We start from the raw sequence: 51,286 nt of genomic DNA, 5'->3' as shown, positions 1-51,286 counted from the left end.
GAGAGAGAGAGAGAGAGGAACAAGTGTTGCAGATATAGCTTAGCTATAGAACACTTGTCTAGACTCCACCAGTGAGGGGCTGGGGGCGTGGCTCAGTGGTAGAGCACTTGCCTGGCACACACAAGGCCCTGGGTTCTAGTCCTAGAACTAACAAATTAAATAGTTGTTAATGGATGAAGTTATGAAGTGACAGGCTGATGGAGAACTTTTTTTCCTTTTGATCTTTTTGAGACAGGGTCTCCCAGTTCCAGGAGGTTCCAGGAAGCCTGGAACTCACTATGTAGACCAGGCTGACCTTGAACTCACAGAGATCTGCCTTCCTTTGCCTCCCAAGTGCTGGGATGAAAGGTGTGTGCCACCATGCCTGGCGATGGGGAATTTTTTAATGGAAGGATACAACTATTGCTGCTTGACCGCATTCTCCAACTCCAGCATCATGACAGCTGGGAGACGACATGTGGACACACAGTATCAGGGCCAGATGTGGATCAAATCAGATTTCTGGGTTCATTCCCATCTACAGCAAATATGAGGAAGAGAGGCATGCAGGCAATGCAGGCTGGGAAATGACTATAGAGACTGACCTGGATTCTACAATAAAGATGGCATGGGAGGGCTCCCACCCGACCCTGTGAGGGGGAGTGGCCAAGGACCCGGCAATTAGATGTAATATGCAGAGCCTATTTGGATTCTGACTCACCCAACAGTTAGGAGACATATACTAGACAAGTAGGATATCTGATTTTAGACTATTATGATACTAAGGAAGGATTGTTATTTTTGTTAGGTATCGCCTCTTCTTCTTCCTCCTACTCCTCCTCCTCCTCCTCTCCCTCCTCCTTCTCAGACAGGCTGGGCTCAAACTCAAGATCCTCCTGCCTCGGTCCCTTGAGAACCAGGATTACAGTCCCTTGAGAGCCAGGATTACACCGTGCCTGGTTTTATTAGGTGTTTTACTGGTGTTGTGGTTATGTACAAAAATACTCATACTCTTTTAGAAATGCCGCCTTAAGTGTATAAAAGTGAAATGACGTCATGTTTGGAATTTGCCTTGAAATGCTTTAGCCAAAGGAAAAACAAGCTAGCAAACAAGCAAATAAACAAGCAAACCCTGGCTCCATGAAATAGACAAGCACATGGGGTAAGGTTATGAAAGCTCACACTGTCATCTCTCTGTATTCCTGCATCGTGGGGTATTTTTATAGATTTAAAAACAGGACCCTGCAAGGAAATTGGTGATAGTGGAACAGAAAGTAACAGTCTGATATAGAGAAAGACAATTGCAGAGAATGTTGCCAAGTATGGCCCTCTTGGGAAGGAGCCAGCCTCTGAGAACGCGGAGGAAGGGGAAGGGTGAGGGTGAGGGTGAAGAACAGGTGCAAACACCCCAAAGCAGCAGCAGGCTTGAGAAAGGGGCAGGGAGCCAGAGAGAGTTGGGGAGAGGGATGCCAGGAGAAGAGGGCCCTCCCTGAGGCCTGCCTCCCCAGCCACCAACCTGATAGCTAAAGCAGCTGGAAGCTGTCTCTCGGTTTCCAGAGGGGTAGATTTGGTTGGGTTTCCTTTCCAAAGGGATGATTCTAAGTGAGGGTGACATACATTGTGGCCGGGAAGAGGCATCGAAGGTGATGGGACAGTGTGGTTTTCCCCTCAGTGGAGCGTGGTTTGGTCTAGGAAGGGATCAGAGAAAGAGAGAAAGATGCTAACAGACCAGAAGTGTCTGGGAGGCTGAGGGCCATTGGGGCTTGGTGATGTATGCAATGTAGGGGGTGGGAAGAGAAAGCCAAGGCTAAATGTCATGTTTTGGGTTTGAATGATGAGGGAGGGGCATTTTCTGGGATAAGAATGAGGCAGGTGAGGACAGGGTAGGGAGATCCTAAGTCCAATGCTGAGCCTCTCTCTCTCTCTCTCTCTCTCTCTCTCTCTCTCTCTCACACACACACACACACACACACACTAAAATTTTTAATTTGCTGGATGTGGTGGTGCATGCCTTTAATCCCAGCACTTGGGAGGCAAAGACAGACAGATCTCTGTGAGTTTAAGGCCAGCCTGGTCTGCATAGTGAGTTCTAGGCCAGCTGGGGCTACAGGGAGACCCTGTCTCAAAAAGCCAAAAAAAAAAAAAAGATTTAAAATTTTAATGTTTGATGCTTTGCCTGCATATATATAAGTGCACCACATGTGTGTAATGCCCACGAAGGCCATAAGAGGCCATAGGATCCCCTGGAACTGCCATTACAGATGGTTGTTAGCTGCTGTGTGGGTGCTGGGAACCAAGTCTGGTCTTCTGCAAAAGCAACCAGTGCTTCTAACTGCTGAGCCATTTCTCCAGCCCTGTGCATCTTATATTGGATTTGCTTGGTGATTTGGTGACAAGTGGGCATGTGTGGTGGGCAGGGTGGAGGCAGGACTGGGTGGGAGTTCCTGGGGAGGGAGTTATAGACATTGTGGCTCTTGGTAAAGCCTGAAATTTTAATCACCTAAAAGGAGGAGGAGGCCAGGTGTGGTGACACACACCTGTAATCCCAGCACTGGAGAGGTTGAGGCAGGAGGAGTCTGAGTTACAGGTGGCTACATAGTAAGATTCTGTCAAAATAACATAAACGTTTTAAAAACTAAAAAGAGAAGGAGTAAGGGATCGCAAAGCAGCAGCCAGGAAAGAGGTCAGAAGCATGTATTGTCCACAGGCCAAGAGAAGCCAGGAAAAGCGAGAGCTGCACAGACCCCTCTGGGAACGCTGAGGTGAGTCCATCCTGGCTGTTATCACAAAAGAACACCAGCTGAGTGGCTCCGAACATCAAAAAGCCATATTTCTCACAGGTGTAGAAGCTGGGAAACTTCAAGGTGTCCCTGGAGGCTGCGTCTGGAGTGAGCTCACTTCCTGGGTCTTCTTCCTGTCTTCCTCTCTTCTCATGAGGAGGGGCCAAGGGAGCTCTGAAGGGCCTCTTTCCTAAGGGCTCTTAGTCATCTCCTGCTTTAGTCAGTTTGACTTGCTATCACAAAACACCCAAGCAAATCAACTCAAAGAAGCAAAATTTTCTTTCTGCTCACCGTCTCGTTCAGTCTCCGGTAGATTTGGAGCACGCATGCAGTGAGGTACAGCTTTCTACAAGCAGCAGGAGGTGCTGTGGAGTGGTTCACCTCAAGGCAGAAAGAAGGAGGGGAGAGAGACAGAAGGGCTGCACACAACTCCAGTGACATACTTCCTCCAGCCAGGCCAACCCCTGCCCCCAGCAATGCCATCAAATGTTGGCCCTATCCTTGAAATGAGACCTGCCATGATCCCTCATCCTTACAAAGAACCAGGGTTCATTTCCCAGCACCCACTTGGTGCTAACAACCATCCATAACTCCAGTTCCAAGGGATCCAACACCCTCTTCTAGCCTCCACGTGCATTGCACATGCATGGCGTACTTACATCCATGCAGGCAAGACACTCATACACATAAAATAATAATAAATTTTAAAATTAAAAGATTTATTTTTATTTTAAGTATATGTGTGTTTGCCTGCATGGATGTATGTGTACCATGTACATGTCTGATGCCCAAAGAAGCCAGAAGAGGGACTCAGATCCCTTGGAACTAAAGTTGCAGAGGGTTGTGAGCTGCTTGATATGAATGCTGGGAACCAAACCCAGGTCCTCAGCAAGAGCAGGAAGTGCTCTTAACCTCTGAACCAGCTCTCCAGTCCCAGGGTTTTTCTGTTTGAGTTTTTGTTTTGCTTTTTGTTTAGGAATCAGGATGTCTCTACAAAGCCCAAGCTGCCCACTTCTCTTGGGTACTAATAGCAGGTATGTACCGCCACCCTGGCCAGCCTCACCTGTGCTTCTCCTGATGTTTTCTCATGGCTGGTAGAGTCCTTTTCCTTTCCAAAGCAGTGAGCATCGTAAGAGCAAGATGCCTGGTCCCCTTCATGCCCCTAGGACAGGATTTATCATGCTTAATAAGCACTGTGTGCAAGGTGGCTTGTGAGGCAGAACAGTGGAGCAATCACCAAGTCCCCTCTGTTACCCAGTAGTGTGAAGGGCATGATGACCCTGAGTGAGACCTACTGTCCCCAACACAAAAAATGAATTCACTGATCCCCCCTCCCCCAAACTGATCAGAGCGAACCTAGGAAAGTCAGACTCTTGAAAACACACCCATCCTGCACCCTAGTACCAGACATACTACACCCACCAGTATACTCATACTGTCTCACCACGGCCTCCTCTCCAGCTTCTTCACCTCCTCCTTTCTGGAGGAGGTGTGAGGCACCTGGAGGTAAAGCAGTTTCCCAAGGTCACCCCAGAATCAGAATGTTGAGGCTCACACTGGGGCATTTCTGTCCCGCCATGGCAGGCCATAGTTCTATAGGCATTCACCAGTCACTGCAACCACTCCAGGACTACTTCTGTAGGACTCCATCCCCAGGGCCCTCATTGAGGGCTGCCACCCTCCCTCTGGCACTCCATCCCGTCCCCCCACCCATCCTTGATCCTGTCCTTATACCCATTTTTTGAGATAGGGTCTCAATATGTAGCTCATGCCAGCCTTGAACTCATGACCCTACTGTTTCAGTCTCTTGAGTGCTAAGATTACAGACAGGGCCACCTTGCCTTCCTTTTTGTTTTTTAGGGTTTTGTTGTTAATGATTTCTTTAAGGGGCTGGAGGTGGAATCCAGGGTATCTGCACATGTTAGGGAAATGCTCTGCCACTGATCCATGCCCCCAGCCCCTTCACAGTGTTTAAAACACACATTTCAGTGGCATTAAGGTGTTTCACACACTTAAGCTATCATTATGCTATCCATCCACAGATGTCTTTTTATTTTATTTTATTTTATTTATTATTTTTATTTTGTGTGTATGTGTGCATTGTCTGCATGTAGGTAAGTGCACCTGTGTCATGCAACGCCCAAGGGAAAAAAAAGAGGCTCTCGGATCCCCTGGAACTGGAGTTAGGGACAGTTGTTAGCTGCCATGTGCATGCTGGGATTTGAACCTGGGTCTTCTGCAAGAACAGTGTTCTTAACTGCTGAGCCATCTCTCAAGCCCCACATATGTCTTTTCATCTTGCCCAACTGGAATTTGATCCCCATTAAACAGTGACACCCTCTCTCACCACCCCCCCACTGGCAGCCACCACTCGAGTTTCTGTCCTTGTGAATGTGACTACCTCAGGTACCTTGTGTAAGCAGATCACATAGTCATTATGTCCTGCTTTAAACAGCCCGGGGCAGGCAGCAGGCTCTGCCTGAATGTGTCTGTTTTAGACAGCTTGATACTTTCCTTGTGTGGAAGGATGCTGGTTTTCCATTTAGGGCAGGGATAAGGGGGTTTGCTTTTGCAAACACTTGTACTGAAGCGGGAAATATAATTTGTAGTGAGTGGTCGAAGGTGGAGAGGCCCACAGGACCCAGAAGGGAGAGGGAAAGAGGAAGGGGGAAAGCCCTGCCCATGCATGTAGAATTGTCTTTGTGTCCCTAATACCAGTGAAAGAATGTGCCCGGTACTGGACTCCCCGCACCCGGCCTCCTCGGGCTTCCTATCTGCCTCTGGAAAGGCATTCTGAGGAGCTTACCTTTGTCCTGTATCCATTCATCTATCCAATTATTTACACAGCAAAGCCAGCTTTTCGGAGCCTGGGCTGGGGCCCTGAGGATGCTAAGGAGCAGACCCGACTTGCTTCCGGTCTCACCTCCTCCATGCTGCCTTCCTTCAATCCCAATCCTCCTTTATCCCGCCAGGCTCTGAGTCAGCTTGAATTCCTAAGTAGGGTTTCAAAGCCAGACAAATATAGGGAGGAGGTCGATCCCCAAAGGAATAAAGATATGGGGTAAATAATTAATTAATAAATAATAATAAATGGAGGTTTGAGGGGAAGCAGTTTCACTCTCCAGGGAGCTTCCTGCCGTTGTTCAGCACAGATGTGGGCTCAACTTTGCCAAATTATTTCATTGTTCTACGAGTCGGAAACCCTCATGCGTACAGGAATTCAAATTTTTGCTAATTCTCAGTGGGCTGCCACCACCTGTCTGTGTGACTTCTGTCCAGTGGCCCTTTGGGAAGATTCTGCACCAGCGCTGGGCACTGGGCAGCCACACAGGGGCTCCTCGGCTGCCAGGCTGATTGTAAATGGATTCCGTCGATGTGACTGACGGATGTTCTGCCTGGGACCCACAGAAGGATGTGTGCATGGCTGTGCAGACCCTGTGGAGAAGGGCCTCTGTGAGCCTCAGGGACTCTGTGCAGCATAGCCTGCCCCGGGCTAGACAAAGCCTTAGAGTCCCTCATCCTCTCCCTCACTCATGACACCCATGATCCTTGGTGGCAAAAGATTAAGAGACCCAACCCCAATGAGCTAAGTCAATACATGAAAATAATTGATTGGTTCCAGCATCCAGAAAGTTCCTAGTAATTCAGCCTTAAGCTTGATTGGACACAGGGGCTCAACAAATCGGAAACCTGCTGCCCAGCACCCCCAGCTCTGCTCTCCAGGAAGAACTTCCCTCCAAAGCAGGTCAACTTATGTGGCAAGATGGCCCCGTGGCTCCAGGCCCACTTCCAGACAGCCTAGCAACTCCTGAGGAATGCAATTGGCTCAGCTTGGGCCACGGGCCTGTGCCTAAACCAATCACACAACCAGGAATGTGGTGCTCTGATTGGCCAAGGCCCTGTCTCCCATCAAAGTGCCTCAGAGGGTGGTGCTTAGGGAAAAAATGTTGATCTCTGACCAGAAGGGAGATGCAGAGCCTTCTCCCTCAGGCCCCGCCTCTGTTTTGCAGCTGTGCTTCTCTTCAGAAAGCCCAAAATGAGGAGATTTAACTGGAAGCTGGGGATATGGAGGTCGGCTATAGAACAAAGCCCTCTTATGCCTTGCCCAAGCTGAGGCAGTAGTAGTTGGTTTGCTGCATATCTGCCCCCCAACAGCCAGACTCCTCACACACTCTCACCTCTTAAAGCGTCTGCAAATTAGCCTCCGATTCTTGCCAGCCCGTGCTTAGCTCAGAACCCACACATGTCAGCTGCCACCTCTCTTCCATCCTCCACTAAGTTGAAAGGGGCTATTTTAATTTTCCTAGGAATTTTTCATTGATCCTAGCCTCTTGCCTAATGCACTGTTGACTGAACTTGTTCCCTGATAAAACAGAGCGTAGGACAGAGCTAGAACCACCAATGCAGTCTCCCCACCATGAGCTTCATGTTCAGTAGTGCGAGCTGCTTATGGGCAGCATGTCAGTCTTGGGGAGCACAGATTTGGGGCCCTACCTCCCCTTGGCCTCTTAAGGTGGGCTGAGGACATAATTCAGGGATGAGCTTTCTTAGCACCGCTGAAGCTCCCGGTTCTAAGCCCTGACACAACAATATGCGCGCGTGTGTGCACACACACATAACCTTTAAGGAGCTGGCAAAAGTTATGCCCAGAAGGACTGGAGAGAGAGTTCATCAGTTAAGAGCATGTACTATTCTTGTAGAGGGTGTGAGTTCAGTTCCCAGCACCCGTTGGGAGACTCACAACCACCTGTGAGTCCAGCTCCAGGGGATCTGACATGCTCTTTTGGCATCCTTGCACACCTGTTCATGTATAGCATGCACATACACATCCACAAAAAAATATAAATAAGAGACTGGAGAGATGGCTCAGTGGTTAAGAACACTGATTGTTCTTGCAGAAGACCCGGGTTCAAATCCCAGCACCCACATGGCAGCTAACAACTGTCTGTAACTCCAGTTCCAGGGGATCCAACAGCCTCTTCTGTCTTTTGAGGGCAGTGCATGACACAGGTGCACTTACCTACATGCAGGCAATACACGTATAAACATAAATTAAAAATATTAAAATACATATATGTAAATAAAGTAATTTTTTTAAAGTTATGCCCAGTGAGGTGCCCATCAATGGAATCGCTGCCTGTTCAGGAACGCCCTATTGGGATATTCTATAGTTGTGGTCTTCCTTCTCCCTAAGTGTTACATCCTGGTTCCAGTCATTAGCTCTCCACCATCATCAGGGCCTGTGTCACATATGAAGCTAAGCCAAGGCCCCCGACTTGTCTTGTGACTAATGAACATACCTGGGGCACTTACTGTACCAGATACTGTTGAAAGAGCTTGGCAGGCATAGGCACCTTGATCCTCAGAGCAACCTTAGGAGGCTGGACCATTAGAATAATGTTCATTTTACAGATCGAGAGCACAGAGGAGTCATGAAGAGTCCAGAAGGCTCATGGCAGAAGGGAGGTGCTGACCACTCTACACAGTAGCCAGCTCACTATCTCTGGGTACCATGTCTTTTCCATGGTCTCCCCCAAAGTTGAGTCAGTGTCTGGATGCTCTCAATGTAGAGACAGAATGAGATGACTGCATACTTCCAAGTTAAGCTGCCCCAGATGGGGAGGCCATCAGTGACTTCCAAAGGCTCCAAGCCACAGCGCAGGGTGTTTCTGTGCCTTGGGTTTCTTCCTCCATGAAGTCCTCCTGGAATTCTGTGTTCCCCACATGAAGTCATATCCCCCCAGAATTTTCTTATCCCAGTCTTTTAACTCTAAACAGCAACTGCCAATCCACAATGACTGTCTCCCTTCCCAAATGGGCAGAGATTGAGTCTGTTTCTCTTTGTTTTGATCTTTTTTTTTTTTTTTTTGTTTTTTTGAGTCAGGGTCTCCCTGTAGCCCCAGCTGGCCTGGAACTCGCTATGTAGACCAGGTTGGCCTTGAACTCACGGAGATCTGCCTGCCTCTGCCTCCCAAGCGCTGGGACTACAGGCGTGCACCACCACACCCTGCTTGTTCTGATCTTTTACAATTATTTCTTTGGCTGGTCATGGTGGTACATGTCTTTAAATCTGAGCACTCAGGATTCAGAGGCAGGTGGATCTCTGTGAGATCTGTCCCGCACAGTGAGTTCCAGGTTAGTCAGGGCTATATAGTAAGATCCTGTCTCAAAAAAAAAAAATTAACTTTTCATTGAAGGATGGATATGGTCCTTGACTAATAATAAGGTTAAACCCTACTATACCCATTGCAAATTGAAAATGCCAGTAACCAAGAAATTGCATTGAAGGGGGATCTGGTGGTGCACAACTGTAATGCCAGCACTTGGGAGGTAGAGGCAGGGAGATCAGGGGTTTAGGTCATCCTTGGCTACACAGTGAGTTTAGTCAGCCTGCTTCAAAAACAAAACAAAAGAAAACGTGCTTCACAACTACAGCTAAGCCTACCTTAAAGTGCTCAGGTCACATTGGGGCTCAGTGGTCTAACATAAGACCTTTTTAATAGGAAAATGTCTAATGGTTCTACTTGTAGACTGTTATACTGAACGATGGGTACATGTTTGCACCATGAAGAAAGTAAGTTCCACCGAACAGGGAGCTGGGTCTGCTGTATGAGATCCAGTCAGTGATGGGTACAACCCATCAATGAGATTTTATACATGAATACAGCCTTGTATCCTCTGCTTAGGTAAAGATGTAAAACAAGTCTAGGACCCAGAACTTTCCCTTGGTACTCCCCTGGTTATTACTTTTCAGAAGTAACTCTGGTTTTGATTATTATTCTACATCATTTTTTCCTCTTTTTTCCTTCCCCTGTGGGGTGCTGAGGGGTGAACCCCAGGGCCTGTACCTAAAAGCACATGTGCTCTATCATCAAGTTCCTTTTCATTTTCTTGGGTGATTTCTGGTTTGTTTGTTTGTTGAGAGAGCTTAGTTGTGTATCTCAAGCCTAACCTTGAACTCACAGAGCTCCACCTGCCTCTGCCTCTCAACTTCGGAGATTAAAGGTGTGTGCCGCCACACCTCCTTTCATTTCTTTTCTCAAACTTCAAATACAGGGAAACCTCACATTCCTGTTTGGCTTCTTGTGCTTATTATTGTGAGTGTGGAGTTCTTGCTTGTACATTGCCACATGGGTCAGTGGTTTGTGATTTCCATCATGTAATTTTCCACTGAATGAATATAACAATTGATCTATTTCATCCTCAGGATAGGAGCCTCTGGAACCTCATTCTTTGCTAATGAGACTATAAAAACCTCATGTCTATCACTGTTATCATAACCCCTTCATTGAACATGTATTGTGTGCCAGGCATGATATTGATTCATCTGTATTGTTTCCCTCAGTCCTCACAGGGACTATAGGAGGTAGATGTGATCTGTGAACCAGGGGGTTCATGGTTCAACATATTAGGATTAAAGATCTTAACCCAAGCTGAGTTTGAGGTTTAGCATCTGCTGTGGTCACCACTGGAGAGAATGTACAGGGTTGGAAGTGTGGGGTCTTTGGCTCAGTTTACATGTGACATTCAGAGTCAGTAGCCTGGGACATCACAAATGTGCTAGTAGTCAGGACCTGTAGGAATGGCACATGCTGCTCTGACTTCAAGAAGACAGTCCCTGAAGGAGAGGAGACAGGTTTATTGTGAGGAGAGACCCTGCGGGAGTTCAAAGCCCTGCCTTGTACACTTCCAGAAGTTGGGTAAAGAAGGTCTGCCCAGGCCTGTGACCATTGTTCAGCATATGTCTCTCTCACTACCCTGTCTGTTCCATAGATCTAGGGTCAGCATGGCTTTCAATAGCATTCACAAACATGATGGCAGTATCCCCCCATCCAGGCACCATGCTCAGACTGAGGGATATAGCTGAACAAGATGAAGGAGGTGGGACAGGGAGACCGAGGGGAAGCAAGGTAATGACGTGGAGAGGAGGCCCTGGGAGAGGCAACATGCAGAGGAAGCGTTCACTGAAGACCTCAAGGCCCTGAGGTGAAAAAGGGCACAGGCAGGGTGCTGGACAGCCAAGGCAGAAGACTGAAGTTCAGGCCTGAGGGAATGAGGGTCATTTCACGTGGAGCTCTGTGATGAGAAACATTTGGCTGGGACCGCATGGGGACCTGAGGGTCAGGAAGGCCCAGTGCTCTAGAGGGATCTGCGGAGGCAGAGCATTGTGTACTAGAGGAACCAGGAAGGCGCTAGGTAGTCAATGAATGAATAAACGACTGCTTTGACAGATCAAAGGACCTGCGCCTAAGGAGGCCCCACACCCAGCACCCTTAAGCCTGGTTACTGTCCCAGGCGCCACGCGCTGTGACCTTGGGGACATCCACGCCCCGGACTCGGGCCCGGAACCCAGCGTCTCGGGGAGGGGAGGACGCACCCGGAGGGACAGTACGCGCGCGCGCGCGCGGGAGGCAGGCTGACAGTGGGTCCTTTGCACCCGCTACTCCCCGCGCATCTCTCCCGCCAGGCCGAGCGGTGAATCCTCGGGCTCTGGAATGCTGACAGCCCACCCGCGCCCCCCACGCGGCTTCTCGCAGTGCCTCGGAATCGCTCCAGCTTCTCCCGCGTCCGCCAACCCCACCCCCAGCCAAGCGCGCGCGCGCCGACTGGCTCTCCCGCGTCCTGCCCCGCGCAGGCCCAGGTCACGCCTACCACGTCCGCGCCCCGCCTCTCCGGCGCGCAGGCCCTGTCACTTGGCCCCGCCTCGTTTCTGGAGATCACGCCCATCCAAGACCACGCCCACCCCAGGCCCCGCCCCGGAGGCCTGAGAGCCTCGCTGGCCGGCTCCACTGCGGGGCGGTGCTGAGGGCGGTGGCGGGGCGGGCCGGAGGCCTGAGGCAGCCGCTGAGGGGCTCCGAGCCCACGGGGCGGGGCTCGAGGGCGGGCCGGGGCCGGTGCCGCGCGCTGGGATTTTTAAATGTCCCGCTCGAAGCCGGGCGCAGGAGCAGCCGGCTCGGCCGCCAGCGCGGTGTAGGGGGCAGGCGCGGATCCCGCCAGCGCCGCGCGCTCGGCCGCCGCCTCCCGCCTCCCGCTTCCCGCCCGCCGCCGGCCTCCTGTCCCGCTCGTGCGCGCCTGCCTACGGCCGACACGACTTCGGGTACGGGCTGCGGCGTCCGTGGAGCTCCGGGACCCGACCGGACCGGACTGGACCGGGTGGGAGTGGGGGTGGGGCGAGGTCGGGGTGCTGCCCCCCCCCTCCACGAGGCGTCCGCGTGGGTCGCCCCGTCCGGGGTGTCTGAGGGCGATGGGTCCCAGGGAGGTGTGGGAAGGGACACTGAGGCAGCCCTGGGCCCCCAGAGCGGCGATCTTTGGGGGGGTCCCCCTCGACCTGGGCCTGCACCCCCACCTGAAGCTCGGACCCGGGATCACCGGCTGCGGGCGTCGCCGTGGGTGACAGGCCACCCGGGCCCATCGGCCATTTTCCAGGCCGGCCCGGGAGGCTCCCGCCGCCGCCCGCGCGGGAGGGGGGAGGGGTGCGGGGTGGACAGCCGGGCGGGCCCGGGTCCTCTCCGTGTCCGGTGCTCACCCCCATTATCCGCTTCGTGTCCCCCCGCCCAGGCCTGAGGTGGGAGCCCCAAGCTCTGCACCATGCCAAGGGAAAGGAAGGAGAGGTGAGTGGCCAGGCTGCTGCGGTGGGGGAGGGGCGGCTGAGATTTGGGGGAGCAGCACCTCTGACACCACGTCTCTTCAGAGATGGGAAGGACCGGGGCAGCATGAAAGAAGAAGGTGGCACCGACTTCTCGGCCCGCTCCAGGAAGAGGAAGGCAAATGTGGCCGTGGTGAGTGACTGACTACAAAGGATACAGGTTGGGGAGGGAAACCCCCCCCCCATTCCATCTCACCTGGGTACCAGATTTAGATCTGATCACCCATGAATGAGGAGAATTAGTTGAGGAGGGGAGGTCCCTTTAGCTGAATGGCACTGAGAGCCTAACCAAGTCTCCCCCCCCCCTTTTTTTGTCTTTGGGCTATTCTGTGTGTTTCCTTGGTGGATTGGGATTTTATTTATTATTATTGTTTTAATGTTAGTTTCTGCAAGATCCAGATGAAGAAATTGCCAAGATTGACAGGACTGCGAGAGACCAGGATGGCAGTCAGGTAGGTCTGCAGGCCCACTGGGCCTTGTGTCTCCACCTGGGCTTGCTTTCTTGCTGGAGACCCCATGCTTTTTAAGTTTTCAGACCAGCCCTACAGGCCACATGGCGGAGCTGGATGGCTCTCAGTGTGGCTTGGCCTCTGCTGGGCCTTGGAATTTGGGAAGGATTTGTGTTTCTGACCAGCACCCCTGAGGTTACAGGTGCTGACACCCAGAAGAACCAGAACTGGCACTGGAGGAAACTAACTCAGAGAAGGCAATACCACAGTCCTTTGCAAGCCCATGGTAGAGCTGGACTTGCAACGCTGTTGCCAATGGCTAAAGACTTAGGGGATAGGACTCCAACCACTTCTCCTTCATCCAGATTTGTGACATGTTGTAGCCTCTAAGGACTTTTTTCCATCCCTTTAGGTCAGGTTTCATTCAGAGTTTTTCCTTCGTGACCCAGAATGTTCTACCCAGCCATCAGTGAACTGTATTGATCACTGTTGTCCAGGATGTACCTGGCCTCAGCAAGGGTCTGTCATGGTGTGTGTCTGAAGCAGTTTTTCCCTGACTGCTCCATCTTGCCATCCCTCCTAGCGAGTGCCTGCCAGATCTTTGACATGCAGCTTGGTAGCATGCTATCAGAAGCTCCTTGCAGAGAGAGCTTGTATTATCTCCTTGCCTCCAGAAATGGCTGGAGACTGTAGTTATGGCTCCGTTGGGCAAAGTGGCCTATCTCCAAACTGGCTGGTGAGACCTTCGGCCTCCATCACAGATAAAGCCGAGCAGGAATGGTATTCAGTTGACCTCATCTCTGTCCCAGTGAGGTTAACCGTGGACAGAAAGTGACTGTAGAACAGAGGAGGGGCAGCTGATCTGGAAGAGTGAAGGACTTCCATGGTCCACATGGTTTGCAATGCTGCCACCTGACACCCCAGCCCAGTCAGTAGTCTGCATTTCTGGGAGCACCCACTTGACACTGAGAAAAGGGGGTTGATTTCCCTGTTAGGAGAAGTACTTCCCCACAGGAAAGGAAGTAAGAACACATCCACATTCCTTTTTCACCCATTTCTTTACTTAAAGAAGGAACCCTCAGATGAAGCAAGTTGATTGTGTATTATAAGATGAATCCCTGCTTTGTAGGATTCAAGAGTGTTCATGTTGCCAGCTGTGTTTTCAACAGAAACTTCCCAGTGGAAATGCAGCAGAGCCATTCACTTGGAAATTGAGGCTCACTTCTGCCCTGAGGAATAACCACAGCAGTGCTGAGTGCCTGGGACAGGACTGGCTCCACATCTGGACTGTGGCCGTGGTGTCTGCAGTACAGGAATGGGCAGTGGCAAGAGCCCAGTTGTGACTGTCACAACATTTCCCACCAGAAGGCATTTTCATGATTGTCCAGAGATTAATGACAAATCACCGTTTATGGAGTGGTTTTCTTTCTCTGTGAAGCATGAGGCTAGAATTTGGGGTGTAACAGCTTTTGTGCCTAACTGCATAGAATTTTTTTCTCTGGAGGTGTTTGAGTTCTATCTAGTGTAACTTTGAGCCAATGAGATCTGTCATACTGAATTCATCAAGACCACAGAGATTTGTGATTCTTAGGCTACTTTTGGTTGTTTCTTGTTTGTTTGCGTTTTTGAGATAGGGTCTCCCTGTAGCCCCAGCTGGCCTGGAACTTGCTATGTAGACATCCACCTGCCTTTGCCTCCATAGTACTGGGACTAAAGGTGTGTACCATCACACCTGGAGTTTTTCCTGGTTTTGAAACAGGGTCTCCTTGTATAGCCCAGGCTGACCTTGAACTTATGATCCCCCTGCCTCAGCCTCCCAATTTCTGGAGAGCTGGGGTTAGAGGTGTGTACCACCTGGGTTATTCTAAATGAGAAAGATGCATAAAATCTATTGTGTAAAATCTATTTCACAGGTCCATTTTCTTTAATTTTTCTGTTACTCCATTTCTTCCAAAGTCAGGCTGATCTTGCGTCCTGTGAAATTTGATAGATGTCCAACTGCCTTATCCACTGCCTCCCATAAAAAGGCCAACTTTGGAACCCATTTGTCTGCTGTGGCTCACCCAATTTGTCTATGAACTGCAGGTTGGAAACTGCTAACAGTTAATCCCTAAAGGGCTGTTTCTAGATATGCCAGCCATCTGGCCGTAGTGGGTGCCACCTAGCTTGTACTTTTTGAAGGAGAACTCATTCTTGAATGAAGAGCAACTTCAGGCAGTGGTTAACATGAAGCTTTTGAGGCAAGGCGATGCTACTGAGCACGAAAATGTTGGAACTGAAAGGAAGCTGCCTTTCTGGCACAGCTCTTGGCAGGAGCTGTTGTGGATAATTTGCATGCCCGATTCTTTGTACACTGAGTGGTGAGGCACGTTAATCCAGCTCTGCTCTTCTACTTCGTGGAGCATCTGGGCTTCCTCCGAAGGTGGCTGAGGTGCTGGGGGAGCTGTAGACGTCCCCGTTGTCTTGTTTTGTTCTCTAGTCCACATTAATGGACTCTTGGTCTGAAATAATAATAAAAACCAGTGGTGCCAGGCTTGGCAATGCACTCCTGTAATCTGAGTGTTTGGGAGACTCAGGCAGGAGGATCATGAGTTTGAATGAATGAAGTGACACAGGTCTCAGACTCAGGGCTTCTATGCTAGTGGAATCATTACTTGCCTAATGTCCTTGGCCTCTATTTGATAACTTTAGAGATCAAAATATGGACTTTTTATATTAGGATGAGAAATTATAACTTACAAAGAAATTACTGAAAATGGCCTTAGTCTTTTCTGAATATTAAAAATCAACCAAAAGTCAATCCGAAGTCTTCAAAAGGAAAGCCTGTTGCTTTGGTTTTAAATGATGGATTGTTCATTTATCTGATGGTTGAGTTATGTTCTGTAAAGTTCTTGGATCCAAAGGTCTTTAGCAATGTCTAGGTTCTGTCTCCACAGACATATGGTACAACTTGTGACCACAGCTTATTTGGTTTAAACTAGGTAGCGGTTCATTTTGTCTTGTTTGGAGTCAGGGAAAACCAAAGGTGGTACCCCTTGGTGGGTGTGTATGGTCAATAACATGTCTTGTAAACTCTGGATTTCACCTGGCTCCTCTGTGTACAGTTGTCCTCCCAAGCACCTAGTTAGATGGTGATGGAGAGGACAAAACACCACAGATTTCCTAGTGTTTTTAGGGATCTCTGCTGTGCAGACTCCTACTTTACTCACAGGTGACATGGAAGTTCCCAGTCATGGCTGTGGCTTTGTGTGTTCCTGCCATTCCCATCTTATCCAAGGCCAGAGTGCCTGGGCCTGGCTCATCCATATTGGTGAACGTACAAGTCACTGGTTTCCATCCAACACCTTGCAATGTGTTTCATTGACAGTCTTGGGATGATAAGTCAGCATCCATGGACCCCTGCTCTTTCATCCCCACCCCTGACAAAGAAGAGGGCCCTGAGGTTGGGTACCCCAAGACTAAATTTGAGCCTCGGAAATGCAGACCATCCAGAGCCTCCCCGCTGCCTGTCTTAAAGTAGGTGTTGGTTTTGTTACATGCCTCTGGGTCCACATCAGTGTGAGTACATACTGACACCCATGGTGGGGGTTGTGTGTTTTTCTATAGCTGGGCAAATCGAGATGAGGTGTGGAGGATCATGTTAAGCAAGGACAACACTTACTTAAGAGATGAGCACTTTCTGCAGCGCCACCCTCTCCTGCAGGCGAGGATGAGAGCAGTTCTCCTGGATTGGCTGATGGAGGTGAGCTGTCTCAGCCCCTCTGGGTGGCAGGTCTCTAGGTGTGTGCTCTTCATGTGCTGACTCCATCAGCTCATTCTGGGTCTCCCAAGCTGCCTGGTGTATATACCATGGTACTGTGGTGATCTTTCTTCTTTTTCTTATTTGTTTATTTGTTTATTTATTTTGGTCTTTTTGAGATAGGATCCCCCTGTAGCCCCAGCTGGCTTGGAACTCATTATGTAAACCAAGCTGGCCTTGAACTCACAGAGATCTGCCTGCCTCTGCCTCCCAAGTACTGGAATTAAAGGCGTGTATCACTGTGCCTGGCTTTTTCCTGCATTTTTTTAAACTATTTTATTATTTTATTTTATGTGTATGAGTATATTGCCTACATGTATGTGAGTGTACCCATGTTGTGCAATGCCGCAGAGGTCAGAAGAGGGCATTGGAGTCCCCTGGAACTGGAGTTAAGAACGGTTCATAGCCACCATGTGGGTGCTGGGAATCGAACCCAGGTCCTCTGCAAGAGCAGTCAGTGCTCTTAATCGCTGAGCCATCTCTCTAGCCCCTTTCCTACATTCTTAGAAGAATTTCTAAAATCACTATCTCTTAGATATTTGAAAGTTGGCATCTAATTTTCCAACAACGTATAAATAGTTGCAAAGGCTGTTCTTTCCAATAAATTGTAAATATTGATAATTGAGCCCTGCGTTAAATTGCTTTAGACATTTCTACTGGAATGCAGAGCCCAGCTGTGTAAGTCACTGCCATTAGCTATAAGCATACATGAACAGGTTGTGTTCAGCAGTCAGCTCACAGGGTACATTTTTAAGTTCCTGGGGTCCATTCTCTTCACAGAATGAGCTCTCAGACTATCTTTCTCTAATCTTAGGATGTCACTCCCTGCTTCTCTACAGCAGTAAACAAAAAGTGAAATGGAGGCTGGGTGTGGTGGCGCATGCCTTTAACCCCAGCACTGGGAGGCAGAGGTAGGTGGATCTCTGTGAGTTCGAGGCCAGTCTGATCTACATAGCAAGTTCGGGGCCAGCTGGGGCTACAGGGAGACCCTGACTCAAAAAGAAAAAAAAAAAAGGTGAAATGGTGGTACAAACCTTTAATCCCAGCACTTAGGAGACAGAGGCAGCTGGATCTCTCCGAGATCCAGGTCAGCTGGGACTACAAGGAAACCCTGTGTCAAAAACAAACAAAAAAAGTTGGGGGCAAGAGAGATGGCTCAGTGGTTGAGTTCTTGCTACTCTTGCAGAACACATATGTTGAATTCCCAGCACCTACATGGGACAGATCACAACTCCTGTAACTCCAACTCCAGAGTATCTGACTCCCTCTTCTGGCCTCCTCGGCATTGCATACAACGTGTTCTTACAGACAACCAGGCATTCACATCTACACATAAATAAAAATAAATAAGATTTTTTAAAAAGTGAAATGTTGGGCTGGAGAGATGGCTTAGCGATTAAGAACACTTGACTGTTCTTGCAGAGGACCCGGGTTCAAATGTCTGTAACTCCAGTTCCAGGGGATCTGACAGCCTTTTCTGTCCTTCGTGGGCATTTGCACGACAGGGGTACACTTACCTATATGCAGGCATAACACTCATACACATAAAATAAAAATAATAAATAAAATAAATATTTTTTAAAGTAAATGTTAGGTGGCTTCGTTGCACAACAGATAGCACGTTGGACTTCTAAAAAGTGAAATGTTAAGGGCTGGGCCTGTAGCTCAGTGGTAGACTGCTTGCCTCACACTCATAAGATTTTTAGGTTTGCTTCCCATTCCCCATAAAGGGAAATTTTATTGGCAGTGCACTTCTTTCTAGGATGATCTTTTTTTTAAAAATATTTTATTTTTATTTTATGTGTATGAGTGTATTGTCTGCATGTATGTGAGTGCACCCATGTCGTGCATTGCCACAGAAGTCAGAAGAGGGCTTCAGAATCCCCTGGAACCGGAGTTAAGGACAGTTCATAGCTGCCATGTGGGTGCTGGGAATCGAACCCGGGTCCTCTGCAAGAGCAGTCAGTGCTCTTAACCTCTGAGCCATCTCTCCAGCCCCGTCTAGGGTGATCTTTGAGTGACTTACAGTACCTGAATTCAGAGAGGTCTTCCAGGTACTCTAAAAATGGAAGGGCAAGAAATGAGGTTTCCTTCTGAGAAGTGGAAGAATCATGTGCTCCCAGTAGTACCAATGCTGACATCATTCATCCAGAGGCCTGTGTCAATCAAGTTACTTAACTTTGAGTTTGTTTTGTTTTAGACAGAGTCTCATGTAGTCCAGATTGGCCTCAAACTTGTAATTTAACCAAGGGTAAACTTGAACTTCTGGTCCAAGTGCTGGGATTATAGGTGTGTACCACAAGTCCTTTCTTTTCTTGTTTTAAAGATTTTTTAAAGATTTTATTTATTATTTTTATCATATGTGTATGTGTGTATTTATTGCCTACATGTAGGTTAGTGCACCCGTGTCATGCAGTGCCTGCAGAGGACAGAAGAGGCTGTCAGATCCCCTGGAACTGGAGTTATGGACAGTTGTTAGCTGTCATATGGGTGCTGGGATTTGAACCTGGGTCTTCTGCAAGAACAGTGTTCTTAACCTCTGAGCCATCTTTCTAGCCCAAAGATTTATTTTTATGTATCTTGTGTATGCCAGTTATGTATAGGTTTCCTGCAGAGACCAGAGGAGGGTGTTGGATCCCCTGTAGCTAGAGTTACAGGGGGCTGTGAGTTGCCCAGTATGGGTGCTAGGAACCAAACTTGGGTCCTGGAACACCAGGAAGCACTCTTAACCATTGAGCCGTCTTTCCAGCCCCAGAATCTGGTTTCTTATCTCTAGTGTTTTCTAGTAGTGCTTTGAGTGCAGAGTTGCACTGGTGAAGTGGGGTATACGCCAGGCATCGTGGCACAAGCCTGTAATCCCAGCACTCAGAAGATGCGGAGACAGAATATCTTGAGTTCTTGGCCAGTCTGGGCTACATTCTGAAAACCCTGTGTGGGTGGGGGGAGGGGTGTATGAAGTTTTTGTTCTTGTTTCCTCATTGATCCCTAAGTCACCCATATTCCTGTTCTCCTTTTGAAGCTTAGGCACTGGAGCTGCCCACCACCGACCTACCTCATCACACTGCCCTTCTGCGGCCTTTGCAACATTTTGTAATTCCTCAAATTTTTCCATCTTAATCTCCTAGGTGCCAACTCCTAAAGAGCTTGACTGAGAGGTTCTAGGTGATTGGTGCCATTGTACTATGGAAGACTGTTTTAGAAATAGCTATATATGGCTTAAGCTAGACTTAGAAGGAGCCAGTGGTGGTTTGTGGAACTTTCTAGCAGGCTTGTGGGCATTAGCCCTTGGCCTCTGTTTCTACCTGCTGACCTGAGACTTAGGACTGGCTGAGGTGTTGCAGTTTCACACTCAGACATCAGACAGCAGTGAATGATGACCAGTATTTTCTTAGTCCTTTCAACCCCATTGTGTCCACATTTTATTAGGTCCTCTAGAAGTCCCAGGAGGTAGCAGGGCAAGTCTTTGTCCTGTCCAAAACCATGAAATACATGGTTTTGTCTGCTAGAGCCTAAACTACAACCTTGTTCTTTGATTTTTCAGTGCTTCTTAACAATATTTTTGCTTGCTGTATTTAGAGTTTTAGGGGCATGTCATAGTGTGTATTCCTTTAAACCTACTGGGAGTTTAGCTTCAGTGGCAGACCACTTGCCTAGCATGCATAAGACCCTAACCTCCATTCCTAGCACTACAAAAAGAAATAAAAATTAAAGGTAAACTTAATTGATATTGCTCAGTTATAAACAAATATGTTGGCTCTTTCCTTGAGGGATAATGAAACTTGTAAACGAGAGCCGAAGGGGGCTGAAGGGATGGTTTAGCAGTTAAGAGCACTTGCAGAGCCTGCGTTGAGTTCCCAGGACCCACTGATGGCTAACAACTGCCGAGCGATCTGTACTGCAGCTCCAGGGGATCCAATGCCCTCTTCTGGCCTCTTCAGGGCACCAGGCATACATGTAGTACACATTAATATTTAAGGAGCTGCATTTTTAGGGGAAAATTCATGGACTTTTTTGTGGGGGGAAGAGGTGGTTTTTTTATGAAAATGCTGCTTGGATGGGACTACGAGCCTGTCTTCCCTGTCCTGTGGACGTTTGCTCTTGCTTGTTGGATAGATCACAGAACACTTAGGCTCCTGTCTGAAGTCTCACTATGTGTTGCTTAGGGACATCCTTTTATACCTTTCATTAAAACCCAGAACAGGTTTGATTTTGCTGTTTTTTTCAAGTAACTTCTAAAATACTAAACACTCTTGCAGGTGTGTGAAGTCTATAAACTTCACAGGGAGACGTTCTACCTGGCCCAGGATTTCTTTGATCGGTACATGGCATCACAAGAGAATGTCATCAAAACCCTTTTACAGCTTATTGGGATTTCAGCCTTATTTATTGCCGCCAAACTTGAGGTGAACAATTTTCGAGTATTTATATAATGCACACTATTTTAAGTTTGACTGATACTAGGGGAAGAGGCCAGCTGTATCCTGAGTTTTCCTAACAAAAGGGCTTCTAAAGTTAAGACACACGGGAAGGAAAAAAGACACTGGGAACTGACTGAGAAGTTTATAGATTATTTAGATTTAACACAGTCACGTTAAGCAAAATTGAACTTTGAGCTGAAAAGATTGAAATTTTGGTGTGGTGTGGTGTGGTGGTTCCCGCCTGTAATCCCAGCACTCAGGTTGCTGAAGCAGGAGGATCATGAGTTTGTGACAGGTTTGGATTGCTGGAGTGGACCTGTGTCGAGCCTTTCCATATCTGTGTGCTAGAAAGAGTCATTTTGGATGTGAGTTATAATCTGGTGCTGTTGTGGATCATCTGCTTGCTAACAGCATCTTTTATCTCCTTTCAGGAAATCTACCCTCCAAAGTTGCACCAGTTTGCTTATGTGACGGATGGCGCTTGCTCAGGAGATGAAATTCTTACCATGGAATTAATGATTATGAAGGCATGTTACAAGTTAATCTTTTGAGACTGGATCTCACTGTGTAGCTCAGACTGGCTTTGCACTCATGATTTGCCTGCCTCAGCCTCCTGAGTGCCTGGGTGACAGGCCTGTGACATGAAGTGCATAGCTGATGCCTTTCTCCTGTGAAGTTCGGGTGGGCCTGGTGGGCCTTCTCCAGCTAGTCTGCAGTCGCAGGGAACATGGCTGCCTCTCAGGCTTTTTACAAGTACCGTGTCTTTTCTTTTCCTTCAGGCCCTTAAGTGGCGTTTAAGCCCTCTGACCATCGTATCCTGGCTGAACGTTTACGTGCAAGTTGCATATGTCAATGACACGAGTGAAGTGCTGATGCCGCAGTACCCACAGCAAGTCTTCGTGCAGATTGCAGAGGTAGGCAGGCTAGAGGGTCACCCTGCTGCTCACTGGGATGCTCCAGGGCTCCACCCCACAGCTCCCCTGGGGGGCTTCCAGCAGTGTAGTGTGTGGTATCTGTCTTAGCATTCCTGTCTTCCCCTAGCTTCTAGATCTCTGCGTCCTGGATGTTGGCTGCTTAGAATTTCCATATGGTGTACTGGCTGCTTCTGCCTTGTATCATTTCTCGTCATCTGAATTGATGCAAAAGGTTTCAGGTATGTTGGCTTTCCTGGGAGCTCACAGTCAGGTGTTTTACACCTACAATGCAGCTGTCAGCTCCAGACTGACCCTGTCTTTTTGCCCTCAGGGTATCAGTGGTGTGACATAGAGAAGTGTGTCAAGTGGATGGTTCCATTTGCCATGGTCATACGGGAGACAGGAAGTTCCAAGCTCAAGCACTTCAGGGGAGTTGCTATTGAAGACTCTCACAACATCCAGACCCACACCAACAGCTTGGATTTGCTGGTCAGTAATGCCCTTGCTTCCCTCAGACCCACAAGTGCTTAAACAGCACTGCTTAAATGGCCTGCTTATCCTCCTTTGGGCAGGCCCCAGAAAACCTGGGAAAACCCAGTTCCCATTTTTTATTTTGAGACAGTCTCCCTGTAGCTGCAGCTGGCCTGGAACTCACTATGTAGACCGGGCTGGCCTGGAACTCAAGAGATCTGCCTCCCAAGTGCTGGGATCAAAGGTGTATGTCACCACGCCCAGCTAATCCAGTTCTAATTCCTTGAAGAACCTTTCTGGTCCATAGACCATGGTCTCGGGTGTCTGTAGACCACAGACGGAGTTTTCGTTGCTTTGTTTGTTGAGACACAGTCTTAATATATAGCCCAGGCTGACCTAGAACTTGAAAGCCCCCTGCCTCAGATCCTAAGGAGTAGGTTCACAAGCATGTGCCCCTGGGCCTAACTTTGTCTTTGCTATTTTTCTCTCCATTAAAAAAAGAAAAAAACTTCAACAGCTTTTTCTCTTATTCTTGTCCATAGGACAAAGCCCAAGCGAAGAAAGCCATATTGTCTGAACAAAACAGGATTTCTCCTCCCCCCAGTGGGGTCCTCACCCCCCCGCACAGCAGTCAGAAGCAAAACAGTGAGCAGGAGACAGACTGACCATGCCTACCCTCACCTCCAAAGACAGTGGTGCAGGAGCACTACCCCGAGCTCTCGAGCTACCTAGGAGGGATGCTGCCTAGGAGGGGTGTGGGAGCTCCTGCAGGTGCTCCTTGGGAGGGTGCGTCTCTCCTGCAGCTGGCCTACAGATAGCCTTGGACAGAAGTGCTTTCATTAAATGCTAGGTGTTTTAACAAGAGGGTCAAGTACACCAGCCACCTCCAGAACACCACCGAGTGCTCAGACGCTGCTAAGGAGGGTGCTACTTGATCCATTGACTCTTCACACACATGACAAAAGCTTGAAGTTACAGAGGCTACAGTCGCTGCTGGCCTCTGCTCGGGTGTTCTGGGTTGCTGTTCTGTTATGTGGGAGGGGGTTGTGAGCAAGCATGGAATGCAGAGCCCACAGCCAGCGGGCCAGGGCCTGCCCTTCCCACTGTCAGCTGACAGCGTGCCCTGCCTTCCATGAACTCGTGTTTTGTAAGTGCTGCTATGTCTCCATTTTTAATAAAGATAATACTATCTTTGAAACTTTGTCTGCTAATGTAAACTGGGAGTCACCTTTCAGTGTGGCCAAATCAAGTTCTCTTCATTTCTTGGAATTTGTATTTTTGAGACAGGGTCTTGCTATGCAACTGGGGTTGGCCTTGAGCTTCCTACATAGCCCAGCCTTCCACCAGACTCTGCCATAATGCCCCACACAGGTGGCTCTTCATGCCGGAATCAACCATCATTTACCACAGTTGTGAAGCCACTTCCACACCCAGGAGGTTTTAGTAGTATCATTTCCTCCCTAGCCTATTTAAAGGTCATTAAAAACCTGTAACTCATATTCACCCTTACCCAAATCTAAAGAAGAGCCTTTGTTTGAAAAGTTTAACATAGTAGCCTGAAACTGCTTCTAAGAAGAAACTAGGCACCTTAGCACACACCTGCAGTTCCAGCATTTGGCATCTGAGGTGGGAGGTTTGAGAGTGCTAGGTTGCCCTGGCCTCTTTGAAAGACCCATTCTCAAAGGATAGAAAGGGAAAGGGGCAGATGGGACAGTTAATGAGACAGAAGCCAGGATGGTAGTGTTATCATCAAACTGGTCACAGGGTCACTGTCCACTTACAGATCTAATGGATAGTTTCCATCACCTTTTGCTGGTCATTTTCTTAATACGTCATTTTAACAGGGTTTGTACACACAAAGGAAGGTGAAAGAACAACTTATTTCATCTTAAAGTTGTCAGAACTCTAAAGTAGAAAGCATTTGAGATCTGTATTATTTTTACAAAGTTGGTGGTACTCTATTTTTTTGAGGTTGCTTTTGTAGTTCTGGTAAGTTTAGTAGTTTCCCTAGTAAGTGCATCAGAAATCTACAGAGTGGTATCTAGATAGAACAATAGCATCCCTGCCTAGTTATTTCCAAATCCCAGGCAGAGATGCTCTTGAATTAGAAAGCAGTGACTGTGAGGCTTGGTGGGTCACACTTGTACCTGCACTCAGGGTTGAGGCAGGAAAGAATTCAAGGGCAGCCTGGGCTATGGAAGGAGAACATAACTCAAAGAAACAAGTTATGTTTTGTTTGATACAGGGTCTCACTGTAGCTCAGGTTGGCCTCAAACTCACCACCCTTCTCAGCTTTTTTAATTTTTTTAGTCTTTTTGAGACAGGGTCTCCCTGTAGCCCCAGCTGGCCTAGAACTCGATGTACACCAGGCTGGTGGTTGACTTGGCCTTTCATGGCCTGGCTTTGCGGTGCTGTTTGCTGCATCCTTTCTGTGATGCTAACACTAGCTGAAGCCAGATGATAATCAGAAGAGGCTCTGAGATGAAATGGCCGGGAGAATGGTCAGCAGAGACAGTGGGGGCTTTCACACATCTTACCTTTGAGATGGGGACACAGCAGCCTATAGGCAACCTCAAGTCTTGACTGGATTGAGGCCAGGCACATCATACATCCTTTTCTCCCCAGCTCACATTTATTCTCTGGACCTTACCGGTATCGTTTCTTTGCCACTGTTCTGAAAGCACTGATCCTTAGGTGGTAGACATGGGAAATTTTCCAGAGCCGTCTTCCCTGTGTGGCCCTTGGGTGGCTTACCATTCCACAGACATCATTTCACACCGAGTGGGTAAATGAATAATGGTGAGGTCCTAGGAATTGTGTTCCTGAGGCAGACAGGGAACACTGGAATCCCCTTAAGACCCAGAGCACAGTGCCTGATCCACATCTATCCCCAACTCAGACACAAATGAGATCGGAGAATATTCAGGCAAAATGAGGCTATATCTCAGCACGGATGGAAGGGAAATCAAACCTGATAATGTCTCGTCGTATTTACCCAACTGTGCATTTTCCTACCACATGTTCAGCATTTTGAAATTCAAATCACGTTTATACCTTGGACATTGTTAGAAGACTATTTTTATCCGTGCTGTAATCATCTAATTTGCTGATTACAGGTCTCAAATTGCCACAGAGAACTCAATTTTTGAAAGAATTGTCCTATTTGATCAAATATGTTATTCAAGCAATGCAGTCATTTGTTCCACAAGGTTACCTGCCAGGCAGAGTTAACCAGGAGTAACAGCATTAGAAGCCCACACTTAAAACCGAGCATTAGCTAATCTGCCTGCGACAATAGAGTCTTAAATATAATTTGCTGCAGACACTCAGTTCCTGCGCTGACAGACAATTGCATTTCGTATTCAATGAGCATAGATTTTTCCTACCTCGTCCTAATTCCGAATTTAACTCTAGAAGATTCTAATGTGCTCAGTTTCACTAGCTTACCAGGTACTATTTCCCAGGAGCCTTGGATGAGAAGGGCAACACTATCCTTTATTAAATAAACACTCCCTTTAAGTCATTTTTACAATCACTGCCAATTGCGAAGTGTAATATCAGATTGGGCCAGGAGGTTCAAGTCTAACACTCGCTTTTCCTACTTTGATGTGTGTAGTACGTTCTTATGGGACCTACTGTGTATGTACCAGGCACCACCAGTGCTATACATGAGGCCTGAGAAGGCCTCCAGTGACAGGTGAGCAAACATAAGTCCCAGGAGTGAGTGGCCCCCAGGGAGCAAGACTTTGTCTTTGGTTTGGTTTTGTCTTTTGAGACTGTCTTGCCTCGTAATTCAGGCTGGCCTGAAACTGGCAATCCTCCTGCCTCAGCTCAGCACATCTGGCATTCCACATGTGCCCCACCCTGCCAGGCTAGGTGTGGCTGTTGAGTTCCAAGATGGGGTGGGGTGGAGGAAGATGAGGCAGAAAAGGTGACAGACTGCACATCAAAATGAACATGGGTGTGGTGTCCCGGCTGCAGGAAGCTGGGGTCAGTAAAGAGGAACAGCGTGACTGACAGACAGGCTTAGAGCCAGTCTGGAGGCAGGCAGAGGAAAGCAGCCCAGAGTTATGGCTCTGTGCAATGTAGGGAAAGGACTGCAGTGTGTGGGGGCCACAGAGGAAAGGCAGCAGGAGCATCTAAAACTGGGCACCTCTAATACTTCATTGTACTTACTTACCTGTGTGTGCTACAGTGTGCAGGTGGAGGTCAGAGGACAAGGTGCAGGCGTTGGTTTTCTCCTTCCACCATATGAGTCTCAGGGAATTGAACTCAGGTCCTCAGGCATGTTGGCATGCATCTTTACCTGCTGAGCCATCCTGGTGGCCCCATTTCATTTTATTTTATTTGGCTCTTAGGGCATTGCAAATGTTACATAAGGGCTCATTCCCAGACCTTCCTTTTTAATATTTTTATTTTTTAATATTTATTATTTTTATTTTATGTGTATATCGCCTGCATGTATATAAGGGCACCCATGTCATGCAATGCAGATAGAGTTCAGAAGAGGGTATTGAGTTCCCTGAAACTGAAGTTACAGATGGTTTTTAGCCACCCTGTAGGTGCTGGTAACTGAACCTGGGTCCTCTGCAAGAGCAGCCAGTGCTTTTAACTGCTGAGCCATCTCTCCAGTCCCTTTTTAATATTTTTAATCGAGAGAGAGCGATAGAGCGAGAGAGCGAGAGAGCGGGGGGAGGGGAGAGAGAGAGAGAGAGAGAGAGAGAGAGAGAGAGAGAGAGAGAGAGAGAGAGAGAAAGCAGTGATCAGAGGACAGCCCTGGGTATGAGTCCTAGTCTTCCCCCTGGTTTGAGACCGGTCTCTTGCTCACACTGCATCTTCCAGGCTAGCCAGCCCCTGAGCTCTCAGGGAGTCTCTGTGTGCCATTTCGCTGTATGAACCAGGGTTACAGATGTTCACTACCACACTAGATTTATGTGGGTTCTGGGGGTCCAAATTCTGATCCTCATGTTTGCATATGAAGTGCTTTACTCAGGGAGCCATATCCCCACTCCTCTTCCCCCTTTTAAATTCTGAAACAGGGTCTTGCTAAATTGCTCAGGCTGACTTTGAATTTGTGATCCTCCTGCCTTTGCCTCCCAAGTAGCTGGGATTACAGGTGTGCATCATCCTAGCACTAAGTTCCCTTTCTTCTCTCCTTCCTTCCTCTCTTCATTCCTTCATTCCTTTTGAATCAGTATCACTATGTGGCCCAGGCTGGCCTTGAACTCATAATCCTCCTGCTTCATCCTCCTGAGAACTGGGATTATAGACCAGCATTAATTTCTAAACAGCCCAGGGGCTTGAGTGACTGCTCCCACCACTCTTCAGACTCTTCAGCCACAGTGATTTCTGCCCTGCACATCTGCCTGCCCAGGCCAGCTAGGATCTTGCTGCCCGTGTGAGTACATCCCATTTTTGGCCTCCACTGAGAGAATCTTTCCACTGGTTTCTAGAAGCGGTCACCTTGAGCTGGGACCTGGCTCTGCCAGTTCTTGGAGTGATCCATGCTTATCTTCTCCTGGTTTAGTGCCCTCTGCTCTGTTCTGAGTACTGAGAATGACATTAAACACTAAGCCTATTGAACTGAAATGGAACAAGGCATAGCTAATGCTTAGCAAAAAATGCTGGGGGCATGGCTCAGCAGTAAAATGCTTGCCTGGGATCCACCAGTGAGGGGCTGGGGGCATGGCTCAGCAGTCGGACATTGCTACTGATGCCCCTGCACCATTCCCAAATCACCCCAATGTATACTCTTCACCTCCCCATATCTGTTCCTGACTACTATAGTGCCATCTCCCCCCTATTTTTGCTATTTTCAGCTGTTGTGGTGGCACACGCCTGTAATCCTAGCACTTGAGAGGCTAAGGCAAAAGGATCTTCAGTTTGAAGCCAGCCTTGGCTACAAAGCACAGCCCTGTCTCAAAGAGCCTCAGTATATAAAAATAGAATCTCTATTATTTGACTTTATTGGTTTTAACTCTGATTACCAAAGTAAAGTGTGTCATTTATAATAAATAAGAATGCTACAAACATGAAAGTATAGAAAGTGGCAGTCCTGGGGCTGGAGAGATGGCTCAGCAGTTAAGAACACTGGTTGTTCTTGCAGAAGACCCGGGGTTGAATCCCAGCATCCACATGGCATCTAACAACTGTCCATAACTTCAGTTCCATGGGATTCGACAGCCTCTTCTGTCTTCCGGGTGCACTTACCTACATGTAGACAATATACACATAAAATTAAAATAATATATATGTAAAGAAAGTGGCAATCCCCCAGAGGTGACAGTCCTAGCTTGTGTTCAAATATTTTACCTGGCCCCAGAATTCTTTTTGTTGTTGTTTGGTTGGTTTGTTTTTTTTTTTTTTTTTGCAACAGGATCCCCCTATAGCCCCAGCTGGCCTGGAACACACTATGTAAACCAGGCTGGCCTCAATCCCACCAAGATCTACCTGTCTCTGCCTCCTGAGTTCTAGAATTAAAGGTGTGTGCCACCATGCCTGGCCTTAGGAACAGAATTTAGAGTTATTCTGAATTAATGAAGGAAAATGTTTGCTGTTTTTCTATGGGGCTGTTTTCATTCCACATTACCATGCCCACGTAGTTTAAAATGTGAATGTAGGCTCAGAGATGGGCCTCTGCAATGCCAACTATTCAGGCGGCTGAGGCAGATGATTGTTAAGGCTGCCCTGGGCAGTAAGACCCTGTCTCAAAAAGATTAAATGACAAACATATCCACATCCACTCTTTTTGTTTTTAAATTTTAAAGATCACCTGCCAGTTCATTTCCTCACCTAGCATGAGGCTTGGCACAACACAGGTGCTGATTAGATATCCGCTACTGCCAGGCATAGTGGCATGCCACACGCCTTTAGTCCCAGCACTTGAGAGGCAGAGGCAGGCAGATCTCTATGAGATCAGAGCCAGCCTGGACTACATTTGAGTTCCAGGTCATCTGTGACTACAGGGAGATCCTGTCTCAAAAAAGACCAAATAAGAAAATAAATATCTCTGCTGAATGGATGGACAGATGGATGGAATCTTACATGGACAATCTTTCATCATGTGCTTTACTATTCCTATCCAGTAGATTATAGACCAGCTTCTTCAATTAAGATTGCAAAGCAAGGTGGCTGGAGATATGATAGCCTGGCAGTTAAGAGCATCAGCTGTTCTTGCAGATGACCTGGCTTCAGTTCCCAGCACCCACAGCACCCATATTACCATAGGTGCTGGGAATTGAACCCAGGTCTTCTGCAAGAGCAACCAGTGCTCTTAATTGCTGAGCCATCTCTTCAGCCCCTTAAAGGGTTTTGGGTTTTTTAGAATTTATTTATTTTTAGGTAATGTGTATGTATGTTTTGCCTGCACGTAGGTACATGCACTGCATGCCTGCAATGCCTGTGGAGGCTAGAAGAAGGCACCAGATCCCCTGGAAGTAGATTTACAGGAGATGGTTAGCTACCATGTGGGTGCTGGGAACTGAACCCAGGTTCTCTGCAGGAGCAGCAAGGGCTTTTAACCACTGAGCTATCTCTTCACTCCCATGCCAAAGGGGTTTTCATTACCTTTAAACCATTTAAAACAGGAGGAAGATCAGGAGTTCAAGGCCAACATGGACTACAGAATTCTAAAAAAATCAAAAGCAAAATAGAGAGATTTGGCATTCCCAGCTCTGGGAAGCCCTGTATACATTGCACACAATCTACAATATGCCAGCATCCCCTCCCTCTCCGCAGCCCGACGGTATCCCCCATGCTAGGCCCAGTACTGTTATTGTCAAGTGGCTATTCCAGGGAAGAACACAGCTGGATGTGGTGTCACAGGGCTGGAATCCCACCCTGGAGACTGAGAGTTTGAGGCAAGCCGGGGCTACAGAATGAGACCTTGTTGTCCCAAAAGAATTTGTTTTAAAAATGAAGAAAACAGCCGAAGGTGGAGATTTTTCAAAAAGAAAGGGGAAAGAATGTTTTTTCCAGAGGTGCACATGTTTGACCCTTGTTATATTCAGTGACGTATCATTATTCCAAACCAGGTGTGGAAGTGCATGCCTGTCATCTCAGCACTCAGGAAGCAAAGGCAGGAGGATTGCTGCAAGTTCAAGGCCAGTCTGAGCTACATGACAAGACTGTCTCAAATAAATAAATAAAATTAAAAGTATAAAAATATGGTCAGGCACTCAGGAGGCAGAGGCAGGTGGATCTCTGTGAAATTGAGGCCAGCCTGGTCTACACAGCCAATTCCAGGCCAGTGGGGGCCACAGGGAGACCCTGTCTCAAAGCAAAAACAAAATCGGACAACAACAACAAAAGCAATATTTAAAAAAAAAAAAAAACAAAAAAAACCTGCCTGACTCCCAAAGACATCTGAGTTTCAAGCCCCGGCTTTGTGGGAAAGCTATTTGCCAGCTCTGTGCCTCAGTTTCTACAGCAGCCCAGGATGTTCTTGCACAGTGCCCAGGGTGGAATTTGGGGTCAGCAGAGAAGAGATGCTTTCTGTTTCCTGCAGACTCAGCTTCCAGATAGTGATGAAAACCTAATTCGAGATGTTTTCTGGTTGCAATCGCATTTCAAGGACCGCCCCTGCTTCCTCTCATGCAAAGGTGGTTTCATTTCTGTAGCGAGCAGACTGGGTGGGGGTGAGGCCCACAGCAGTGCACAGGGCAGATGTCACCCTGGCAAGTGGGTGGACCCCACCTTCCCTTAGCCTTCCTGGCTTCCTGGAGAGCCTTAGAGTGATCTTTGACCCTCAGCCCATCTAAAGCATGTCAAGGCCAGAAGGGGAGCAGGTGAGATTTCAAGGTTACTCCTCCAAATGATGCCAGACACAGAAAGGCTGAAGTCAAAAGTTCCTGGCTGCCCTGATGGGTGGCCAGTAAGGAATCCCAGGAGGAAGGATCTCTCCTAGAGCTCTTCTACCCCAGGCAGACTTTGCTCTCCCTCCGGAGACCCTGAACAGTGCTGCAGGAAGACCCCGTCTTTGTTCTGTCTCACGGTAGAGGATGGTCCAGTAGACTAACTACAGCTTGTAGGGCTGGGGACATAGCATTGTGTCAGCTGCTGGCTTTCAGATTCAGGAGTGACTCCTTGTAAGTGTATTTCGGTGAGGCAGGGCAGCTGGAGGCCCATCCCATTTGTGGGAAGAGCTAGATACAGGCGTTGATAAGAAATTCACACAAGCACAAAAGGAGGGTGGGTGAGGTTTATCAATTACATTTCTTTTATCCTCCTAACAATGGCACTGCAGTAATCAACTCTGAAAGTACACAATGGATGGTAATGATTTCATCCTTTTTGTTTCTGTTGAAAAAAAAAACACATTCTGTCTGCCCAGTTAGCCTCATGTAAGCCTGGAGCCCAGCAAGGCCCTGGCAACCCTCACCTGAGCCTTCACCTCAGCTCTCACCAGGAATGAGCACAGCAGTCCTGCCTGGCTCCCACCCCTGCCTCACTTTGCTCCACCTCACTGGACCACATGTAGGCCCTCTGACAGGAATCCAGTCCTGTCTCTACATGCAATTACAGTTATGTGTTTGTGTTTGTGTGTATGAGTGTGTATGCACGTATGTCTGTGTATGTATATGTGAACGTGTGTGCACGTGTATGAGTGCGGATGTGTGCATGTGTGTACATGTATATATGAGTGTGCATGCACATCTATGTGTATGCATGTCTATGTGTATGCATGCATGTGTGTATGTATGAATGTGCATGCATATGTGTATGCATCTGTGTTTTTTTCGAGCATCATTTATGAGTGGGAGATCTTTTTTTGTGACCCTCCAATCCATTCCTCACTAAAAGGCTCCTTTTGAAGAAAGAAAAGGGGGGAGAAGAAGGAAGAGGAGAGGAGGAGAGGGGAGGGAAGGGGAGGGGAGGAGAAGGGAAGAGAGGGAGGAGGGAGAGGGAGACAGAAAATCCCCCAGGCCTGGCAGGCAAATTAGTTACCAGACTATGTAGGGGGAGGAAGGGAGGGAGGAAGGAAGGAAGGAAGGAAGGAAGGGGAGGAAAGAGGAGAGGAGGGGAGGGGAGGAGAGGAGAGGAGGGGAGGAGAGAAGAAGGGAGAGGAGGGAAGGAGAGAGGAGGGGAGAGGAGGGGAGGGGAGGAGTCTGCACTCTTTCCACAGTTCCTGCTATTATTAGATTGCATTATTTGCTGACCCACATCACCCTCTCACCCCAGGCCCAGGTGGAGGTGTCAGAAATGGCCTGGAAGTTTCCAAACTCACCTATACTCACCTTGATGTCCTTCTTTCACTCTCCTACTGAGTTGCACCCCATAAGGGAATGCTATCCCCTAAAAAGCCCCCAGCCAGTACCTGATGGTTTCTACTATAAATGAGAGCAACGAAAGACTGGTTATTATTAACTAGACACAAACACCATCAGCCTGGAGTGTGTGGGGAGTGCTACCAGGCATTAAATGAAGGTTCTGTGGGCCTGGCAGCACAGGCCTGTAATCCCAGGTACTCATATGGCAGTGGCAGGAGGACCAAAAGTCCAAAGCCTACCTTGTCTACAGAGTGAGTCAGAGGCCAGCTTGGACTATTTAGCAAGATTCAAAGTAAAAAATTAAGAGCAAAGGGCTCAACGGTTAAGAACAATTGCTGTTCTTCCAGAGGACCTGGGTTCACTTCCCCATGGCAGCCAACAACCAGGGTATCTGACACCCTCTTCTGGCTTCCTCAGGTATTACATGCACGTGGTGCACTTACATACACACTCATACACATAAAATAAAAATAATACATATTTTTTAAAGAGTGGACTGGGGCTGGAGTTCAGTGGAAAACACTTGTCTAGCATGCATGAGGCCCTGGATTTGATCTCTAGTAACAAAGTAAAAGGAAAGGAGGAAGGAAGGAATGAAGGAAGGGAGGGAGGGAGGGAGGGAGGGAGGTAAGCAGGGGCCATAGGCAGATTGGGGCCAGGTCTGTAGTGAGAGGTTCATTGGGAGGGGCCACAGCGCCAGTGTGGGGTGTCAGTGCTGCTCCTATCTCCATCTCTGGCATTGCCAACCTGCTCCCCGCATTGGACTGGTGGTCAAAGACTCTCCTGGCACTCTTGCTGGTGTGGTGATAGAAGATCCCATGTGCATTTCCCCTGAACAGCTGCTGGACCCTGGCACAGTCTGATGCTATAAAAAATACCAACCCTGCCACCCCAGCTCCTAGAGAAAGTCTCCACATGACAGCCTGTGAATTGAGCCTGCATTTGAATTTTCATCTGCGACCCTGGTTGCCTCCAGACAAACTCAAACCTGCACAGATGGCCCCTCGCACCCGAAAATAAAAATAACAAAGCTTGAGATTCCAGGCTTCTCTTTTTCTCTGGGCAGATGTGCGGCTGCACATTTTGGGAGTTGTACCGTCTGCATCCTTTCGCGGCATCCTCGCTCCTCCTGTGTGTTCACACTTCCCACTCTCTGGCTTGCTGGTGGGTAACAGCTGTGGCCCTTTGGGGTGTGTTTTAGAAAATGCCTGGAGTATCTGAACCTTTGTTGTGGGACAGAAGTCAGGGTGGAAAATGCATCTCTCACTACCCAAGACTGGCTATACAGTATTTGGGAGAGTGTCCAGGGAAGGGGCTGAACAGTTAAAGTTAGGTGGCCAACAGAAGAGGGGAAAGGCTGCCATATTACAGGGTAAGAGAGCAACAGTGGAGGTGCTGGGGTCCTGCCACCTTCCGACAAATCCTAGCTAGCCAGAAGCATCGACCAGCGTTTACTGAGAACCTTGGTTCTAAGCCCTGGGTTATATTTATGGACCAAGACAGACCCAGAGAGATGTTCAGAGGACACACAGTCAAGGTCATCTAGAGACGGGAGGAAAGGTCAGAGCAGGCAAGAGCCCAGGCCTTCACACCACAGGAAGCACATGCACCAGCCTGACTTCTGGAGGGCCATGTGACCTGAATCCTCAAAATCTCACCCAGAAATGGTAGCTAGGGTCTTTGGTCCCCAAAGGGTCAGATTGAGATAAAGTTCAATCCTAAGTAAAACACAGTTGCCAGGAGGAGAAATAAGAAATTTATGAATTCAGACGAACCGCCAAAGGGCACATCTTCTAGCTTCAGGCATGGCTAGATCTGGGTGTTCATAGGCTCTTCTCCCCTCACTCCCCTTGCTCAGCTTTGCTTTGATCTGCACTGACTTCATTCTCCACATAGTATTTTCCCCGTATCTCTAGGCTGACCTTCCCACCAGAACTTTCCTCTCAGAATCTCTAGTCTGAGTCCCTAATCACTATGGCAGAAGAATGCAGAGTTCTGTAGGCCAGGCAGGCATCAGTCCCTGGGGCAGCGTTAGAGTTAGCTCCTCGGACTACCTGACTCCACAGAGAAGGGGGAGGGACAGTGGTTTGGCAAATTCAGAAACAGTACAGATCTCTTAGGTCTGAGTGGCAGCAGGGATGAACCGGAGCTCAAAGCAGCTGCCAAACATCCTGCTTCCCACTGCAGGATTCTTGCTGCTGCTGGGTCCGCCACTGTTGCTCATTCCCCAGGGATTGCTAACTCCACAGTGCTGATCTTGGCAGAGTTGGTTCTGGGTACCACTGTAGGGAAGCCCGCCCACCACCTGGCCTCGGAGGTGGGCACAGCCCAGCTTGGTTCAGCCTCATTCTAACCTCCTCAATTTTTCTTTCAACTGCGTCCCAGAGTGTTTGGGTTTCTATCTTCTTCGAAACAGCACTCAAGAGCCCTCAACCTGACTCAGAGGAAAGAAACAGGGCTCAGAGGGTCTCTCCCAGCCTAAGCTTCAGGCTAGGGTTTCTGAAGGGCTGTGTCTGCCCCACCAGTAGCCCACACGGAGCGCCCAGCACCACACTGCAGCTCAGGGAGGCCGGGGAGCACCATGTGTGGCTGAACCTGAACATGTGGCTGTCGGATGAGGGAGCAAAGACATCAGAGAGGAACATGAGGAGGCTGGCATTTGGATAAGTGAACTTTCAGGAAAAAAAAAGGATGCGAGTTAGTGTGATTTGCTGTTTAAAGAGCCTGCATGGGTGGGTCCCCAAAATATGCCTGGAGGGAAGATCTTCGATTATGATAGCTGGAAAGCGTACAGTTTCGCTGGACCCCTCCTCAGTAAGGAGTGATCCTCATGGGGCAAGGCGCTGCCCTCAACACTGGGCTCCTGTTTACTCTTTAAATTTTTCCACAACCCCATGGGGTGGACATATTTTTTTGACCCATTTAAGAGAGGGAGAAACCGAAAAACAAGGAGGTTCAGACCTTTGCTCAAAGTCAAACACGGTGCCTGACTTCGGGGTCTACTGCTACACTGGGAGCCTGGGAGCAGTTAATGAAATGTCTCATTAACCAGCTCATGAACCCCCTGCCCCACAAACTCAACAGAGAGAGTAGGGGTTTCCGGGACAAGCCCTGGCCTCATGGGCCTGCAGGGGATGCTAGGTCCTCCTTAGGATCCCTGCAGTTCTGCGTTTCTGCCTGGAGAACACCTCCCTCCAGCCGCAAGCCTCTGGTCCCCCTTCTAGGCCTCCTTGGGCCCGCCAGTCCGGGATGACAGCTTAGCTGGGCCCCACGCCTGGACTGCGCCTTGTGCGGCGCCTCCCCCCGGTCACGCGGCGCAGATGGAAGAGGAGGAGGAAGAGGAGGAGGGGAGGGAAGGAGGCCTTTGGGGGCAGAAGTCAGCACAGGGTAGGAGCCCGGTGCCCTGGGTGGGGTGTCGCCCCTACAAAAGAGAGGAAAGGGGGCGTCTGGAGGAGAGGCTACCTAGGTGTGGCCAGGGGCCTCGGCCACCTCTGTTCCCGTCACACCCAGGAGGAAGCGACTATGCTGGTTTGGCATGCGCAGGACTCTAGCCTGCTCTGGAGCTGGGCACCCTATCAACCCATTGAGCACTGGGAAGCAGGCCTTCGCGCTTGGGCCAGTCCACACTCAGCCCCAGGGGCTCCGGTAGGATGCAGGTGACTGACCCTGGAGCCCCTGCTGCGTGAGCCACTGAATAAGCACCAGGAACCCAGCTGCCCAGGCCAGATCGCAGTGGTGCCACTTTCCAGCCACATGGCTTTAGGCAGGGTTATTTACTTATTTACATTTATTTATTTATTTATTTATTTATTTATTTATTTATTTATTTATTTATTTATTTATGAGATAGCCCTTTGCTTTGTAGACCAGGTTGGCCTTGATACCACAGATCCGCCTGCCTCTGCCACCTGAAAGCTGGGGTTAAAGGCGGTGCATCACCACGCCTGGCATTGGGTAAACTTTTTTTCTTTCTTTTGGGGAGATTTTTTGGAGACAGGGTCTCGCTAAGTAGCTCCAGCTGCCCTGGAACTCTCCATGTAGACCAGGCTGGCCTCCATCTTCGCCCGGTTCTGCCTCCCCAGTGTTGCGACTAAAGGCTGCCTCACCACGCCTGGTCTTGCACAGATTTCTCGACCTCATCTGCGCAATGGGCGAGCACAGGCCGTGGGTTGCCAAGCAGGGTTGTTCAGTCCCGCAGGGCAGGGCCTGCCTGGCCACGGCTGTCACGTTGCAGCAGGATGGAATTGCCGAAGTTCGGGCCAAGGCCTGGCAGCCCCAGCCCGGCCTGGACCTCCCTGCGCGCGCAGCGCCGCCCCGACTCCTCCCAGGAACCGCCGCTCCGCCCTCCCTGCTCCACGTGCTGCGTGTTTACCCACGTGACTCCAGGCCCTGCCCCCTAGCCTCCGCCTCCGTGCAGACCGCGCCCCCGCCCCGCCTCCATACCCATTGAGGCTGCGCAGCAGTTGGGCGGTGTCCCCGGATGTCCGCCCGCAAGCCCGGCGCAGGCGCCGGGGCGGTGCTGCTAGGGGGCGGGGCCGGGCGGGCGCCGCGGGGGCGAGGCCTTGGTGGGCGAGGCCTCAGGAGCGCGCAGGCGCCTTCGGGCTCTGCAGTCAGACCTGCTCCGCTAGAGCCGCTGCAGCCCGGTGGACCGCGGTCCCTACCCTGGGGAGACGGAACCGGATAGTACTCAGAAGGACTCGCTGACGTCCACATTCCGGGGCGCCCTGGTTAGAGCCTCGCTTGGCTCTCCTTCCTTCTCGGAACCCACCCATTCTGCTGTCTCTGGCTCTGGATTGGTGGGGTGTAAGCCTCAGGCTTCATACCTTTGGCTCTTGCAACTGGACCCAATAAACCTACCCCCCCTCCCGACCCGTTCTTTCACTTTCATATGCAAGCATGCTATGCATGTGCCCTACTACTGAGTTACATCCCCACTTTTTTTTTTTTTTTTTTGTTTTTTTGAGACAAGGTCTCCCTGTAGCCCCAGCTGGCCTGGAACTCACTATGTAGACCAGGCTGGCTTTGAACTCACAGAGATCCCGCCTGCCTCTGCCTCCCGAGTGCTGGAATTAAAGGTTTGTGCCACTAAGACCGGCCTTCCTTTTTTTTTTTTTTTTTTTTTTTTAACTTTTATTTAGAAACTAAACTGGGTGTGACAGCGCACACCTAAAAAAGAATCCTTTACCCATCCAGGACTCTGTAGGCCCTCCCACTCCAATCACAATAAAAACTTCATTTTGCATACATAGAGCTTATAAAGATGAAAAGATCCGAGACTTCCCAAAATGGCAGACTCTCAGCTTAGGGAGGTTGATAAGGGGATCAGATAAGACCATTCCTAAAGGATCACTGTCCAACTGCAGCACCAATTAAAAGCCCCAGTACTCTGATCGAGAGGCTGATATCTGGGGCCCGAAGTGCATGACAACCCTGCCTGGAGTCACCGTTTGGAAAGTCCAGCCAACAACCTCCATCCTCAGTGTGCCTTCCAGCTGCTTCTTTACCCAGAGGCTAGAGCAGAGGTTGAGAAAGGGGACTTCTGTCTTCCCAAGCTTCTTAGCGATGTATTTGGGAGACTCCTGGAATTAGTTGCCTGTGGGAAGTGAGCAGGTAAACCCTGTTGGTCCATTCTCTGGACTGGAGCAGTCAACACAGCTTGTACTGGGTGATGCCAGAGACACTGGGAGGTAGCCAAAGGCGCTCATGGCAGAAGCCACCATCTTGTGGGTGTAAAGAAAACAGAAGGAGAAGTCAAAGATGCCAAAATCCTTACTAGTACCCAGATCACACTGGTCCTCTCAGGATCAGGCAAATATTTTATGCTCAGGACACTGAAATAATGTGGTGGATTCATTAAACATGAATAGCATGTAAATTCCATCTATGCTCACATGTGGATTATGCCTCTTGGCAAAAGCCAAGTACTGCTCAGTGACTTTTGGGAGTAGATATCACCCAGAAGATTTGGGGGGGCAGGGAGGGCGCTTTGATTAGCACAAAGTTCTGACCTTTTTTGGCCTTCATTCCAGCCTGAATCAGGGTAAGCCCCAGCTTGTCCACAGAGAGATGGAAGGTATCCATGTGGCCTCAGTGACCTTACTCTCTAGATGAACAGGGAATAAGGTTGATCTTTGCATACAGGTAGGAGCAAAAAGCTAAGTCTCTAGAAATCTGGTCACACGGAACCATGGCTAGTGAAGAGAAGATCAAACAGCAGCCATTTAGAACCACCACACTTTGTGGATTAAGGTGAGTAGGTGCCTGGTGGTAGCAGTAGGTTAGGAGGAACCGGGCCAGGTCCTCCCAAAGGAAGGGCGGTCCTCTCCAGTTAGGGAGTTGAACAGGGACCTCCTCAGTGCATCTATGCAGTTTGTGTCACAGAGACACAAACTTTCCATTGTCTCATCAACTCAGAGCTCATTCTTGTTGGTGCCAGGTTTGAGGAACCGCAAAGTGTTCTTGTCCTGGTGGTGTTTGTCTCTGTTCCGCCTCACCTGTAGTTCTGGAAGTTCAAGTGGTCGGAGAGATCAGAGATTGACAAAGATGTCAATTCATGTTTGGACAGAACATGGTTGACAAAGGCAACTCCAAATCACTCAGTTGGGGACCACACAGGGACATACATCACACATAGGCACACATCACACACAGACACACACATCATACACATATCCAGACACACAGGTCACACACATCACACACACGCATATCATCCACACACACAGGTCACACACATAGATACACACATCACACACAGACACACACACACATCACACATATATCATCCAGACACACACACACACATATATCACACATATATCATCTCACACACACACATCACACAGACACACATCACACACATACACACATATATTCATGCAATTAAAAATGTGTAAATTTGGGGCCGGGTGTGGTGGCGCATGCCTTTAATCCCGGACCTCAGGAGGCAGAGGCAGGTGGATCTCTGTGAGTTCAAGGCCAGCCTGGTCTACATAGTGAGTTCCAGGACAGCTGGGGCTACAGGGAGACCCTGTCTCAAAAAGACCAAAAAAAAAATGTGTAAATTCTTGTACTGATTAACAGCACTCACAAATTTTGATATGTATCGTTTTCTTTTCTAACTTTTATGTGTATGTGTGTTTTGCCTGCCTGTATGTAAGTACATTTCATGTGTGCAAGGCCCTGTAGAGGCCAGAACAGGACATCAGATCCCTTGGAGCTGGAGTTATAGATAGTTGTTAGCTGCCATGTAGGTGCTGGGAACCGAACCCACTTCCTTTGCAAGAGCACTTCAGTGCTCTTAACCACTGAGCCATCTCTCCAGCCCCTTGTTTTCTCTTTAATTCATTTCAAAGTATAATTTTACATCATTTATGATTTTATATTGGTCTATTAGAAGTCTGTTTAATATGAGGATTTTTCTAGATATGTTTTAGTTACTGGTTTCTGAATTAATTTCCTAGTGGCAGCAAGTATAGTCTTTTAATTTCAATCCTTTTCAGTTACTGAGACTTGTTACATAGCCTCCCAGTCACCTGTGTTATTGAACATCCCTTTAGCAATGAAAGACACAGGTTTGCTGTTGTTATGGCTGCAGTGCTCTATAAAGCCAATGTTCAAGTAGTCTGCTGACTTTCTTCATCTTCTGTGCTCTTTCCTACTTACTCTGTCAATTACTGAGAAGGGAATTTGAGCTCTACAACCATAACTCTAGATTTTTCCATTTTTTCTTTCATTTTTCAGTTTTTGTCAGATGTAGTTAGAAGTTCTCTTAATAGACGTATGCATTCATCATTTTTATATCTTGCTGATCACATTTTTTTCTTTGTGCAGGACTAAGGATCAAATTCAAAGCCTTTTGCACCAGGCAGGTGCTGTACCACTGAGATGAGTCCTGGCTCTGAGCTTATGCTTTTTAAAAATATAAATATTTTATTTCTTCTTTTTATTTTATGTGTCTAAGTGTATTGCCTTCATGTATGTAAGTGCATCATGTCATACAATGCCCCTGGAGGTCAAAGGGGGCATCAGATCCCCTAAAACTGGTGTTAGGATGGTTGTTAGCCATCATGTGGGTACTGGGATTCAAACCTGGGTCCTCTGCAAGAGCAGCCAATGCTCTTCACCACTGAGACATCTCTCCAGCTTCCTGACCTTATGTTTTTAAGAAAAATGTGCTTGATATATTTTTCTAGACAACATTTATTTGGATTTTTCTCTTTAAAATTTTTTTTATTTTATGTGTGAGTGTATTGCCTACATGTATGTGAGTGCACCTGTGTTGTGCAGTGCTGCAGAGGTCAGAAGAGGGCTTCAGATTCCCCTGGAACTGGAGTTAAGGACGGTTCATAGCTGCCATGTGGGTGTTGGGAATCGAACCCAGGTCCTCTGCAAGAGCAGTCACTGCTCTTAACCACTGAGCCATCTCTCTAGCCCCTGGATTTTGCTTTTTTACTCAGTTTGGCTATCTTTAAATTTTCTTTAAAAAATGTAAATTATACGTCTTTCCACCACATGGATTCTAGGGAATCAAACGCATATCATCAGGTTAGGCAGCAAGCACTTTACGCACTGAGCCATCTAGTTGGTCCAATCTCTGCTTTTCAACTGGAGAGTTTGGATTGCTTACATTTAGTGTGATTGTCAATTGGTTTGAATTGAAATCTGTTGTCTTCCTGTTTGTATTGGTTATCTTACCAACCTGATCTCTCTCTGGTTTAAGTGACAACTTAAAATTTTTTTTTGATTTATTTTTATGGGTATAGGGTTCTAGTTGATTACCTTTTCTTCCCTCATTGTAGACACCTTTTCATTCTCGGTGCATCTGACAGGAAGTCAGTACTAACTCGTTTTTTTCCCCCTATACATACCATATAATTTTTTCCCTAGCTGCTGCAAAGATTTTCCACTTGGTCATAATTAAAATGTCTCCCAGTCATTTTACAGCTCCCAGTGTGAGCTGTAAAATCATTCATATTCGATTTCACTCCTGGTTTCATACATATGGTTTTAAAAGTGTTTTTTATTATCAAAAATGACTTATTTACTGTCATTGTGTGCGTGCATGTGCCACTGTGCACATGTGGCCACTGTGTACATGTGGAGGTCAGAGAACAGGTCTCAGGAAGTGGTTCTCTCCTCTCACCTTTGTGTGAGTTCCAGGGATTGACCTCAGGTCCTCATTCTTGCACAGCAAGCCCTTGACCCACTGAGCGATCTCACAGGTCCAAGGATTCAGATTCTGTCTCGATCCTGGCCCCCTACTTGTTTGCCTGACCTTGTGGAATTTCACCCTGACAGGTTTGGTGTTGCCTCCAATGACAGACCTATGAGACCCTAAGCAGCCTTTAGGAGACCCATTCCATATAGCTCCTGGCCTTCTGGTTCCCTGTCTAGTAGGTTCCAACACTCCAGCCTTCCTGACCCTCATCTTTGCCCCAACTCAGTGAGCTTGTATGGTAAAAGCAGTTTTATGTTTTTGTTTGTTTGTTTTGAGAGAGGGTCTCCCTGTAACTCTAGCTGGCCTGGAACTATGTAGACCAGGCTGGCCTCTACCTCACAGAGATCCTCCTTCTTCTGCCTCCCGAGTTGCTAGGATTAAAGGCATGTGAAACTATCCCTGGCTCCTGGTTCCATTTTTAAAATTAGCTTCTCAGTCATTGTTTGGAAAGACCTTCTGAGTATGTTTTACCTGTTTTCTCCAAATTTCTAGTTGTTAATAGTTTCTCCTTTAATGATAAAGTAAAAAATGGAAATGAAACCAAACAGTTCTTAGACAAGAACAAAGCTCTTGAAGATCTGAGTTTCCCAGCACCTTGGGCTTTGTGCTACTCAAAGACTCACTTCCGAGGAAGCATCCCATGTCCCTGTTACAAGACTGCAGTAGAGTGGAGAGATGTGTGGGGTGCAGCAGAGGAAGCGCTGGTGGCCTCTTTGGTTCCAAATTTTGTGGACAGCACACATCCTTCTGTGCCAACCCAATGAATCACATTTGTCTGGCTCCTGCCTCTACTCATTTTTGCCAGACTTTGTAGAGATGCCAAGAGAGGACCTATAAACTACATAGGCTCCTGCTCTGCAGGATCATGAAGAGGGGCCAGTGTGGCTTGGCAGCCCTGATCTAGAGGGAGATGTGGCTTTCTTAGAAGCCAATGCCTGCAAGTGCAGACATCTGAACTACACCCAGCTGATCCCAGGGGGAGTGACATCATGTTTTAAGCTTCCTAGTTTCTATCTCGATTAGAATATTTATTTCTCCATTGATAAGCATCAGGTTTTCCTCAACATTTATAAGAATACATACATAGGTTAAGCATGCCTCCTCTGAAATGCTCGAAATTAATTTTTTTTCTTTTTCTTTTTCTTTTTTTCTTTTTGGTTCTGGGGCCCAAATGCTAGATGAGCACTCTATCATTGGACCATATCCATAGCCCCGAAATCCCAAATTTTGGAGCTCCTACATGTGTTAAATTCTACCCCTGACCTCACATGATAATTGTAGTCCAAACACAGGAGCACTAAATCTATTGTATATTGTTATTTCAGGCAATATGTCAAAGGTGTATATGATACATAGATGTGTTCAGACTTAGGTCCTGACACCAAGAAATCTCATTATGTGTGTGGTAATATTCTACCATATTAAGTTGGCATTAAATCATCTTTTCCAGCTTCCCCTGCTGAGTGGCCAGTGTTGTTAAAGGACCTGATCATCTGAACTGTGTCTCAGTGTATCTTGCTATAGAACGGGCAAAAACTATTATTCAAAGCATGTGGTACCCAATCCTGGGGCTTAAGAGTTTGGAAGACGGAGGACCCAGAAGCTGAAAGATGGTTCAAGGAAATCCAGGTGGCATCTTTGTGTGTTCTGGGTTACAACTGAATTTCCTTCATTTTCATCCTGTGTTGATGATCAACCCAGAAGACTGCATCTACTTTAATATCCTAATCCCTAATGCAGCCTCTGTGGTCAGGTCCCCACCTGGTTCTCTTCACACCCCCACTTCCACTAAACTATCAGGTCTCAATTTATTTTATTTTATTTTATTTTATTTTATTCTATTTTATTTTTGGTCTTTTTGAGACAGGGACTCCTTGTAGCCCCAACTGTCCTGGAACTCGCTATGTAGACCAAGATGGCCTTGAACTCACAGAGATCTGCCTGCCTCTGCCTCCTAAGTGCTGGGATTAAAGGCTTGCGCCACCATGCCCAGCTTCAGTTTATTTATTTATTTTTTTCAGACTAAAACTAGCTCACAGATTGCACAGATAGCACACCCCCCACTTAAATCAGATAAGAGTTAAAGTTGCTGACATCTTGGACCCAACTGTCTAACCCCTGTTCCATTTTATATATAAGCTAAAGGGCTAGAATGTTAGGTCAGTTAGGCTGTCCCTGTAGAGAGAGTCAGCCATGCTGTGTATCCTATCTAACACCCTCCCTAAATTGCTAAATTCAGAGACCCCCTCCCCTCTAAGCTCAGATATCCCTCCCCGTCTAAGCTCAGACACCCCGTTCTCTAAAGTCTATAAATGTAAGGAATTTGCTTTGTTCTGCAGTTGCCAATGCGTCTCCTATTCTAGATGCCCTGATTCAAATGACCAGGGTTATTAAAGGCCCTGATCACAATAAATAAATCTAAAATTACAAAACACTTCTGGTTCAAAGCACTTTAGATAAGGAATATTCAACCTGTAATGACTGCTTTAAAATTATTAATGGCTGATTTCACAATCTAAGGTGACTTTGTATTTTTTTTTTTTTTCAAGACAAGGTCTCCCTATAGCCCCAGCTGGCCTGGGACTCACTACACCAGGCTGGTGACTTCGTATTTTAATCAATGGATTGTCTTTCTCTAGAGTGGAGTTATGTTTTCCTATGTCTAGATTTTCTCTATGTTGTGATAAGCTGCCATAAACTCTGGAGTTAGGAGAGCATTGATTCCTCTTCCTTGACTTTCTAAATGTTTTCTTTATTATTTTCATTTTATTTATAAGTGTATTTCCTGCATGTATGTAAGTGTACTTGTGTCATGCAATGCCCATGGAAGTCAGAAGAGGGCATCAGATCCCCTGGAGTTGGAGTTATGGATGGTTGTTAGCCTCCATGTGGGTGCTGGGAACTGAACCCAGGTCCTCTGTAAGAGCAGCCAGTGCTCTTAACCACTGAGCCATCTCTCCAGCACCTCCCCTGGCCTTTTTTTTTTCTCTAAAGGTGTAACTGAAAAACAACTTGTATATATTTATAGTATACAATGTGATGTTTGGTGTGTGTGTATTGCAAAATGACTGAGTTATGATCATCAATATTTCTATCACCTCCTGTGCTTAGCATTTCTGGGGTGTGTGCTAAGGGATTTAAGAATTTAAGATCTGGGGCTGGAGAGATGGCTCAGAAGTTAAGAACACTGGTCGTTCTTGCAGAAGACCTGGGTTCTAATCCCAGCACTCACATGGCAGCTAACAACTGTCTGTAACCCCAGTCCCAGGGGATCCAACAGCCTTTTCTGACCTCCACCGGCACTGCACAACATGGGTACACTTACCTACATGCAGGCAATACATTCATACACATAAAATAAAAATAATAAATAAAAAATTTAAAAAGTAAAAAAAAAAAAAGAATTTAAGATTACTCTCTTGATTTTCCTTCCCTTCCCCACCTCCCCTTCCCTATTCCCTGCCCTTCATATTCCCTTCCCTCCCCTGCCCTCCCCTGCCCTCCCCTCCTCTCTTCTCCCTTCTCTTCCCCTTCCTTTCTTTTTCTCTCTCCTTCTTTTCTTTCTTTTTTTATTTAGAGCCACTGTCTCTCTAAGTTACCCAGGCTGGCCTCAAACTCCCAATGTATCTTAGGTTGGCCTCAAACTTTTGATCCTCCTGCCTCAGCCTCCCAGTTCTGGGATTATAGGTGTGGGCCACCATGCTCGTGTGGACTCTTGGCAATGTCCAAGTCTGAAGAGCATTGGTTTAAGCAGGATGTAAACCTGGTGGAATCTCAATCATATGTCCACTTTCTCCAGGAGAGTATTGGTTGGAATTTCAATTTCACCATGGCTGCTCAGTAACCATTTCATGTCTGATTTGCAGGTTGGATAAGAGTTGTTTGGCCAAGAGCAAAGCTGGTCCTCTGGGGCATGAAACCAGACGGGTCAGATAAAGTCTTCCCGTGCCAGTGTCACCCGTGTCATGACTCTGCTGGCCTCTGAAACTCAGAAGAAATAGCAGGGGGAAGGGAAATCCAAAGTGCTGGCATTGAGCTCCATGAGCACATGCCTGTAATCCCAGCACTTGGGAGGCTGAGTCAGGAGGATCTTAAGTTCCAGGCCAGCTTGAGCTAGAGAGTGACACCATGCTTGAGGGAAAAAAAAAAAAAAAAGAAGAAAAAGGAAAGTGACTGAGCCGAAATTGGAATTGACTGAACCAAGTGCAAAGCCCAGAAAACCGGGAAAACCGATAAATGGCGGTTCATTTTCAGTTGAAGAAGAGAAAATTGCATTTTCCCACCTGTATCTCGTGTCTCAAACAAATTTTCTCTCCTGAAAAGTCAAGAAATAGAAATCAAGTGTAGACCGCTGGGGAGAGACTGCCTGAAAAGCAATTATCTTCTTGGTGCTGTGTTCATAGGCGGAGTGGGAGGGCAGGAGAGGTCTGGAGGATTTTGAAGTCTGTTCTCTGACAGCTGTGCTATGTGCGTTCAATGAACCTGTGAGGTCATAAACTCCGGGTTGGAGCTGTGCATCAAGTCGCCATCTTCTGGGAGTCTCCTAGTCCGTAAACTTCTCAGGACCCTGCTCGTGAGGTTCCATTTCTGTCAGGTCTCAGGACTAAGACCCGCGGCTCCCCCGTCTGGGAAGTTTGGGAACTGCAGGCAGAGCCCTAGTAGGGAAGAGGAGAGTGGTTTGGTACTCAGTTTTTGTTTTTTCTCCAGATGGGTCAGACTTGTGGGAAGTCAAGAAAGGACAATCAAGTCTGTGAACAGTTGAAGCTGAATCCAATCCCCGTCCTGTTACTGTTTGAATCTGAGCTGTCTCCCACCAGCTCATCTTTTGAATGTTTGGTCCCTAGCTGGTGGGGATATTTTAAGCCATGGGCCTCTGAAGACCATACCCCACTCCTAATTTCTGTTCCGGTTCTTTCTGTTTCCTGGTCCAGCACAATGTGAACAGATGCTACCCCCCGCTTCCACCACCATGAACTCCACCACGATGCTGTAAGCCAACTAAACCTTTCCTCCTTTAAATTGTATCGGAGTATTTTGTCAGAGAGATGCAAAGGTAACTAGTAAGAACCTCATTCCGGGAAGATGCAGAGCTCTGATGGGACAGAAATTATCGTGGTGACTGCTTGTTTACCGATGGAGTTAATCCAACTCAATCATCTGTTTAGAAAGGGAGCTTGGTTCCCCAAGGATGAAGTCAGGGCTTCACCTCTAGAAGGGACTGGGGTAAAATGCACAGATTTTTCTTACATTCCAGACATAAGGGTCTCCAAGGTGGAACCTGGTGCCTCTTGCACTGTGTCGGACACTGTTCTATTTTCTGCACAGTTCGCCGTCTAGTCTCTCTAGTTGCTTGAGAAAAAGGCACGGGGTTTCCCAGTGACAAGTGCTTTGCTGAGAGCTGGTCCTAGACTTGAACTTCCTTCCCTCAGCCTGGCCTGCTGACTCCATTTTTTAAAAAAAGTGTTTAAAAAAGGGGGGAAAATTGGCAGTAGCCACGAGTTGAAACGACTCGATAAAATATTTCTTGTTTTCTCGAGTTTACATAGACCAAGTTTTCACTGTTGCTATGGGGTGGGTTGGCAGAGAGATGAAAATAAATCTGTGTAATTTATTTTTTCCATGCGTCAAGTATATTTCCGCTTGCTTCACACGCGCACACACATGCACACACACACAGACGCGCGCACACATGCCTGCACATATAGGCTTTAATAAAATACTTAAACCCTTTAATGCTTTCTGTGGAAGGAATAAATATGTACCGTCCTTTCAACTTCTGTTCTTTGAAATACCATATGGTCTGCACTGTGCGCTTAAAATACTCTGGTGAGCGGCTGCTTTCATGCACAGATAGCCAGGTGGAGTTTCCCCCGCCAATCTCACAAGGTTAATTAATCCTTTAAAATAGAGCTTGGAGGGTCCCTGCGCTGGAGCGTGCAGTCAGAGGGAGGCTGCCGGCCGCGATGCCAGTACAAAGGCGGAGGCGAGGTGGGCCCGGCCGGGGCATGCAGCCCGACGGCGCCTTTGATGAGCGCGCAGACACTCAATACTCACAGTTTGGGTCCTGCATAATCAGGAGAACAAGCCGATGGTTTGCATGAATAACTAAGTTTGTCATTGTGCTTAATTTTCCCTCAAAAAAAGAGCCCGCCCCCACATCTCGGGCTCCATGCATATTTATAAAGGGCAGGGAAGCGAGGCTGGGGGTGGTGGGGCGCCGGAGAGGTTGCAGAGTCAAGCCTGGAAGGGAGCTTCCAGGCCAGAGCCCGCCTAGGCCTGCCTCAGCCTGCTCAGGGCCTGGGTGTTCTCCGCCGATTGAGACCTTGTGAGCAGCTTGCCCCAGGCTTCTGGGTCCCAAATGAGATTACACAGAGGAAGAGGTTGAGGAGATGCTAGTGACCGTCCGACAGAAGGTGCGACTGGCCTCCCAGAGCACCCGGACTGCCAGGAGCAGATACTGTTTGATTAAATCCTCCCTTTAGGTGCTGGAGAGATGGTTCAGTGGTTGAGAGCACTGACTGCTCTTGCAGAGGACGCGGGTTCGATTCCCAGCACCCACACGGCGGCTACGAACCGTCCTTAACTCCAGTTCCAGGGCAATCCGAAGTCCTCTTCTGACCTCAGCGGCATTGCACGACACGGGTGCACTCACATACGTGCAGGCAATACACTCATACACATAAAAAATAAAATAAAAAAATAAATCCTTTATATTTTGGTGTAAAAGCGGTTAAGTTATTCGTTTTATGTAGCTACTGGTTTTGTAAACTTGTTTTAGCTCCCTCACTCCCTGACTTCTCAAAGAATATTTTGGAAGCCTCAAAGTAGTTGAGCTTTTCCCTACCCATGTTGGGCAGGACCCTGTGTAGGAGGAGTGGGGATGGAATCTCCAACATTCTCAGGGCCTCGGTGTAGGAACCAATCCCAGCGATTTCTCCCACTGGCCAGTAGATGGCAATTCTGAGCTTTCCTCTGGACCAACCCCCTTTTCCACCCCAGGGTCCACCTTGCCTTCAGTCACATACCAGTCTCCACTGATGCCTGGGGGTGGTTCCTGGCTTCCAGACTCCGAGGTGCCTAAGGTAAAAGGGCCAGCCCAGCGACTTGCCAGCTGTTCCTGCCTGTGACTGCCTGCCCACCCTCATACTCCTGGTTCCATGTTAAATTTAGGTGGGCTTCCAAGAGGATGTGACATCATAAGTGACACATGAAAGACAGTAAATGACTTTAGGATGGAGAAGGGACCCAGATCCGCGAACTTTCAAGAGCTGACAGGACCTGATAGTTTGCACACTGAAGGAGGAAGTGCAGAGGAATCAAGAGGGAGCTTGGAGCTGGGAGCAGTCAGCCAGGACAGCCACGGTGGGGGATGTGTGTGTCTGGACTTTGTCTTGAGGGAATATCTCTCCACCCTTTGGAAAGGTCACTGACCACTTGACATCTGATTATCTCCTTACTCATGCACACATCGAAGTTTCCCACGGAGCATGTGCAAGGACTGCACCTCCCGCAACCTCACAGTGATTGGCACCTTAAAGGAGGGGGCCAGAAGAGGCTGTGTACAGGTATCTGTCAATTACTCCTAGCTCTGTGGCTTTGGTGAAGACAGGTGCCTCAGAGCATCCCCAGGGCACCAAGTAGAGGGGAGCAGCAACTTATACTTCATGCTGGGTCATTGCAAGAGTGTGTTCCCCTCTATGGGGCAGCACCCCTCTTTTGAGGCTGTCCAGGAGCCCACCATACCTGACATGAAGAGCAGGTCAAGGGCAGTAATGTGGCCCTGAAGCAAGGAAGACTGTGAGGTGGTTATGAATGGGGCATCTGTGCTGTTTTACAAAGACAAGGTGGCAGGTGTATATGTGGGGCAGGTACAGTTTGGGGCTCATGGCCTATTCTGCCCCTCAGGAACCAGATTCTGAAACCCAGCAGAACCCATCCCCCGCCCCCGGCCCAATGATGCAGGGCACGGGGAAACAGCTAGGGAGGGGCCGTTGATTCAGGGTGGTCACCAGTGAGTGTCTCCTGGAGCCCTTTTGCATGACAGGGAGGGAGGCCCAGAGACTGCAGAGATTCATTTCAAGAGGCTGCAGAATGACTAATGGCTGTTGAGACATAATGTCCACCAAGTCACATCCAATTCTGTATTTAATGTTTAAATATTTAATTAATTAAATGTGCCAAATATTTAATTAAACACCATCAAAGCCACCACGACATTCTACTGTGCATAATTCAAAGGCAAGCCAGCCTTCTCTCTAGGCTTCCCACCCTTCTCCTACAGTGGGGTCAGCCCCTCTGCCTGGCAGGAAGATATTCACTTTGAGTCCAATTCAGAGACTCAAGACACTGCATATCTTGGGCACTGTTGTGTGATTAGACACCAGGCTGGCTGTCCTGTAGATAACACAGCATTAGGTTTCTATGGCTGCCCTTCCTCCTCTACTCCTTTCTCCTCTCATCTTGCCCCTGATCCTTCCTTCCTGCCTTCCCTTTCCTTCCCTCCCCCACCCCATCTTAACACAGGGTTTCCTTATTTAGCCCAGGTTGGCCTAGAATTCTGATCTTCTGGCCTCTGTGATTACAGATAGGTGCCACCACTCTGGGCTTCTTCCTCTCTTCTCTCCTCCCTAAGTAGATATTCATTCACCCTCCCTGTGGAAATAGTTCCATGACTGTACTTGGGATGTCCCTCCACCCTTTCTGCAAGCATCTTACTTCATCCTCTCATCCCACCCACCAGTCAGAGTGGATCCTGGAATACTTGTGCTTCCAGTGGGAAGAAAGTTTCCTTTCTCCACTAAGATTTATTTTTTTTCTTGTTTAGGACAATATAACTGCTGGGGCTACAACTTTGGGGAGGGGATATGAGACAGGGTCTCCCTGAAGCCCCAGCTGACCTGGAACTGGCTACATAGACCAGGCTGGCCTTGATCTTACAGAGATCTGCCTGCCTCTGCCTCCTGAGTTCTGGGATTAAAGGTGTGCACCAAAACTTTTAAGGAGAGATTTATTATTTATGTGTGTATCTATGTGCACATGATTGCAGTGCCTGTTGAAGCCAAAAAAGGGCATCAGATCTCCTGGAGCTGGAGTTATTGGCAGTTATGAACTGCCTGATATGAGTGATGGATACCAAACCCTGGCTTATTGGAAGTGCACTGCACTCTCAACTGCAGAGCCATCTCTCCAGCCCCTGGGACAACAACTTTAAGACTGTCTGCTGGGCTTCCCTGAAGGCCATTTCTGCATCAATCTTCCTGATTGTGGTTACAGTTTTTGGCCTTAGTTACACAAGTGGACATGTGACCAGTCTGAGACAATCAGAATTCTCTTACAATTTAT

General features: G+C 48.0%; 1 protein-coding gene across 1 annotated transcript; it reads left to right on the top strand.

Annotated features, from left to right (window-relative positions):
* The first annotated feature begins 11,654 nt into the window (after positions 1 to 11,654).
* Ccne1 (cyclin E1) lies at positions 11,655 to 23,630 on the top strand. The gene is made up of 12 exons (XM_008841526.2): positions 11,655 to 11,856; positions 12,318 to 12,370; positions 12,451 to 12,538; positions 12,789 to 12,857; positions 16,222 to 16,370; positions 16,461 to 16,596; positions 20,910 to 21,056; positions 21,503 to 21,598; positions 21,851 to 21,985; positions 22,113 to 22,224; positions 22,317 to 22,474; positions 22,999 to 23,630. Exons 2-12 carry the CDS (start codon positions 12,348 to 12,350, stop codon positions 23,119 to 23,121), a joined length of 1,236 nt encoding a protein of 411 aa, XP_008839748.1. The 5' UTR covers positions 11,655 to 11,856; positions 12,318 to 12,347; the 3' UTR covers positions 23,122 to 23,630.
* Positions 23,631 to 51,286: the final 27,656 nt, after the last annotated feature.

This window comes from Nannospalax galili, unplaced genomic scaffold (assembly GCF_000622305.1).
Source record: "Nannospalax galili isolate Female #2095 unplaced genomic scaffold, S.galili_v1.0 scaffold1231, whole genome shotgun sequence".
In the NCBI taxonomy this organism is placed as follows: Eukaryota; Metazoa; Chordata; class Mammalia; order Rodentia; family Spalacidae; genus Nannospalax; species Nannospalax galili.
The sequence above is the reverse complement of the archived record's forward strand: the minus strand, read 5'-3'. Positions and strand labels throughout refer to the sequence as shown.

Coding starts and splice junctions, on each gene's coding strand:
- Ccne1 (XM_008841526.2), top strand. CDS start 12,348: ATGCCAAGGGAAAGGAAGGAGAG. Junction 12,858..16,221: donor GAGACCAGGATGGCAGTCAG/GTAGGTCTGCAG, acceptor TTTCATTGACAG/TCTTGGGATGATAAGTCAGC. Junction 22,225..22,316: donor ATTGATGCAAAAGGTTTCAG/GTATGTTGGCTT, acceptor TTTTGCCCTCAG/GGTATCAGTGGTGTGACATA.